Genomic DNA, 72,089 nt, shown 5'->3' with positions numbered 1-72,089 from the left:
TATACTACAGTATTGAATAAAAAGTCATTTTTGTCGCTGAATATAATTAAATTTTATATAATCCTGAATACCAAATTGATGTACCTTTTAAAGTTTAATCCAAATAAGATCCCGTTTAATTCAGATACTGTTGAAATCCACAACATACATAGTTAATGAAGCGTGAGAAGAAAATATAAATATAGCATCCTTGTATAGTGTGCGTAGGTTTATCAATTACTTAAGACCGCACGATATTATGACGTTTCTATTTTCAGCATTACGTAAATAAACAATTGCATTTTTCTAACCACTTGATTCGAGGTCAAGTCGTATGCAAATGTCAAAATATTAAAACATAACACAGTTATTGTCATATCAAAATGTTTGACTTCAACACACACGTTGTTGTAGAAGATAAGTAAATATGTACTTGAACATACATGTTTAAACTGTGCGTTTTACACTGAGAATCTTGACTAGTAGCCTATCCAAAAAATAATAAGTAGTCACCTTGAAATTATCTTTGGTCATCTGCATCCCAAAATACACCGCTAGAATTACAGCACTGACCACGAGGACGAAAGCGAAAGCTCCTATTAACATGTATATCATTTTCCTAGTGAGTGTTTTCCCTCTAGCCTGTAATTACACAATATAACAAACATCAGAACTTCTTTTATGGGATGATATTGTGTATTTTATCTAAAGTCCGAACGATAGTAAAAAGACATATTTGCCCTTCCTTGCAGTGGAGGAAACACGACGCTGCTATAATCAGCAGAATTTCTGAGAAGTTCAGTGTAACATGTGTTAGTTTAAATTACGTTTTTTGCCGTCGTCTCATTTTATGCATATAAGATCTAAATTTTCAAAGACTGCCATGATCACAAATAGAACATTAATTGAGAAATATAAAAAAAATATAAAAAGATAATATTCTAAGATATTCAAAATTATATAATTCTATTTTTCTATAGATATTCAATGTTCCATTTTACAATTGATTGAAAAGACTTTTACAAAATAGTATACAACGATAATATATTTACTTCTGTTTGAAGAATCACAGCCGGGCTGGTTGCCTTCTGGTTTGTCTGCGTGGGCTTCATATTGTATAATTTTCTCGACGAAGTTACGTAAAATATTTTATGTTGACTGTAATTTCTGTACTCCTATAATAGTTCTAAATGAGAAATGGTAGAGTGCTTATTTTTTACAATATTAATCCTGGTCGTGTATTATAACATGCATTGGAAATTTAATTACAGTTATTACTTAGACAGATTATGATTTCTTCATTTTTATGTTTACTCTTAACATGTCATCAAGAGCACCATCTTCGGGTGTCAATGCCCGTCTCTTAAGTGCTTGGCGTAAGATATTTATGTTTATAAACTAAACAAACAATAAGTAAATACCAACGTTTATGATTCTGACATAATGCATGAAATTGTTACGACTCTTGATCTACTTACTAACCTAATGATAATTTACAAGTGTACAAAGTATTCATGAAAGTGGACCTAAGCAATCAATAGTCAAATTACCTGAAAGGCCACATTCCTGACAAAATTGCACATTAGAGTTATGATCCTTGACTTACATACACATCTAATAATGATATACAACATGAAATTTTACAAACTTGTACTTATATCTCTTATAGGTTTTGAGAAAAATGTTGGCCTAACAACGCCAATGCCAACGTCGACGTTCAAATTACGTCAATAACTCGTAAATTTTGTTTAAAAAATCAGACAAGCTTTATAGGAAACTTTAATTAAGTTCATATGAGTATCTTTAAATTGCTTCTAAAAGAAAACAAATATTAACATACCTTGTCTGACACAATTTTCACATTGTTATTTTACATGGTTGATTCTGCTTACTATTTATGTTATAGTGTACACAGTATTCAGTATTTAGTGGCTGATACATTATCCAATCTACATGGTTAATTATTAAACAAAGAATTTAATTCGCTCTCTTAACAAACGCAAACTTCCTTGTTAAATCATTTGCGCAAGACCAAAATAAAAAAAAAGCAAACACACTACTTGTTTACGAATCATTCCCGGCAAATATGCAGGTCTGCACATATCAAAATCCGTTTTATACAGCATAGTGGCTGATTCATCATTCAGTCTAACAGGAGACTGAGTGTTTTATTTTTCAAGCCAAACACTTGAGGTGGACCAGAACCAACATAACACCAAAACACTATTTGTTTACATGCAATACCCGACCAATTTGTAGGCATTGCAAAAAATCATCTTCAGGTGGGTGTTTTTCACCTACGACTATGATAAATAATGCCATTGGAAAAAAGGACTAATTCTATATCCGGACTGGTGCCTTTTATTAAATTGAAATTGCATCGTCGTGGCTCAACGTAAAACAAATTAACAGGGTATGGCATATATACCCAAAAGTATTTTTTATTTACTTTTTTCTGGTACATATGTAGTTAGTTACTTTTAAAGACATGATCTTAATAAGACACTCCATTAAATAATGTATTATATTAGGCTATTATCAACATCATCATCATCCCAATTAATATTTTCTGCAGCAACATCTTCATCAATATCAAGGTAGAATTGAACTAAGATATTGTCATGAAGGAATACATCACATTTAATTAAAAGCATATTATAATTAGTCTTATACTCTGTCAAAAATAAAAAAAGTGGAAACTCTACAGGTCACTCAACACGACATAACGAAAATCTTGCAGGCTTGGTTTGATTGAGCCTGTTCATGGACGGTAGTGGATATGCGTGCTACCGTCCACGCCCTGTAGCCCCGGGTTGAGCAGAACTCAACATTTACACATGTTACAAATACAAAAATAAATTTAGAAACATCGGATGTATTCATACGGGGGTGCACATGGAACCTTCAATGATACGCTAGCGTGTAATTCCATGAAAAAGCGGCGTATGGTCCCCAGTTAAAACAATGGGTTTGCCCTAAACGAGAAAACAATGGGCTGAACTAAACAAACTGGAATTTAGAAAGGGAATCTTGGGTTATGGAGCCTGCATATGACAAGAACTGCCAAAAGACAAAATTAAAAAGCAGGCACCATATCCAAGTGTGCTATTATATTGCTTAGTTCAGTTCTATACTTCCAAAGGCTCTTATAGACTTTTTCTTTACTTCAGTAAATGTATCATTGAAATGAAAAAGGCACAAATACATTAACTTTTCTTAAGTTTGTTTATGTGAAAAAATTTAAGACGGAATTGTAGCAGATACTAACACAGATCCGGCTGACACTTACGACTGGGCTCCAAGTAAGCATCCTACAAAAGCACCTAAGATTGCTGTTGGAGAGCCATCCATGCGCAATCCTTGTTCCTACACATCTGTAAGAAAAGTTCTAGAGGTAATATAACAATTTGGTATTGTCACGAACATTTTACAAATTTAAATTCGTTATGCTCCCACATATTTATGTAGGGGAATATAGTGTTGCTGCTGTCCATACATACGTGCATTCATCCGTACGTCCAGAAATCTTGTGTGTCCAACTTCTCCCACACTATTAGTTAATTTTCTTTATTTTCACAGATGAATAAGCTTGATGTGCAGATGACCATAACAAAATGTATGTGACTATTTTTACCGCAGTTTCGGCCCTTTGATCGTTTTTGCTATATGGAATATTGAAATATGAAAAGTTGTATATCAAACTCATTCCACACTATTAGCCCGATTTGCCACGAATAAGCTTCATGTGCATATGACCATAATGGAATGATTTTTTCCGTGAATATTTAAGTGCAGTCATGACTCTTAGATGGCACAGTATATTGGGGTGGAGTGGGGGGTAACACAATTATAGTTAAAAGTTGTTTTCATCATTGTAACGTTATATGTTCAATATTCGTGTATAGCATCGTTATTAGTGCTAAGGGCGACAGAGTAAGTTGTTGAACAGTGCTAAGGGCGACTTAGTAAGTTGTTGAACATTTCAAAATTATTTCTCGTTAAATAGAGTCTGCTATTGTCTTGCTTGGTCGAGTTCTTTGTTTCCAAAAATACTTTAGTTAAAGCAGTTTTATCATGTTTACATCATGAAGTAATGACCTAATGTTATTATTGAAGCATATACAAAAATAAATTATCGGAGACGCGAAAAAGTCGACGATTGTCGGTTGTGATGACCTTCCATACACAAATTGGTCTAGGTTCACCGAGGCTAATAGAACTCTACAAAACATTTTGATGGTACCTGGAGCTGGTCACACATTGAAATGAACGCAACAAAAGCAGTTTTTAAAATTCTTTGGGATGTCTGTCTTGAAGAACTATCAAAAATGTTAGGTTTCAGGACACCAAGGGTACTTTTATGTAGTAAACTATGCACAGACCATCATAAGGCATGGTACATACATGTACTTAAAATATACTTCAATGGGACAATGGATGAAATAATAAGACAATATCTAGTAAAATGTCACCGGAGTAAAACTGAAATTTCTTTAGGGACGCTCGCTACAGTTTCGTAATATTTAGCTCAATAATAGATTTTGATGAAATGTTTTGAATTAAAAGATCATGTTATGGTGTATTGAAAAATGAAATAAAAATACTAGGTCACCAGCTTTGTTTCAATTTAATTTGCCCCTAGATATGGTGCTACTTTTAACATTTTTCAAAATTTCTATAATTCAAAAATATATTTCGGTAAAGTACAATAATCAGCATAAATTTAATATCTAAGCATTTTTATAACGTAAAACAATCTATCTATTTAAAACATGCTGAGAGAAATCAAAAGAAGATGACTTTGTAAAGAAAGGAATACTTGTTCAGCAGACCCAAGGGCTATTTTTGCATATTTTTGTCAATTTTAAGTTGATACTTTTGTATTTTATCGAGTTTCACATAATAGAATTTAATCAAACTCTGCACATACCTTTGGTAATGTCTACTTAATCTAAAACAAAAAGAAAATTGATAGGTCACCATATTAGATTTCGCTTAAATCATATTACAACGAGGTGGGTTGTGGCGTGCATTTATACAACGCAGGTTGGTACAAAGTACTCTTTCAGTGTTTGAGCAAATGACTTAGAGATATATCAAATTATCAAACGGCAGATTTCTTAATAAGCGGATTTTAAGGTGTTGCAGAAGCATTTTGATGTCATAGAATATGAAAGTTTCCGCCATTCTCCGAACAAAACCTATTGAAAATGAATATCAGTCTGAGTACACTGACACTTGTTTCGTAAAGTTATATACATGTTTTACATGCTGTTCAAATTTCATGTTAAAGAACTCTTTCTTTCTATGATTTGGTGTTGTTTGATTTTTGCTTCTTAAAACGTAATGCTAAGGCCTAAAAAAATCTTTGTTTCCGGTAACATGCCCAAAAAAATTAGGGCAGGTAGGTCGGATTTTTTTTTATTATCATTAGGGGGACTTTTTGGAAATTATTTTTGTGTCAAAAAAAGCATGCAAATAAGGGGGTAATGCCTTTAGAGCATCAGTAAGTTGATTTCTAACACCACTGGCCATATTTAAGGCATCAAAAGTGCGATTTGCAACTTTTTGTTTAAAAGTTGAAAAAAAGTATTCTCCATGGCCATAAAAACAATTAGGGTCAGGTCAAAAATTTAGGGTAGGTCGGGATACCGGACACGAACATTTGTTTTTACGCCTAAGCCATGAGAGGAGAATTCATTTACTCACTGATCTAGCTCGTGGCAGTCTGAGTTGACAAGTCACTCTCTAGTTTATTGCGAATTTCTGATATACATTTGTTTCTTACGTGTACGTGTAAATGATGAATCTATTTTGTTTCAAAGGGTTATCTTGGTTTCTGTTCACTTTCTTTTGAACAAAGTTATTTTATTTTGACTTATATTTTCTTTCATTTCACTCAGCCGAACATAAATAATTTATCATCTAACTAACTTCATTAACATTCTATAGATTATTAAAGAAACAACGAAACACGATATAGGAGTGGTCAACAACAGGTTCACTTTAATGCGTCGACAGAAAAAAAAGAAAGGTAATGGAGACTCGGTTACAAATAAACCCTCCTAATCTAAATCGTAGTGTTAACTGAACAAAAATTATAAGTAACAGAAACTAATTCCCAAATTCAAAGTGACTGATCTCTTAATTTCATCACACTCTCTTATATACAAATCTTTAGCATTTTCAGATTTCCATCTTCCATGTTTTTTCAGTAGTCTGTCACAAATACCATGTTTGCTAGCTGAAGTAGCACCCCCTGACCTAAAGGAATGTAAGCCAAAAAGCTGACTGTTCAAACCTATAACCGAAAGATTTTGTGACAGAATTTCTCTGGCTCTTGAATATGAAATAGGCAAACCTTTCCGTAAAACATAACAACCCCTTTTCTTGCAAAACTGACTTTTCTAAACAAACAATCTTGTGAAGTTTGTGCAAAATCTGCCATTCCCAAGTACTTTTCCAGAGCGGTGACTGGACATGTTGCCTTATTCGTTCTTGAGATAATAACTGTAGAACCTTTATTCATTTGATCTGTTTTAGAACATGCAATGAAAAGTTTTGCCTGCAATTCGTCTATGTAAATATCAGAGCGTTTAAGTTTCATCACCTCTTCAAATCTAAGAAAACCCGAAAAACTGAGCAAAGACATGGTAATAAATCTCATGTCCATTAAACTGGTATCTGATCCAAAGTAAGATACTATTTTTTCTAGATCGTCAGACAAAATAAGCTCTTTCCTAATAGCTGGCCTACCTACTTCACGTAATATGCCACTTTTAATATTTTTCACTAATTCCGACGAATAGGGATCTTCAAAACCAGCCATCTTATGTGCACAAGAAATAGTACAGAGAATTGAATTGATTTTCGACTCAGATGGATGTGAACTCATAAGAGACGAGTGGTGTAACGCTACATGAAAATCATGTGAGGGAAGGGGAGACAAATCGTACTTTTTGCACCATTTACAAAACAAATTAAAATAATATTTGTAACTCTTCATAGTTGTAACTGCTTTCGATTTCAAGGTGAAATTCTTCATTTTCATGAATTCTTCATGTAATTCTGCTGGTAAGGACAACCTTTCCATATTCTGCCAAACTCCAACTTTAAACACATCTGTGAAATGTAGGCTATAAGAAAAAACGCATCCATTCAACAATATTGTTCCTTAATAGAGCTAGATCCTAAAAATCACGTTAGCACGTTATAGGTACTGTCTTCTCGATCGGATCGAGACTTCGTCTGCACAGGATGCAAGACGGCAATGTGTAATCGCATACACATACAAACTTTTCTACAAAAAAATAAACAACAACAAACAAGAGGGCCAGGATGGCCCTAGGTCGCTCACCTGAGAAACACACCATAACAGTGTAAACATGTTTGACCTAGCGATTTCATGAAAACATTCTGGCGAATTTTCATTAGGATTGGACCAAAAATGTGGTCTCTTGAGTTAAAAAGGTTATTTTTTATATGATCTATTGACCTTCTTTTTGACACCAGATAACCCATGTTCAGACTTGACCTAGATTTCATCAAGGCAATCATTCTGACCAAATTCCATGAAGATCAATTGAAAAATACAGCCTCTATCGCATACACAAGGTTTTTCTTTGATTTGACCTAGTGAACTAGTTATTGACCCCAGATGATCCATTTTCAAACTCAACCTAGATTTCATCAAGGTTATCATTCTAACCAAAATTTATGAAGATCAATTGAAAAATACAGCCTCTATCACAAACAAAATGTTTTTTTATTTGATTTGACATAGTGACCTAGCTTTTGATCCCAGATGATCCATTTTCAAACTCTGTCTAGATTTCATCAAGGTAATCATTCTGACAAAAATTCATGAAGATCAGTTGAAAAAAACAGCCTCTATCGCATACACAAACTAAATGTTGACAGACGACAGACAGACGCCGGACATCTAGCGATCAGAAAAACTCACCTGAGCATTGTTCATGTAAGCTAAAAACAAAACATATTCATGAACAATATATAGTATATCTGCACAACTTTGCAACTATTGCATATCAGGAAGATAATATTTTTGTCAGCACTGTCCTCTCGATCGGATCGAGACTTCGTCTGCATAAGATGCAGAACGGCAATGTTTTTTCATATTCCACTAAAGACCTGCTTGTGTTTGAAAATACATGTACAGTCTACACAGTGTTTACAAAAATTGCTGCAATTGAGTAACTGCATGCGCAGTTCTAAGGCACCATCAAAAAAAAACAATCCGGATTAAGTTCTAATTTGTACACAAAAGTGATAATGGTGATAACAAGGCATCTAATTAATGAATTTATGTATGCGTAAGTTTTGCAAAAGTAAATATCCCAATCATTTACTTGTAAACTACGGTACACTATTCAATACATATTGCAAGGACTTTGCTACTGGAACGCCTAGAATTAACAAGAGCTGTCCGTAAGACAGCCAAGCTCGACTATTCGAAATATTGTCACAGAAGCAGGAAATTATTACCCAAAATGTTAAATATCAAAAGAGTTTTAAGTTCGAAAGGGGACATAATTTGACCAAAATACATATCAGAGTTATGGGACTTGATGCTATCAACTAGTTTTATAACCCCGAAGAAACATGTTAGGTTTCAATTCAATATCTGCATTAGTTTTGGAGATAGTAGAAGTCCAAAAAGGGGTATAATTTGTTCAAAATACATGTTAAGAGTTACGGAACTTGACCCAGTGAGGCTGGTAATTGACCTAGAAAAGGAATAAATAAGATTCAAAGCTATATGTCTTTTGGTAATAGCTGTATGTACTTGCACGCAAAACTTTAACCAGAATTTTTAAGTTCAAAAGGGGGCATAACTTGCCCAAAATACATGTCAGAGTTATGGGACTTGATTCTTTCAACTAGTTTTATAACCCCGAAGACACATGTGAAGTTTCAATTCAATATCTGCATTAGTTTTGGAGATAGTAACTTGCATGTAAAACTTTAACCAGGATTTTCTAAGTCCAAAAGGGGGCATAATTTGCCCAAAATACATGTCAGAGTTATGGGACTTGACCCAGTGAGGTAGGTAATTGATCTAGAAAAAGAAAAAATAAGTTTCAAATCTATATGCCTTTTAGTAATAGCTGTATGTACTTGCACGCAAAACTTTAACCAGAATTTTCTAAGTCCAAAAGGGGGCATAATTTGGCCAAAATGAAGGTTAGAGTTACGGGACTTGATGCTATCAACTAGTTTTATAACCCCGAAGACACATGTGAAGTTTCAATTCAATATCTGCATTAGTTTTGGAGATAGTAACTTGTATGTAAAACTTTAACCAAAATTTTCTAAGTCCAAAAGGGGGCATAATTTGCTCAAAATACATGTTAGAGTTATGGAACTTGACCCAGTGAGGTTGGTAATTGACCTAGAAAAAGAATAAATAAGTTTCAAAGCTATATGCCTTTAAATGATAGCTGTATGTACTTGCATGCAAAAACCTTAACCAAGGTGTGACGCCGACGCCGAAGCCGACGCCAGGGTGAGTAGAATAAAAAAATACACGAGTTACAACTTCTATTCACAAAAATTTTTTGACTCGGACTAAACTCTAGAACCTCTTTAATGTAATCCTGTTTAACAAAGAAGAACTAGGCCACTTGGGTACAATCAACGTCCCTTTACCACAACAGGAAAGCATATGAAAAACTGTTCTTGAAACAAGATAGATAGGAGTGACACACCGATTGTTGCAGTTAGACCAAGACTCTGTAAAAGCGTCCACTGCTTCAGATTCACAGTCGAAAAGCAAGAAATTATATCTTTTCAGTTTCCGATTTTTGTAACTAGCAAACCGATCAATATCGTGAGGGCCCCACATTTGATCGATAAACTGAAAAAAGTCAACAGAAACCTCCCACTCGTCTGTGCTCCGAAACTGACGTATGTCGTCTGCTACCTGATTCTGCTCGCGAGGGACCCACTGTATATTTAAATCAATGTTCCACTTGACACATACATTGAAGCTACCAAGGTACTGTAGTACTGCCTGACTCCACGATTTTAACACAAGACTGGGAATCAGAAAACCACTTAACACTACAGTTTTGTAATAAACTGCCGTACGCTCTAACAGCAAAATAGACAGCCCTTATTTCTCTGAAAGTAGACTTTTACTCTGTTCTTCCTTGTCCCAGACACTACGAAAAACACTGTTTCTGCAGTTAACAATAAAAGAACCGCATGCTAAGTGACTAGTGTCTGAATAGACTATAGTCTGTACTGGTTTGTATGAAGAAAGCTTTTTTACGTTTAGTCTATCCAAATTCTCAACACAAAAATTAACTTCTGAAAGCAAATGGTGATTGAAAGTCAGCTTATACAAAGAATCCCATGATTTTCCTGTCTCAATTTCTTTATACAAATATCTAGTCATGAGCCTAGCTAGTAGCTACGTTACCTATAACGGGCATCATTGAAATAATTTTTCCAGTAAACTGTGCTAGACTGTGCTAGATTACCAGAAACGTAGGGTAATGAATCGAGCAAAAGTTTCAATGATAATTTGAAATCAGAAATCCTTCTTTGCGGTATAGATATGCAGTAATATCTGCTATTCCAAAAAAATCCCTATCCATTCAAGCTCTTGTACCGGGTGCCCAACAGACTTATCTTTATTGATCAAAAACCCCGTTTGTTCAAGAGTGCACTTCACAAAATTAGAATCCATTAATGTTAATTCTGAATTTTTGTTACACCCCCAACCGTCGTCAAGAAACATGACTATTTTGATACCATTTAGTCTGAAGTACTTAACTATTTCCCTTAATGTTTTATTGAAAATGAAAGGGGCACTACTAATACCTAATGGGAGCACAGTAAAGCAAAAGTTATTTCCCTTTACTTGAACCTAAAAATGTCTGATGAGCGGGTAAATTTGTCTATACGGTGATACCCCTTACTTAAGTCAAATTTAAAACAAAAAGAATTTTGAGTGAAATATTCAAGACCTACTTTCCAGTCTTCAAAAGAAAATTTTTCCTTCCAAATGTGTTTGTTTTCTTTACGTAAATCTAATATGAGCTTTTTTTTACCTTGTTTATTTATGGAAACTGTTAAAGGGTTTATAATATGCGAAGTGAACGGTGTCTCGACTATACAGCGATTTTCTAACAGTTCTGCTACAGCCGATTCAACAAAATCCATATTGTTTATAGCCGATTTATTGTTTAATGAAAATGAACGCTCTGGTACAGTTAGAAATGGTAACTTTTATCCATTTTCAGGACATCAATGATAGAATCATTAGCACCTATGCTCTCCCAAAATTGTACCTGTCTCTTTAAACGACCTTTAACATTATCATTCTTGACCTTGCTTTGCATAAACTCTGACTCCTGTATCTCAAAAAAAATCTTAAGAGTATAAATACATGTCAAAATACTTATCATTGACTGACGGCTGGTCCTGTGACTGTTTCTGTCATGCCAACTCCGACACCACCGGTTGCTCGTTTGCTTGAGAAGAACCTTTGACACTGATTCCGGAAGTGCCCTCTGTATCCACACGAAAAGCAGATGTCGTCTGGTGAAGCTTGCCTGGGGCCTCGAAAAAGCTGACTGTAGCCATAACGTTGAGGTACGTAGTCGTCTGCAACACCTCTCCTCGAGGAAGATTGTTTGTAGACATGAAAGAAGAATTAGACTGATAAGTGTTATAGCGGTGCTGTTTTGAAGAAGCTGTCTTAACCTTTTTAATGGCCTTTGACTCGGCCTGTCTGAGTTTGCGTTCGTCGTCGCTATCGCTAGCGAGGATGGGCTTCTCATATTCACGTACTGTAGACCAGCCTCCGGGGGAACTATCAGCTATTTGAATAAACTTATTCAGATGATTAACCTTGCTAATTAATTCTTTCAGCTCTTTTGTCACAGTTTCTGGCTTAGACAGCTGCTTCAATACCAGTTCAAGTCCTTCTTAAATTTCAGAGTTAAAATCATACTGGATCCTGTGTGACTCTTCATTCAAAGTAACTTTTTTCACTTTGTCTGTTTTGTGTTACATGAAACCCTCAACTGATTTAACTGAGCGTCAAAATAAGTTCGGAAAAGGTTGAAAGCTGCAAAAGTATCGTCCTCTTTATCCCCCGGGGACCTACCTTGTGAGTTGTGCGCAAAAGCCCTCGACGGCGAAGTTGAAGCTCCTCTCTGCAGGTGGCTAGTTCTTTGAAGAGAATCCTCCTTCTTTACAGGTGTAGGGGAACACTCCCTCCTGGGGTTTCTAGAATCAATGTGTCTGCCACGTCTGTCATCTTCCATAACAGATTAATATGCATGTATAGATCTAATTCAAGGTAGCTGTGTAAGTGAATCCTGTTGTAACCTCGAATACCGAAAGTCCCGTGCAAAAGCTTTATATACCTTACTATACGCTTCAGTACACATCATAGTGGACAGCAAATCTACTGATATGCTGTCCACAAATGGTCAAAACTATTAATTACAAATGAACGCTGATAAATACATTTTGGACCTCCTAGCATGAAAGATGAAATCGTAAAACAGCCCATCAAAAGCTTGCGTTTCGTTATTAATATATCTGCGTGATATTCCGAAAAACATTGCAAACTTTTGTCTTCTAGTATCTCTTTTCTATTATATCACTTTCACGTTCTCCAAAAGCAAATGCCAACTACTCCACATGAATCAGTGATGGCGGACAAATTTCAGACACCAGATCTTTTATCAAGTCATCACGGAGAACAAATGCCTCGTCCGGGAATCGAACGTATGACCCTGCGATCCATAGATCTGCCCTCTCCCTATTAAGCTTAACATTCATGTAGAACAATTTTAACAAGCTGGAGAGGGTATATACAATACGAATGATTGAAATCTAGCACTAGAGTATCAACCTTCGCAAACATTTGTTTCAAGATGTAACGATCCTAACTGTGCCACGTGCATCGTCCCTAGTTCAAAGTTTCTGACCCCATGTTTCATCATTGTGTCCTGTCCTATTTAAACGGTTAAAATGTTTTGAAATTCTGTATTACAATTTAACATTTACACTTCATAACGCTAAATATGAAGAAGTTATGTGCCAAATTTTATTGATCTAGCTCAAATAGTTTTCAAGCAGTGGCAAAAAATGCAACTAGAAAAAGTCATTTTTGAAGCGTTATGTTGTTGCACTTGAATTTTCCATATTTTTCAAATAAAATAGTGGTATGATATTATATATTTCCATGTAAAGGTGTCTTATCAGCATAAAGAGATTTTTTTATGAATTATTTTGGTGTTTGATTTGTCATGGTCGGATGATAATTGTTTAAGCTGTCAAGAAAAATGTGAAATGGGTAAGATGTTATGCAGTTTTTCACTAAAATTCCTTCCTTTTGTTATAATGAATGATTGCAATGTTAACATTATTTTTTCTTTCATATTTTGGACCAGAATCATTTCTCTGGTGTGATAGTACTTACAGAAAAAAAATCAAAATCATGTATTTCAGAAATTTAATTTTATGAATTTTTAAAATTGAAAATCAGGTTTTTATGAAAAGATGTAGAGTCCGTAACCAATTGTATTTTGTAGATTTGTAAGATATTATGAGAGTCTTTACTGATTTTTTCTTATCAAATTCTGTTGACATTAAATTCTGATGCCATTTCCTTTATCATTTACTACATTTTTGCTGTAGCATCACTAATATGGTTACGGACACTACAAAAACCCTGTAGTGTCCGTAACATGTCTTTCAATGGTGTTAATCAACATTTTTTAAAGTTCTATCTATCGTTATTCTTACGAAAGTAATAATTGATTTCACAAGTAAATTAATCAACTTTATTTTTCATCAACTTGTTGATGTTGCAACCACATTGGAAAACCCTTATTGCTACATCTTTATATACAGCATCATTTTCTGTTGCTGCAGCATGAAATTGAAAGATGTCATAGCAAACATGGAAGTGATGAGAGATAAAGAATCACTATTTTTTTCAATATGGAAGGTTCACTGATGCCAAATTTAACAAAGTCTATTAATAATTTTACTACAATAGGTGTGTTTTGTCTTTTTAATAATGCTACTTGAAAATGTAGTGTCCGTAACCAGAGCTGAAAAAATTAAGACTTGCATTTTTTTACAGAAAAATGAAAATTATCATTTCAAAGTTTATCATTATTGAGAAAAAGACAAATATATGTATTTGTTGACAAATATTTTCAGATATGAAAAAAATAAATGCAGTTCAAAAGTGCTAAAAATCATGTTTAACACCCAAATAGCACAGATTTATGTTAAAAATGTAAAGATGTGATAATGATAATTAACAATTATTCACTAAGATAAATTTCTTCAGGAGCATCATTGTTCAGATAATTCAAATGCATGTAGCTTACAATAATGTTTCTTTTCAAAATGTTTCAGAAGGATTGGGTAATCTGGTTACGGACACTACAGAAATTGAAACAATATAAAAAACAACCAGTATTACTGAAATTTCTGATTACATTATTATGCATCTTACAGTACAAGGGAATAAATATTTTTTGAGTATTACTGATTAAAAGTTATATCTAAAAACTTGCAAATGAAAGAAAAATCTCTTTAAGAAGTACAAAGTACAAAACATGTGATGACAGGTACATGTATATTCATTTACATGAGATTTTATACTTATGTGATGGACATATAATGCTGACGCTCTATGTATGTACATCCGTCAGTTCGTTCAAAATCTTGTGTGCCCAACTCCTCCCACACCATTAGACTGCTCTGCTTCAAACTATTATAGATTTACAACCGTGATGTGTAGATAACCATACAAGAAGGAATTTCTCTGTGACTATTTTTACCAGTTATGGTACTATAGTATTTTTATATATCTTTATATAGAAATATAGAATATATGTAGAAAAATCTTGTGTGTCCGACTCCTCCCACACTATTAGCCTGATTTGATTCAAACTTTTCACAGATGAACAAGCTCAAGATGTGTAGATGACCATAAAGCAAGGAATTTTTTCTGTGACTATTTTTCTACAGTTATGGCCCTTTGATAGTTTCGGGAATGTATAGAAACATTTTTATGTGTCCAACTCCTCCAACACTAGTAACCTGATTTGTTTCAGACTTTCACAGATGAACAAGCTTGATGTGCAGATGACTGTAAAGGGAGGAATTCTTTCTGTTGCTATTTTTACTTCAGTCTTGGCCCTTTGATAGTTTTTGCTATATGAAATATATATAGTTTAACAGGGAAAAATCCTGTGTGTCCAATGATTCCCAAACTTTTAGCCTGATTTGCTTCAAACTTTAACAGATGAACAAGCTTTATGTGCAGATGATCATAAAGGAAGGAAACTTTTCTGAGAATATCTTTACTGGCTGCAGTTATGATCATTTTTGCTTTATAGAGAATGGCACAGTATGTGTTGGCATCTGTGTCCTGTGGACATAATATCTAGTTTGATATTGCAATTTAATTGCTTTATAGGTAGAAGTATGCCTGATTTCATTGTACAATTGTGTTTCAAATATAGAGTTTTGATCTGATGAGGCAGCTGCAGTGCAGAAACTTAAAACTTTAAGTCAGAAAAATGCTGAAAAGGTAACAAGAGGTTAAATGGCAAGAAAGGCAGAAACTCAGTCCAATCCAATGTGAAAATTAAAGAAAAATGAGAGAGATAGAAAAATTGTAGAATGAGACAGCAACAAGAAGTAGAGAAGAGTAACTCAAAACTAACTAAGTTAAGAAAGCAGAACTAATATCAAAATAAAATGATGAAGGCAGAAGATTGGAATGAAATTATATGTGTCCCCACAAACAGAATCTATCATAAGAGATAAGAGACAATGTTGTTTCATTTATAGATGAATCTACTATGACTGATAATAGGGCTACCTTTTCAACACCCAGAAATTTGAAAATTTGAAAAAGGAGTTACAAAAAAAAACTTTATAGATATGTGTACTTTTGTTTGATAATTCATAGTGTAGTGTCCATAACCATGAATTTAATTTCTTTTTCTAGTTAGTGACATTCTTGAATAAAAAGGTGTAAGTGTTTGTTGTGTGATATGAATACAAAGTATTGATAATAATGTATCATTTAGGGAACTTAATATTGCTTATTAAGTTACAAGATTTAATGAAAACAGGAGGTTTTCAGATTTTTGTTGTTCTGTTGCTGTTTTTTTTTCATTGGTCTTAATTTGGCAATAATTTCAAATTTGAATACACTTTCCATTCAGATATCATTTTAACATTATACCAAATAATTCATGAGTGGGTTTTATGTTATATAACATAATCTAATGCAAAACCATTCTTGAGGCTTTTTGTAGTGTCCGTAACCAATTACTGGTATCTATCAATATTTAGGATTTTTTGAAAATTAATCACTTGCCTTTTAATCTTTGTAATTTTGTTTAAACAAAGACAGAATTTGTGTTGATTTTTCATTAAGTTTTCATCATTTACACTGGAATTGAAGTTACTGCAGATAGCTTGGCACAGAAATAATACTAAAAAGAACAACCAAAGACAGTTGTATGAATACATTACTTTTACTATTAATAATTTTACTATAGCAAGCAGTTAGTATCTAATTTCGTTTAAATTAATGGTTGGCAGATATTGGTCACAGCTTCACATAAATGTCAATATACAAATACATATGATATAAAGTATATGTTTAAAATGCAGATGTGGAGGCCCTGTGAACAGAGGCTTAATACAGTATACTTGAAACAAACAAACTTATTACACAACGTTAAGATATACTGGTGGAGGCTGACCTAACCGCCGAACCTGGGATCAGAATTCAACGGAGATCAGGTATACAAAAAAAGACATACAGAATCAGTGACTACGTTAAACGTTTATATATGACACGTACATATTTCACAGTTCTGGAAAACAGACACTGTCATGTCCATACATTAACATGTGAAAACTGCCAATATTCCATGTGAAGCTGTAACGACTGAAGGGAAGGATGGTGTAGGCTGAACTTGAACACATAAGATGTACCTGAAATTATAAAGAAAAAGGAGAACACAAGCAAAATAAGGGGAGTGGAGGGTGGGATATTAAACATCAGCAAGTATAAACAATCGAGGATTCCTTCGATAAGAAGCAAAATCAACCCTCGCATCTATTTGCAAACGACCTTCTTCTTCCATGTGCAAAACTGAAAGGACCCAAAAGGAGATTAAATCGCAACAAGTATATTAATATACCAACAAGACATAAGCTAAAGCGGGCCCTTACAACAGGATAAGAGCTCCTTCAGTAACAGGTTTTGAATGGTAATCATTAAAAACACATTACTGAAGATAGCTTGGCACAGAAATAATACTAAAAAGAACAACCCAAGACAGTTGTATGAATACATTACTTTTACTATTAATAATTTTACTATAGCAAGCAGTTAGTATCTAATTTCGTTTAAATTAATGGTTGGCAGATATTGGTCACAGCTTCACATAAATGTCAATATACAAATACATATGATATAAAGTATATGTTTAAAATGCAGATGTGGAGGCCCTGTGAACAGAGGCCTAATACAGTATACTTGAAACAAACAAACTTATTACACAACGTTAAGATATACTGGTGGAGGCTGACCTAACCGCCACATGTCGAGAATTTGGAACAACGTGGAAAATTCTTGACAACCGCCACCAGTATAGCGAAGCAAACCCTGCCTGAGAAGCTGTGCCTTAACAATTTACTGCTAAAAAGGACTGACGCTTGTGTTTCAGGGTGAATAAAAACAAAATATTTCCAAATTATGACAAGTGCATCCCATCCCTGTTGAAGAGACCCGTCACGGATTCGACGATTTCTGGTTAACGAACGTATCCACCAATGTATTTAAAAAACAACAACAAATGAGCAGCGAAATTATTAACGCGTTTTCTAGCTCTCTCTTATGAAAAATAAGTTAATTACTCAATGAATAACAATGATACCTTGATTGTCTTCAAAAGGAAACAAGTGTAAGATTAATGGTTTAACTTGCCGCCATTTCATACCATCCTGACTCTGACAGAGTATAGTCGCATTATGACGCTGCATTACAAGTTGAGAACCCTCAGCTGATTCCTTGTCGTAACGAAATACCGACTTTATAATTGAACATCCAACTATCCAAATATGGGTAGGACGCACTGAAAAGCTGAAAACAATTGTCAACAAAAAAGGGCAACATATGGCAGGTACAATGAAACTGCTTATAGGCGTAAGATCTGAGTGACAACAGCTGACGTGAGAGGATTCTAATGCAAGATTTAAGTGCACTTGAATCCGGGGCGCAACGCCCCATTCTTGTAATATCGTAAGCAGACATGCTGCTGTTGCAGCACCTACTCTAAATAAATGTGGTTTATATAGAATGGCAGTCAAAGATTTCTTTAGAACACACTAAACTGACAGCGTATGACGGGTAGACCGTTTAAATAAACAAACAAATAACTAGTTTGAAGCACTAGATGGTCGAACAACCATATATCTCTCTATTAAATCCAGGGGTCAAGTAGAACAATGTGCAAGGTTGTAAATAAATAGCTACTCCTTCGCCTTTTTTCTGATCGTCCTTTAATGAATGAAGAATCATGCGAAGTACACCAATACTTACAATACTAACGTCTCCCTCACATAATGCGTGACCTTTAGCACTTATATTCGAGGAGTTTGAGTTCGAGTGTACAAGCTCACATATCCTTAAAAAATTAAAATGGTCAGGGAAATTACTGCTGAAAACTGTAATGCCTAAAATATAGAAGAGCAAACAGTATTTGTCACCTGTATAAGTTTACGAAGTAAATCAAGCGTTATAGGTTGCCTGATGTCAATTGTCCGATGCAACCTATCAAAATTGTTAAGCATTCAACGTAACATAAATCTTTAAGTAAGATATTCAAGACTATTTATTTTACAATAGAAGAAATGTCCGAGATATACAGACATGTTGTATGACGAGCTACATTCTTGATTAAAAGATGGGCTAAAAGTGCAGTAAGGTGCAAGTCGTCTGTGCATGCAAGTAAAGCTGACACGATCGGCACTAAATATATAATATTATTATTATTTTATAATATTAAAATATAAAAAGGTTACGTTATTGCATATACGAACGTCTGCTCCCTAGAAGGCAAATGTAGAAAATCAAACTACTTCGAAAAAGCTGCGCGTCCTAGTTCATGTACGCCAGTGCTCTCCGTAAAGAAGTTTAGGACAGAACTAACCAATCAGTGTAAGTCGTGGAAGCTGCAGTAACCATTAAAACTGTCAAACAAAATGATAAACATATCATCTGTTATTGAACTGGTCACTCTTAAATGATGTGAACTTTTAACCAAATTGCACATAATAGCATAGAAACCACTACTTAATAGTCTAGAAAGGGAATGGCTCTGCTACAGAAATTAAAAGATCAACTTAGGCTTGCATTTTATTTTATTTATTTTTTTTTTTTTTTGCTAAGGGTATGTTAAGGCATTTATCTATAAAACAGAACAAATTGGTCATACATTCCCTGAATTAGAGTGAGCCAAACAAACAGAATTATCCAAGTAATAAAACAGCCTTTCGGATTTCCTCTTGTACCGCACCAGCTATTGTAATAAATTAGCAAACTTTTCCCAATGGCAGCAAAAGATTGCACACTCATAGGTAACGTCTTGTCAGAAAAATAATCCCCTCCTAATTTGAAGGCTAATAATTTCAAAATCATAATTATGAACCTCAAAAGGCGAAAGGCAGATTTGATGCCAACTTTAGCCATTTTGCAATATTGCACTGATGAAACAATAGCTCCGTCGCTCTGTCTAAAGAAGTGTACTGAACTGAGGAAGAAGACATATCAATAAAATCATTCAAACTTGAACCCTGCGGGGTTCACTTCGGGAAGGAAAGATGGTGTATAATCCTCGAGCTACCATCTTTTTGGCCACAAGACTGATCGCGGATTGCCTGAAATTTGGAACAGGCATTTCTTTAAAAGGAACCGCAATTCTGCTTAACTGCTCTTCCTACATACTAGTAACTTTCTCATTAGCTACAGCAGAGAAACCCTTTGTTAGAACCATCTAAAAATTCAGCTGCCACTTATTTATTTGGATATAAAGAAAGTAAGACTTGTAATACTGCTAAGTCAATAAGGGTTTTGGTGAGGGAATGGAGGTTTAAGTGACCCTCTTTGAGATGCCGGTTTTGGCTATCTGAAGATTCCACGAGGTCCAAGTGACGAGTACCTAGAACGATATTGATTGGTAGCTACTAGTGATTCTGAAAAAAATAAATAAATACTTCCTAGAGTGCTTCCCATGACAACGCGTACAGCTATGTTCGTATACACAAGCAAATTTGGTACAAATACCTTGAAAACTAGTCATAACATTTTCTTGCGCACGGTATATATAGATACTCATGTACATTAAGGACCGGCAATGAATCTATCTTTTTGGCCGTAGCCTTTGACTTAAATGTTAGCTATCAGTCTGCTTCAGTAACAAGAAAACTCTGACCTTGACTGTTATTAATGTGATCTGAGCGTAACAATACTGTTTACTCTATGAATTCGCCATTAACCATCGTAATTTTAACATTTGCTGAAACGTGGTCTCCCAAGTCGTTATAAATGCTCTACATTGGAGCCAACTCACCATTTTGTTCAATACTGTCTGACAGTGCAGCGAATCATCAGCCAAAATGCCCCTTCGCTGCGCAAACACGGAACAATGGTGTTCTGCAACAAGGCTCACCACAACCAGAAGTTGTTGCGGGTTCAGAGTCACCGGTTGCATGGCTGAAACGGCTGGGTGGCGTTGCGGTGTGGCTGTACCATCTGGACTGTGTTGCGGAACTCCTTGGGTTTTCACGTTGTCTAGAAATATTCAATTGTATGCTTGAAAATTTGGCAAAAAGTATATTAATATATGTAAATTTGTCGCTAGCCCGTTATAATCTTTGAGATAGAAAGGAAAATATAACAAATTTGCAATTTGGCAGCACATCAATTCGAAATCATGTCACCAGCATACACAATGTCTATAGTGGGCATTCAGACAATAAGACTGAAATGGTCAATCATTTAACAAATGGGCTAAAATAAGTTCATCAATATACATTAGTCATGAATTCAAAATCTAATTACCATACAACACAATAAATATAATGATCAACTCTCTTTTTGTATGATAGAACATAGCCAAATGGGCAAACACAGTTCATCAATATACATTAATTATAAATTAAAAATCCGATTACCATCCCAACACAAAGTATATAATCGGCAACCATCCGTTTACCACCAAACACAAATTATATAATCGGCAACCATTTTGTTAATGATAGAACAGAGTCAAATGGGCTAAACACAGTTCCTCAATATACATTTATCATAAATTCAAAATCTGGTTACCATCCAACACAATGGATATAATCGGCTAAAATAAGTTCATCAATATACATTAATCATAAATTCAAAATCCGGTTACCATCAAACACAATGGATATAATCGGCAACCTATTCTTTTATAAATGATTGAACATAGCCAAATGGGCTTAACACAGTTCATCAATATACATTTATCATAAATTCAAAATCTGGTTACCATCCAACACAATGGATATAATCGGCTAAAATAAGTTCATCAATATACATTAATCATAAATTCAAAATCCGGTTACAATCCAACACAATGCATATAATCCGAAACCTTTTTTAAAAAATGATTGAACATAGCCAAATGGGCTAAACACAGTTCATCAATGTACATTAACCATAGAATCAAAATCCGGTTACCATCCAACAAAAGGGATATAATCGGCAACCTATTATTTTTTTTATTATTATTATTATTAAATGATCGAACATAGCCAAATGGGCTAAACACAGTTCATCGATGTAAAATAATCATAAATTCAATATCTGGTTACCATCCAACACAATGGACATAATGTCAGATAGTTTGAAATATACATGTTTTTTAGCAACAAATATGTTTCTTTTTTCAGTATCTATCCCTTTCCCAGTCCTATTTTGCCTTTCATGGTGTATTTCCATGTGTTTGTGCTACACAACAGTAAATATAGTTCAAGTTTGTCATAGTTTTGAATCTTTATTTTACAAAATGTACCACTTGTAGTGTCCGTAACCAGCAAAAATATACATTTTACCAGCCTTTAAAAATTACATTTCCAATGCAAGTACCAGCAAACCACTTCAGTTGCTTATACTTCATATGTAGAAAAATACTTTTTTGCCAAAATTAAGAACTTTTTTCACCTCCAAGTGCAACACTACTGTTCCCTATATTGTGTTTCACCCGTTTATATAAATTAAAGATGACTTAATTTCTACATTTTATCTACGCTATGCATTTTGCTAACATGATGAGACAGAACAATATCATTTGACCCATTTTGATACTTGTCTAAAAGTAAAATTCAAAAGTGCAAATATTGATGTGTGATCTGTGAAAATTTCAATAAATCATATTTTACATTTTGTTATATTAGAACGATAAACGTTTAACTGAATTAGATAATATGAAATAATATTGTTTGAAGAAACAGTAGAACAGTGAGGTGATGTTCCTGTAAATACAACATTGATCAGATGAACAATGGTATAAGTATTAGTATGAGACGAATATCCAGCACACTTTACTATACATTTCTTTCATCTCGCAATATTTTTGTAGATTGCAGTTGAAACACATTATATCTGCAGTTGTTTATGAGTTTTGTATTGCCATTTGTTGGATGATATGCCAGAATATCATGTCGTTAAACATCGAATTTGTCCTATCATATGTTATTTAGTATTAATTCATTTTTTTTGTCTCTTTGCCTCAAATCGGTACAAATTTCCAGCTAGTTATGTCTGTCTCAGTTTACAACTCGGTGGGTTTAAAGTAGCCCAAACACGTGGTGAAGTTATTAACTAGTACGCAAAACACGGGGAAGTACCCAAAGTCATAAAAAATTGAGACTAAGTATTTAATGAAACTAAATTAAATATAGGACGACATTTAAGCTTATATCACATGAAGAGTCGAAATCCTATCCTGTACATTAACTAAGACAGGCGCCTACCAGATAGCACAGTCACTATTTTGTGATATCTTCAAATCACTCTATGATATTTTAAATCTACTTTATGACATCATTGATTCATTTAATATATAAATCATATATTCATTTAACGATATCATTAATTTTCATATCATTTAATCAACATAAAGATATCATGAAATGATTCAAATATGTCTTTAATTATTTGAAATATAAATTTTTGATTTTTCGTATGATATCATATTTCAGGTTAAAGGCACTGACCTACAGATTTTGGCAAAAAAAGATCTTTTAAATTGAAGTTTGGCCATAATATGAACAATAGAATAAGAGTGTTTGTTTTTAAACTATTTTAAAATGCCAATCGAAGACAAAAAGGTGACAATAGAATGATTATCTGTTGTCGTAAAATATAGATATTTATAATCGAGGCAGCTTGCCTAAAGTAAAGCGTTACAAACGCTTTTCAATTTTTATCATAAAAAGTAGGAAAACAACTAATTCTCGAGTGTTTCCGTAACATATAGTCTGTCAGTAATTAAGTTTCAAAGCATTCTTAAGAAATATAGCATTATTTTCCAGATATCTAAAAATATAATTTTGTTTGTTGTCGAACGATCTGAAGGTCAGTCCCTTTAATGACATATTTAACCCTTTCCATGCTAAATTTCTGTAATGAACTTGTCCCTCTTCCAATTGGGACAGTACCATTAACTGTTAAAAGGGGTGCTTAACAAAAAGATACTGACTGAATGGCGAACAATGCAGACCATGATCAGTCTGCACGGATGTCCAGCTGATCTTGGTCTGCACTGGTCGCAAAGGCAGAATCACCTGCCGCCAGCGGGCTAAGGGCTAAATCTATTTTTTAATTACAACTAAATGAGTTGTTGATATCACAAGATTTTGGTATCATTAATCAACATTATGTTAAGATATCATTTAATGATTTAGTGACATAGTTTAATTTATTTTATATTTATTTTGTTTATCAAATCGTGAACGTTTATTTGCAACACGTGACCGTTCAATATATTACCGTATTGGATGCACGTGCGTACAAAAAAGTCCTGTATTTCTATAATAAAGTTGTGGCAACAGGTTATTTAACAATGAACTCCGATTGTTAAGTTATTGCAACAGGTTATCAACAGTAAACTCCGGATGTTAAGTTGTGGCCACAATCATGTTATGGAACAATAAACTCCGGATATTAAGTTAAGGCAACAGGTTATCAAAAAATAAACTCCGATAGTTAAGTTTTGGCCACAAGTTGATAACAACTTCGGATATTATTTCGTTCCCAAAAGTCAAGTTAAACATAAACACATTCAAAGAAATATCGACCATGTCAGACTTCCGTTAAAGTCAGCCGACAGTGTTTTGAAACTATTTTTGAAACCGAAACAATTTGGCCATTTGACAGTAACAGTAAGTTGTAGATCCTCGTAGTGTAATGTTTCGTTACTTCGCCTTCAATTTCTCGTGTCATCATGTCTTCCACTCGGCATGCTAGGCCACGTAGACACGACGAATGCGTAGCGTAGCCGCCATGCATACATCACATGACAGAATTCAGCCGCAATAAATTGTTTAACTACAAACTCATACAAATGCATGTGTCTAAGTAATATAATAGATACAAATGTATTTACTTTTCTACTCATTACGGATATTTTGATGTATTTATATTTCAATATTTATATTTGTCGTAGTAAAATAAGTTTGTGGTTCTTGAAACTAAACATTGTTGTTGATTCTTTTTTAATTTCAATTCATTATAGTCGAACAATCTTCATAAGATCCTTCTTAAATATTTACATATATGTCGGTGGTCATCTTTAAAGTTGACCCTTACAGGCAATGCTGATCCTTATTTGTCTTGCATCATGTCAAGAAGCTATACAAAATGGAAACGTAAAGAGAATATATCAGACAATAGTTTAGGCGATCTTATAGCAGGAAATACAAAGTATCTCCACGAGGTTTCATTGGACATAATTAATAATACTCATGGATAATTGGACATAATACAACTTAAACCAAGAGTAACCGAACGCCATATTTTCAGTGTTAAATTCTCTTAGAATTCAAAATTTGGCATGCACAAATTTCAAAGTTTTCTGGCGGTGGCACACCGCACACCCACATACAAAACGGTTGCAGCAATTAAACAATAAGATGAGAATGTTATTTAAAACCGTTCTTAAACAGACTAAAAATGAGATAACGATATTTGTATTTTCATGACAAAAATCAGTTAAAATACAAACATTTCTTCTGGTAAAAACAAACACAAAACCCTTGATGACAGAAATTCCGTCCTCTTTAAACTCAGCAGAATGCAGAATTTAGTTTTTAAAATACCAAGAGTTTGCAGGATTGGGTTCCCCATCCCGCAATCTCTCCCCACCCCCTCCCACTACTTTGAAAAATCTCCGACATCCTGGTATACTGATTCAGAGGTGCACCCAACGCACAACCTTAAAACAGGTAAGCACATTTTTAGAAAACCGATAACTTAGACCACAGCATTTTAAAATAAATGTTCTGCTCGCTGCGCTCGCAATCCTAGTATCAGTGTTTTTATATTAAGCTGAAGTCCAGGAGATCAATTGTCTGTTTTCCATGAACAAGATATACTCAATATGTTTGGTACAATTGTTGGTCTATATGGAAAGATGACAGAATTGTCAAGTATCGTTAAAAATCTGATAAAGTGGTTTCTGATTTAAAATTTCATCAAGCAAACAATCGTGATACAAACTGAACATGGATAAATTTATGCAAAAGTTTTGCTAGTAGGATGCGACCCGATATAATATTCAGTAACACTATATTTTCGTAAGCAAGGAAAACGCGGATGTAGCAACTGGAAACTGGTACATTGCAAGGACATACACGAAACTTTTTTCTTTGTTTTTATTGGAATAATATAGTGTATCAGCCTAAAAGTCCCCAAGTACAGGTTGGTAACCAAATACGATTCAAGTCAGTAATCACTAACCAACCTACGCTCATGCATTGCAAGCGGACATTACCTACACTCACGTGAGAAGAAAGAACTAGTACTTTTACCAGTCGCCGTTATGAAGTTTTTGATAAAAGATGTTAAATTCATTTAAACAAATGAACAAGTTTATTGTTTTAGTTCTACACTGACGAGATATAAAAACGCAACAAACATGTGCCTGAATATGTTTTGTACTACAAAAAAAATCACCTTGAAATGTTCAACACATACTCTTTACACATTGTGTTCGAATTTAATCAGTACATCTGACCGTAAAATTAACACAATGGTAATACGTATCAAGATGTGTAGGTGTTGCGTTTTCATATCTCGTCATTGTATAGTCTGATTTTTTTGTCTAGCGCCGTTCTTTAGCAGTTTTTAGTCAATAACCTTTTCAATTTGTCCACAAAAGTAATACACAACTTACCGCATAACCTCTTGTTTTGATTAGTATAGGGCGTATTAACTTGAAAAGCGAACGAGCGCATGTTGGTAAACAAATACTTACTCAAATAAGGTTAGTTTCTAAATACCAACGTGCACTCGTGCATTGCAATAGGTCAGTGTCTTTACGGTAAGCACCCCTTTTAACAGTTAATGGTACTGCCAATAAACCAAGTGTTGCGTCCATGATAAATAAAATAACATAAGAAGTTTGTTGCGGATTCTATGGTAAGCCTTAGTTTTTTTTATATAAATCTTTCCATGGGCAGCTTTACATATTTATCACATTACATTTTATCATTTTAAAATTATGTTAAAATAAAATTACTTTTAAGGACCAAGACCTGCACGTGGTTTATTGCTTTATTTATCACGGTTCAGAGTTCAGAACCACAAGGTCTTTAGTGCGAGTAGTTAAATACTCAAACATATGAACTAAGAACAGTGTTAAACCGGAAAATAAATCACAAAATGACATGTTTACTTTAATTCTAACATGCTCGTAAAATATAATAATTATTGTAATTAACTTTATGAAATGCAAGAAGTAAGGGAGCATATTGAGGTCACAATGTTCTCTCACAGGTCTACATAATTTGAGGTAGAATGTCATGAATCTCAAAGGTGGCATGAGTAGGCCTACTTCGAATCTTTTGCAACTTGCTGCTTTGGAAATATTGCTTGTTGTGTAGAGTTCTATCATGTGAGGAGGGCATGGAGCTAACTTACTGGAAGTCGGTTGGCCTACTTCGAATCTTTTGCAACTTGCTGCTTTGGAAATATTGCTTGTTGTGTAGAGTTCTATCATGTGAGGAGGGCATGGAGCTAACTTACAGGAAGTCGGTTGGCCTACTTTGAATCTTTTGCCACTTGCTGCTTTGGAAATATTGCTTGTAGGGTAGAGTTCTATCATGTGAGGAGGGCATGGAGCTAACTTACAGGAAGTCGGTTGGCCTACTTCGAATCTTTTGCCACTTGCTGCTTTGGAAATATTGCTTGTAGTGTAGAGTTCTATCATGTGAGGAGGGCATGGAGTTAACTTACAGAAAGTCGGTTGTTCTACACAGATCTCAGTCTGAGCTTGAAATTACCTTGGGTGTTCCTCAGCTTGTAAAAGGTAGTTTGACTGAAAACTCGACAAACAAACACTATTGACCGAGTGTATAATTATCTGTCCGTACATTCACATACGACAATTCTTGAAATATAAATCTTCTGCAAATAAAGAAATTGATCTATCATTAAGAATTAATTGTTGATGCATTGTACAGGTATGCAACAAGTTTTATATATACATGTACAAAGGAATTCTATGAGTGGACAATAGACATCATTTCGACATTTAAGAATATTCTTTCAAATGTTACTCAACCTGCTTAAAACGTACTTACATCTGTATAAAAAATTTATGTAACTTTTTTGAAGCAACCGATGATTCTGAAGAAGAAACCTTCAAGAACACAATGCTCTAGTTTATCACACTGCAATAGAATCAATTACACAATATGCTGAGAGTGCACCATATGAAAGACTGGTTCCTGAAGGTTTGGGGGACAATCAGCAGTTACAGGATAAAGTTGTGGCTTTCATTAGCAAGGAAACTATTGACATAAAGATAAACTATAAATGTACGACTTGCTATTTGCTTGACTAAACAGACAGATATCCTGTCAAGCTGAAGGCACTGGCAGAACTGTAGAATCAACAATAATCATTAGGTCAATACTGGATTACCTTTTTTACAAACATATCTAATCATACGAGAAAATGGTTTGAAGCCAGAGACCTTAAACACTATCATAGTGTCATGGAAGAGTTCTTGAGCTACTGCTTGCCATCTATAGATACTTAGGAGAGGTGATGTGCCACCATTTCTCTGTAGCAATTATTTTCTGACTTGCCCTTACATCTTACATAACTGCAAAGGTCCAACGAATAAGGAAGTTATTATACTTGCCCTAGTGCTGTCATTGGTTTTAGGTTTAAATTTTCTTGTCAAGCTACACGATTTCATTATGTCTTCTTAATAACTGCCCTATTTAATATCAATCAGCACATGAGGATTGGTTTAGGGCCAATTTAAGTTATCCTAAAGACCTAGGTCACTGGGAACACATATTGTAACAGAATTGGTTAGAATTTTAATGCAAGTTTAAATTTGCCATAAATGATTAGTCCAGGTCAGGTTCCCCAGATGGCAAGGTCATTGGGGTCAGGTATTTTAAGTGCTGATGAAAGTTTTATGTAAGGTTCTCAATTTAACTATTTTGTTCTTGTCTATTTTAGTCTTGATAAGGCGCAAACATCTGGTTTAGGGTCCAGTTTCTCCAATGCCAAGGACGAATATCTATTATTGTTACTTAGAATCTCGACCCTGTCCCTCCACATCCCCATTCCCCACCTCATATGTTAAAGTATTTATTTCATTCCTACTTGTCTCCTTTTCTCATGTTTCTCCATTTTCTGTTGCATTCAGTTTTTTCTGTTATTTTTACTTCTCTGTTGCAAAACAAAATGTACCCCACGACAACGAAGTTTTAATGGGGGTTTACTGGTTTCAGGTTGTCCGTCCATCCGTCCGTCCGCCTGTCCGTCCATAGACACAATCTTGTGCGCACCAAATCTCCTCATCCCCTTGATGCAATTCAATAAAACTTCACACAAGTAATCAGTAACAACAGTAGTTGTGCATGGTGCATGTTAGGTGCTACTTTTCACTGCTACATCTGCTGCTACTGCTGCTGCTGATGCTGCAAATACAGCAGGTACTGTTCGCTGCTTTTGCTGCTGCAGTTTAATGTTATTGCTGCTATTGTATCCTCTCGTTGCAGCTGCATCTGTCAATTAAACTTGTCTTTGCTACTGCTTCCACCAAAGCAGTAGCTACTATTGCGAATCCGACGATTTTCCTACCGCTTATTTGTTTCATATTTAACCATTTCGTAGTCAAAATCAAAATCTACCTCACTTTTTTTTATCAATTAGATTAGTACAACGTTTTATGTATTTTTGTGACCTTTAAACATGATGTGTGGTAGACAAATGAAATGAATTATATTTTTGAGAGAATTGATACATTCGTTTTTATTATGATATTATCAACATATTTATCTAATTGTATGTTTAATGTCAAGAAAATTCTTTCAGTAATTTACAAGATATTGGCAAAATACAAAAAAGCGGGTTATATATATTATTATTTTGCTGGCAACCCGGGTTCCGCGCTTTCACCCTGCGTTGCCCGGTCCGACCCCAAACTATTTGGTACCATGGTAAAGCATGGTACAATTTTCCTTCACATTTTGATTACAGTAGTGAATTGGTGAATTTTCTTTTGAACTTTAATGATAATTCAACTAATATCTGAAACATCTAAGGTGATAATTAGATCATAATTCAAACATAAACGAACAACACCTATTAATGCGGCTTTCAACTCTTTATTCACCTTCTTACGTCTCAGAAATGAGACTTCTTTCATTTTTAGCTCACCTGAGCACGAAGTGCTCAAGGTGAGCTTTTGTGATCGCCCTGTGTCCGTCGTCCGTCGTCGTCCCTCGTCGTTCGTCGTGGTCCGTCGTCCGCCGTCAACAACTTGACTGTTAACACTCTAGAGGTCACAATTTTTGCCCAATCTTCATGAAACTTGGTCAGAAAATTACCCTCAATAAATTCTTGGACAAGTTCGATAGTGGGTTATCGGGGTTAAAAAACTAGGTCACCAGGTGAAATCAAAAGAAATGTTTTTATCACCATAGAGGCCACATTAATGATAATATCTCTATGAAACTTGGTCAGAATGTTAATCTTGACAATCTGTAGGTCAAGTTTTAATTTGGGCTAGGGTGGGTCAAAAACTAGGTCACCAGGTCAAATCAAAAGGAAAAGTTTGTTAACACTATAGAGGCAACATTTATGACTGTATCTCTATGAATCTTGCTCAGAATGCTAATCTTGATGAATTTTAGGTCAAGTTTGAATCTCGATCATGTGGGGTCAAAAATTAGGTCACCAGGTCAAATCAAAGGAAAAGCTTTCTAACATTCTAGAGGCTACATGTATGACTATCTTCATGAAACTTGCTCAGAATGTTAATTTGGATGATATTTAGGTCAAGTTCAAATCTTCTTTAGGTAGAGTTAAAACTAGGTCACCAGGTCAAAGCAAAGGGAAAGCTTGTTAACACTTTAGAGGCCACAATTTTGATAATATCTGTAAGAAACTTAGTCAGATTGTTAATCTTGATGACCCTTAGGTCAAGTTTAAATCTGGATCAGCTGGGGGTTGAAAACTAGGTCAATAGGTCAAATGGAAGGAAAAGCCAGTTAACACTCTAGATGCCACATTTAAGACTGTATCTTCATGAAACGTGCTCAGAATGTTACTCTTGATGACTTTTAGGTAAAGTTCGAATCTGGGTCAGGTGGGTCACCAAGCCAAATCCAAGGAAAAGCTTGTTAACAACGTATAGGCCACATTTATGACAATATATTAATGGAACTTGGTCAAAATGTTATTCTTGATGATTTTAGGTCAAGTTAAAATCTGGGTCAGGTGGGATCAAAAACTAGGTCGTCACCAGGTCAAATCAAAGGAAAAGATTGTTAACACTGTAGCGGTCAGATTTATGATCATATCTTAATGAATCTTGGCCAGAATGTTAATCTTGGTGATCTTTAGGTCCAGTTAAGGTCTTGGTCAGGTGGAATCAAAAACTAGGTCACCTGATCAAATCAAAGGAAAAGCTACTTAACAGTCAAGAGGCCACATTTATAATATATAATTTATGACTGTATCTTCATGAAACTTGGTCAGAACGTTAACCATCATAATATTTAGGCCAAGTTCGAATCTGGGTCATGTGGAATGTGACCTACTGACCTACTTTCTTGCTTTTTTTAAGATACTGACATGTACAGTTTTGCACAATGATCTTAAAACAGTGACCATGAATATGACCTTCTGACCTACTTTCTTGTTTTTTAAGATACAGCCTTTGAAGTTGGATGACATGTACAGTTTTGCACAACGATCTTTTTGAAACTGAATTTTAGTGACCATAGATGTGACCTTCTGACCTCCTTTCTTGTTTCTCAAGATACAACCTTGAAATTTGGATGACATGTACAGTTTTGCGACTAATCTTAAAACTGAATTTCAGTGACCATGAATGTGACCTACTGACCTTCTTTCTCGTTTTTTAAGATACAGCCTTGAACTTCGGATGACATGTACAGTTTTGCAGACTGAACTTTAAACTGAATTTCAGTGACCATTAATATGACCTACTGACCTAATTTCTTGTTTTTTTTTTTTTTGTGATACAGCCTTGAAATTTTGATGGCATGTACAGTTTTGCATACCGATCTTAAAACTGACTTTCAGTGGCTATCATAAATGTGACCTATATTTTAGCATCAGTTTGACATTTGATACATGTAGCTTATATTACTCAGGTGAGCGATCCAGGGTCATCATGACCCACTTGTTTTCGTACAATTTTACTAAAAGTTCAATGAAGTGTTTTAAACTTCATCAAACCACTTTTTAAGAGTAAAATGTCATGAGTAATTGACACATCTGAATGGTATATTTGATATGGGAAGAAATTTACAAAATTAAGTTGATTTCATTCCATAAAAAGTAAAAAAATATGACGGGCGGAATCGGACAGGTGACGGAATCGGAACAAAATAGTCCGACATATTTTTAATTAAATATTTAAATAACTAATTAGGCAAATGCCATCACATGTGACCATATTGATGTGTCAATAGGTACTCGTATTACGTACATTTTTTTATTTATTTTCATCAGCTTGTTTTTAGTAGACGTCAATCAAGGTTGTACAAATTATCCCCTTAGGGCCAAATGTGGCCCACCATGGGGGTCGCATGATTTATGTAGGGAAAAAATTGAAAATCTTCTTGTACAAAACCACATGGCTAAGGGTTTTGATATTTGGTTTGTAGCATCGTGTAGTAGTCCTATACCAGGATTGTTCAACTGAACGCCCCTGGGGTTAAAACTGGCCCCGCCCGGGAGATGTGTGGGGGTGGAGTGTAATAGACTTGAATAGGGAAAAACCTTTTAAAAAGTTATTGTCTTAAACCATAAGGCCCAGAGTTTAGATATTTAGTTTGAGGCATGCTCTAGTAGTTCTTTACCAAGATTGTTCAAATCATGTCCCCGGGGTCAATATATGCCACGCCTAGGGGGTCCCTTGTTTTACAATGACTTCTATAGAAAAAATCTTTAAAATCTTCTTGTCCTGAACCATAAGGCCCAGACCCTAGATATTTGGTATTTGATATTGTTTAGCGGTCAACTATCAAGTTTGTTCAAATAGCGACCATAAATCATTTATTTATATGATTTATATATATTCCCCATTTCAAACGGAGTTGTCAAATGCTTTTCATTCCCATTTTATTTTACAAATTCAATGACACTGCATCTTTTGCCCATATCAACAAGTAATGAGATCCAAGCAACTAAAAAAAACATAAAAGCTTACTTTGCGGCATTCATTACACTTAATACATTTTAAGATAGTTTTTCCACAGTATTGTAGATATTGTTTAATTAAGCGTGTTTAGATTACGATGCAAGTAACATTTCCTTTTTCTTTTTGGACTGCAAAACTTGATTTAGTAAAATGTATTGTATTTGGTAAATCTTTTGAAGATTATTAAAATTTCTTTTCTTGCGTGTCTGAATCATAAAATGATATCAAAAATTCATTTCTTTTTATAGTGGTACCCCGTACGAGTTTGCTAAATTTCGACTGAAAATCTACTCGTACAGAAGTTTTTGCGTTCTTGTGATCGGGGTATTAGTGATGAGTCATTTCAATGTAATATTAATTTTCATTGTAAATACTGAATAGTTTTTCTTGTTTTATATATGATATATGATATGGTACAAATCACAGTATATCTAAATTTCAGATTAAATAGCGGATCTGAATTTATTTTTGTAGACTTAAAACATTTTCTGATGTCATACAATATGCATGTATCTTATAATTTTCCTGCATTGAGATATGTTCTCCCCGCAATAATCAGATTATAATTGGGGATTAAATATTTATCAATAGCTTGATAGGTAGGCCTATTCGCAGGAGTAACTACATGGATATTACAAAAACCCTTTAAACAACATGCTCTAAATGATCGATTCTAGACTTAAGTATTATAAGCACAATTCATGTATTAGTATAAAAAACAATTGCCCGCTATTTTGTTCCTTGATTCGCTTGCAACCCGGTCCAATTATTATCTGAAATTCTAATAAAACTACCACTTATTTTAATTGTTTCTTGCTTTCATTACTCCAAAACAACATTTTTCATTTGATTGATATACTACTTGTTTAATTACACGCTTACCTTGCGTTATTTGTTATTAATCAGTAGTTTTTAATCGGATGGTAATTTTATGACGGAAATCAGCTGTTTACAAACCGAAACTTTTATTTTAATGTTTTTTTTTCATTCCTTTTTTTAAATCAGATAATACTGACAACATATAAAACGAGGTTGTGGGGGTGTCAGACCCCATTAATAAATGTTAAGCATTTTTCTATCTGGCGTTTAGAATTTAAACGGAGAGAGTTTATTCAGAGGAATCAGCTGTTTAAATATCGATCCCTCAATACATGGGTCATGACTCATGGCAGCCCTACATTTTAAAAACGCGGGTGTGGGGGTTATAGACCCCAATATCAGCTGTTTAGCATTTTATCCAGTATTGAAGATGAAAATTGGAGGGTGTATTATCTAACTGATGACTTACCTTTCATCTATTAATCAAACAAGTCTGAACTACAACTTAATTCAGTGCTTTCTGACTTAGTGATATCATTCAAGGGCTGTCTCAGGAATAGGTAGTAGGGGTGAAGCGGTAAACACATTGGAATAAGGGTTGTAAACTCCTTTAACAAGTTCCGTAAATGACAAAATGTATCAACTGTTTAGCACTTTATACAGTATTGAAGATGAAAATTGGAGGGTGTTATATCTAATTGATGACTTACCTTTCATCTATTAATCAAACAAATCAAACAAATCTAAACTACAAGTATACGTTGCATTTCGTTTAATTGTCTATGTGATATCCATATTCAATGGCGTGTCTGATCAGCGTGTAAACATAATGACATGTCCTTTTGACAAGATAATACGGTCAGTAGAGAAGACAGTATACTAAACGAACAAAATAACACAGCTTTAAACAAGTTAATACTGTAAGTTAACATAATGGCATGTCCGTTTGACAAGATAATATGGTCAGTAGACAAGACAGTACAGCAAACAGACGAAATAACATAGTTTTAAACAAGTAAAGATTGCATGTAAACATAATGACATGTCCGTTTGACAAGATAGTATGGTCAGTAGACAAGACAGTACAGCAAACAGACAAAATAACATACTTTTAGCAAGTTGATACTGTATGAAAACATAACGGCATGTCCGTTTGACAAGATACTATGGTCAGTAGACAAGACAGTATAGCAAACAAACAAAATAACACAGCTTTAAACAAGTTAATACTGTATGTAAATAAAATGGCATGTCCGTTTGACAAGATAATATTGTCATTAGACAAAACAGTATAGCAAACAGACAAAATAACACAACTTTAAACAAGTTAATACTGTATGTCAACATAATGGCATGTCCGTTTGACAAGATGTTATGTGACAGAAGATAAGGCAGTATAGAAAACAGAACAATAACACAGATTTTAACAAGCTAGTGCTGTACGTTAACCTACTGACATGTCCATTTGACAAGATACTATGGTCAGTAGTTAAGACAGTATAGGAAACGGACAAAATAACACACTTTAAACAAGTTCATACTGTTTGTAAACAAGATGGCATGTCTGTTTGACACGATAATATGGTCAGTAGACAAGACAGTATAGCAAACAGATCAAATAACACAGTTTTAACAAGTTAACACTTATGTAAACATAATGACACGTCCTTTTGACAAGATACTATAGTCAGTAGACAAGACAATATAGTAAACGAACAAATTAACACAGCTTTAAACAAGTTAATACTGTACGTAAACATAATGGCATGTCCGTTTGACAAGATAATATTGTCGGTAGACAAGACAGAATATATGGCAAACAACAAAACAACATAGCTTTAAACAAGGTAACACGACACGTTTGTACATGTCCTTTTGACAAGATACTACGGTCAGTAGACAAGACAGTATAGCAAACGGACAAAATAACACCGCTTTAAACAAGTTAATACTGTAAGTTAACATAATGGCATGTCCGTTTGACAAGATAATATGGTCAGTAGACAAGACAGTACAGCAAACAGACAAAATAACATAGTTTTAAACAAGTTCAGATGGCATCTAAACATAATGACATGTCCGTTTGACAAGATAGTATGGTCAGTAGACAAGACAGTACAGCAAACAGACAAAATGAAAAAACTTTTAGCAAGTTAATACTGTATGAAAACATAATGCCATGTCCGTTTGACAAGATACTATTGTCAGTAGACAAGACAGTAGAGCAAACAGACAAAATAACACAACTTTAAACAAGTTAATACTGTATGTCAACGTAATGGCATGTCCGTTTGACAAGATGATATATGTCAGTAGACAAGACAGTATAATGACATGTCCTTTAGACAAGATACTATAGTCAATAGACAATACAATATAGCAAACAGACAAAATAGCACAGCTTTAAACAAGTTAATACTGTACGGTAACATGATGGCATGTCCGTTTGACAAGATAATATGGTCATTAGACAAGACAGTATAGCAAATGGACAAAATAACACAGCTTTAAACAAGTTCATACTGTATGTAAACATAAATGGCATGTCCGTTCGACAAGATATAATATGGTCAGTAGACAAGACAGCATAGCAAAAAGATAAAATAACACAGCTTTTAACAAGTTAGTACTGTATGTTAACATAATAACATGTCCGTTAGGCCACTTAATAGTACGCGTATCTTTGTTTAAGCACGTTTTTTTTATTCTACCTAGTTAACTAGTTACCCCTAGTAATACGTATTTAATCGTAATGAAAAGTAGTGAATCGTGGACGACACCTATTGCAACATATTCATCAGTAGTTAAAGCTTGACACTCAGCCTCTGTGTCGATTGGCCTGTCTAATTTCATTGGTATTACGCTATAGGTCGTTGAGAAAGCTTTCTAAAAACCTAGGTAAAACGTTATATTGTTATGTACATGTCATTGCCCCTTTTGCTTACTTTATTAACTTTGTTTCTATATAACTTGTTTTTTACTGTAAAGTGTGTCCTATTTTTGAGACATCATGTATGCTTATAAGTTATTTATATTCTATGGTTTACTAGAAGTTTCCATCAACTGGATGTTAACATTATGTTTAATTCTGGGTTATTCTTTTTTTTATTTACTTTGCAGAATTTTCTTTTTATTATTGGTGAAACATGAAAGTGCTGGAAACTTTCATGATGCTTTAAGTAAGAAGCTGTTTGGGGACAGGGGATAACCTAAGTTAGATCTTGTTGAAATCCCTTCCTGTATTTCTTAAAAATAAAATATTACAATTTTAGTCAAGGATTTACATTAACACTGTGGATCTAAAGAATAATCTTTTAAGAGAGGATTTATATTCTTTTGATATAATAAATTCAGTTTGAATCTTGTGTGAGAAATTTGGAAGAAATTATAATTGGATTTGAATTTAACGCGGACATGACTTGGACTATTATTGAATATTACATTTTTAAGGTATTTGAATGCAACTTTGTTATTGTTAATAGTTGCTGGTGTGTTTTTCTGTTACCTCTAGTAATTTAAATAACAAGTAACTGTTACTCTTAAACGTAACAATATCACCAAAACGGTGCAAATATTTGGCAATCCGTATGGATGGAAAACGTAGAAGTACCTTGCCCATATTACCTGACAGTGTGACTTGTGTCTTTGTTATGTCGTATTTACATTTAGGAATTGCTAATCTATGTAGGTGTTAGTAAGCTGTACATAGAAATCATATAGTCCTAAGTAGAACTAAGTTAAGCCGTATGTAGAAGCTAGTATGTTTCACGTAAAAGTTATGAAAGATTAAAGGCAAGGGTAAATTCCCGGAAGCAGAGAGCATACAAACACAGCCATAGAGCCATGCATCGCAAAGTAGGCCCACAACAAAGAGAAGCTGTAACGGAAAAATATTGTAGACGTGTTGCTTTAAAAATCCAACAACAAGTACATAATATATATATGCAAAATACAGAAAAATGGATGATGGTGGTAAGGGGTAGATAAAAGGGTCGGATGTTGGGGGAAGGTGAAGCAAGGATGAATATTAAACAGGAAAAACCACGCTCCTTAAACGCAGTATTCCTACAACATCGCAGACACCAACGTACAAAAGACAAACACACACACAACTAACATACACAGATAAACGGATAAGTAAGAAAGCAGAATACTGTGGGACTTCGCCCATGACAAACACGCACAGATACACACACGCAAGCAGGCACGCACGCATATAAGCAGTAAAAACAACATTCGGTCACCGCCTAAGGACGGCACGATAACTGACTCATGGTAAAAGGAGAGAGGCAGCAAATGCAAGGGAGCGTAAAAGCAAGAGAAAGTGATGGGATGGGGCGATGGGTGTAATAGGAGTAGTGAGGAGAAAGAGGAAAAAACGCTAACAACAGACAAGACAACATACACAACACAAAGTACGAGACGGGCAGAAAACAAGTTGTAAATAGGGGCACCGCCGTCAGTAAGTTATCAAAAAAGAAACTAGGATTTAAACGCGTTTAGAGCATAGCAACCTCGCACTTATCCTAATTTCAACAAAGTTAACAAGCCAGCGTAAATAAAATCACTCCCCGCTTAAAAAAGGATCTAACATTAGTGACGAAATACCAGATCATAAAAAGTAAAACATAAAAATATGGTCAATCTAAGGTATAATTACAAGGTATAATTACACCAATGTACGCAACAACTTGTCTTAATTCAGAGCACCGGGAGCCTAACTTTTAAGGGAACGATTAAACAAGATGCAAGACGAAATTCCACTCTCTCCGTCCGTTTCTGTAGGATTTAGGAGAAATGCATCAAGGGGTCTTACACTTTATTAGTCATCGCGTCATCAAATAGGATAACGTAGCGATTAACTGTACAAGAGTCAATCACCAAACATGCATACAAACGATGTTCGCATTGTATACTCTTTTGATATTTTCTTTTGACACATTTTACAAAATTTGATCAAAATAATCATTATGACATAAGTAAGAGCTATTCGTACTTATAGATCATAATATCATTCGTAGGGGCTAGTAGGCCCTGCGTAGGATATTAAAACTACGTGGGACATTTTACAAACCTGTCTGTTAACACCATTAAGCTGTCGTACAGTAATGATATTTCGTATATAAATGCCTTTAATTTATTAAGTCTAACGTGCGCATAGTAAATCGGTTTTGTATATATTTCATGTAAACCATTTTATCATTTTAACTGTACACTTTTATGCGGAGTTTGTTTTATCTACTCATCGTATGAAACTTCCGCTTAATAAACATACGATTAATAAAGTCGAAATACTGACTAACTATTGGTGGTTCTCGACAGAAAACTTTGCTTCGGGTGAGGTATTTTACACTTCAGAGTCTTTAATCCCAGTTTACAAATGTGTTTTCGAGTGTTCGGACTTACATTGACACAGGGATACTACAAGTCACCGGACACGGTATTATTTGTTTTCAATTATGACTTCAATCGTTAGCTGACGAATAATGCAAATGTTTACATCTAAAATATTAATATGTGTCAAATTAAACTTCTGCAGTTTTGTGGAAAATGCATGTTAGTGCCCAGTACTGAATACGATAACAAGTTATAATCGTCACACATTTCCTTTGTCGTGAAAAATGAATTCTTTTAGTTTCGCTCGCGAAAATTGAAAGGAAATCGAGAAACGTTATGAAATTCCAATTTCGTTTTAGGAACAACTAAAAATTTTTTAACTTTCCTTTAAAAGTTTTCTTTTGAAGAAAACGTCTTATTTTCATAAAATCTGTTTCGCGAAAAGTTATCAGCTATCTTTGGAGTTATAGAAAACTTTCGCGAAAATAAAACAATGATTAAGAATTTCATGAAAAATATAATAACGCCTACTTAAAATACCTAAACACGAAATTATACTAGTTTGTATTTATGCTTAGGTCTGACACAAAGTGTTCATTAAAATCTTTGCAAAAGGGGTGGTTTTTATGATCGCCGCAAATAACATGAAACCGGAAATTTTGTTCAAGAACAAAAACAACAAATTTCTTAATTTGCCTATTTCTTAAAATGAAAGTCAAACATTTTCATAAGTTTAATACCATATGCAGAAATATGCAAACACCATCAAGAATTAATCAAAACAAAACCATCGCAAGAGTTACACGCGATTCAATACATTCACAGTTATCGAGACACCGAGTGCAAAAGGGAGTGAATAGAGGGAGAAGAGAGTAAGCACATTTTTACTCTGTAGGGGAGAGGGCAGTGGGTCTTGGATTGGTAACTGATACAGCAAAACATATTATTGATTAGATTGCATCTTGAATGCTACCACAGGAGGTAATTATGGAAGAAACAAGAACACAGATACATAGATCTGCGCAGGAATATACGTTCTTCTGAAAAAAAAATCATGTGTTAACAGCACGTGAATCGCCTTTTTCTCCCGTTAATATATGGTCGGGTCCAGTGAAAATGTATTTTATGTAAAAAAAAACAAAGACAAATATCAAACAGGGAATGCCACGTACCAAAATCGCAGCCTCCCCAAAACGAAACCTACAGCACGCGAATTATTGTAAATGACCTGTCGTTAAAGTTAGAAATAAATTCTTTACTTTACCAAAACCTGATTAATCACCTTTAACTCCTTAATACTATCATCGCTGTAATGTTTGTTATAATTGACTGCACTATCTAACAAAAAGGTGATGTATACTCTTAACATATTTTAATTTCAGCAATCAAATATATATATCGCACTACCAAAATTATATCAAACAAAATGAAGCCTGACAAAACAACAATGCCGGAAGAGTTGTTCAAAACCGAGGTAATTTTTTTTCAATACTTGATTATCTTTTCATGAAACCCCTTTGAATTCTATCCCTTTAATCTTAATTTTTCATCATCTGGATTATACAATTAATAATAGCAAAGATATAAAAATATGATATAAATGCTGAACAATATTTCTTAAATACTAACTCCTTCAATGCACACAGCCATATATCAATACCCGCTAAGTTAACGTCAAACGTCTTAGTAAACAATAAATCAGTTCTGAACATTTTTACAGGTTAGAGAGAAAACATTGAGAAGGAAGACAGTATACATGGTGCTTGCTGTTGTTGCGTTCGTCCTCTTGGTCAGCGCAGTACTTCTTTCGGTTTATTTTGGAATGAAGATGACCAAAGACATCTACAAGGTAAACTGACACAATATCTTAAATTTAACGAGCAGGCAAAACAAATACTTTTTTTCAGAATCTCTTAATTACAAAAGAAATCAAAGATGTCAAATATTTGTTGCAATTTCATAAATTTGGTGGTGCATTAGATTCTCCCTGTTCAGTCAGAACATTTTTACGACGTACAAGTTTGGATTGTTCAAAGTAGGAATTTTCTGAAACCAGTACCAAAGCCTATGAAAATACAATGCAACCTGACTTATCGGGCACATTTAATAACCAGAATCCTGCTTCGAAGGCACAGTCCCTTAATCCTGAAAGATGTGCTAAATATTCTATATAAGCATAACCTGCTTTAACCAGAAACCGTGGGCTTTCGTGGCCGAGTGGGCAAAGGTAACATAGTTTTACAGCAAATAGTACTTTAAATTTTCATCGCTATTCTTTGTCTTACCAAAACAGTGATACCTTTTACTATTTGGTACTATTCAAATTAAATTTTAAGTTGTTTCCAATCATTACAAACCAGGAATATCAGGCAACATTCGTAGGTGATGATGGTGATGTCGTACATGAGAAAATCATCGTGACAGATACAGAAGAAGTTTTAAGCAATGATGTAGCCATCGGTATTGCTGATTTCTCAAGGGTACGTAAATAGTCTCCTGTTTGAGAATTCTATCAAGCTGGCATGCGGAAGTTCCGTGATTTATCTCAGGGTGCCCCCTTTTTCAGTGCCTACAGTAAAGTAATCTTGTAGGTAGCGCATTTGGTATTCTTGGCAATTAAAGTAGACATACCGCCTACCGCATATAACAAGATTAGTGCACGAAATGATTATGATATTAAAATGGTGAAAACTTTAAGAGTTCTTCTAAACTTTAGTTCTTACAGCCTTGCAGTAAAGTTACGGAAACAGTTCTATTTTTCCCTTGAAAATATGACTTGTGTTATGATTACACGACTGTAAGCAAATAAAAGCACAAATATATTTATTTAACATAATGTTTTACCACTGACTCAACTTAATTAAATACAATTTAATTTAATATATTAGGCCTTAAGTGTTCAGTCCATCTAACCTGGTTGTCGTAATATAAGACTATCTTCAATTTCTTATTATATTTATTTTGTTAGGGCCTGTTCACAGTCAAATTTATAAAGCCAGAGTTACCTGTAGACGAATGTTATGTGGCAAATATGAACTTCAGCGATTTTCAAACACCAGAGGAATTCATGCGCACACACACCAGCAGTCAGGTTTTATATTTTATACTGTTTTAACATTTTTGTATGATTAGCAAGCATATAACAGTAATGCAATATCGTGTTGCTAAAGCAGAATATATAATGCTTTATGGTTTTGTCGTCAATTATTCAAATTGATGGTAAATGTAAGTTTTCATTTTCGAAGAATTTATGCAAGCTAAATTTGTCACTAACATCTCACGATAAATTTGACAAACGGTTGACATACTCACATTTCAATAAATTCGTGCTTCGGGGTGTCTAGTACTTTTGCATACATTAAAGCTTGTTATCTAAAGGCACAGACTTCCAGATATTGGCTAAAGATGATATTTCTATAAAATTGACGTTTGATCATATTATGAACATTAGAACATGAGTTTTTGTTTCTAAACTATCTTAAAAATGCACAATTAAGACCAATAAAACTTTTACTGTGGTATTGACCAATACATCACCAAGGAATACGTATTGAACGATCGGTAGATATAAACATTTATAATTAAAGTAGTCTACCTCGAGTAACCAGTTAAAACGCTATTTTAAATTTTGAATGTAAAAATTTAGTAAAAACAACTAGTTCTCATGTGTTTCCATAACATATAGTCTTTCAGTAATTGAGTCCGAAGCTTTCTCAAGAAATATAGCATTAATGTCGTGATATCTGAAAAGTTGACTCTTTTATTTCAGTCTCTTTTTAAAATTGCAAAATGAAGCTATTGTAAATACTACAATATATTAAATGGACAGTCAAAACCCAATAAGTCTATAGATGAAACGTAAAATCTATTTTTCTCAAATACAGATCATGTTTAAGACCAAACACAATGCAGCAAGAACGTATGACGTCACAAACATATGGCTAAATAATAATGCTCTTGGGCAAAGATCTGCTGAGCTTTGCAAAGGAAAAACTGTATATTTCCTTCAGGAGAGGAAAGGTAGTGTTTATATTTGTAAATATTTTTTTTTATTTCGAATAAACATTATATCAAAATAAGCATTTCATTTCCATTTGTCTTATTGATATTCTTAGCATAGTTTGAACATTAATTCCCTTTTACATTCAGAAGAGATTTTGATATAAATATATTGACCATTATTGCCTTTAAGGAAAGTCGATATTTAGAGGTAACGTTATAAGATACAGGGCTTGTGTGCCTTCAGGCGATATTGACATACTATGATGGGCTTAAGATTTAACCTTCTTATATGTTCCTATCTACTGATATATGTTCCTATCTACTGATATATGTTCCTATCTACTGATATATGTTCCTATCTACTGAAAAGAAAGTCAAAGTAATGTTTTGTTGTAAGGCGTATTTGAATGTTCATGTAATGTGCGGGAACATCAACGTTGTTGGATGACGGGACGCCATTTTCTTCCAAACACTTGTTATTCATTGCCTTTTGGTTGTTTGGGTCTAATTACTTAGTAATATGGGCATAACTTGCAACTTGTCATTGAATTTGTGACATACAATAGGAATAAAAAGCACCTGATAACTCCGTTCGAATAATAGAAACAGAAGCAGCCCCGTACTGTTAATGAAATGATTTAATGGAAGATGTGAAATTCAAAAGATTGCCGTCTTGTAGAAATGGGAAACGCATTTAGCTACTTTTATACCACGAAGAGTAGCGAAACAATTTTCCGATTCAAAATTTAAACCTCTTTCGGTCACTGGTGTGGAGTCTAATTGCTACGTTATATACAATGCATTGTTCAAGATTGTACGATTAATTTATACGAATTTATCATACTTGAAAAGTATATACGCGTATAGCAATTTTAGTTTTCATAGCTTTAAATATGTCCATAATATCTGTGTCAAACAAATTAAGTAATTCATTGTAGATACCAAATTCAAACTTTGATCTTCCCCTTTCATTTTCAAATATGCTCCTTAATTGTAGCATCAGGGCCAAGGATGAGGGCTCATGGTGTTGCCCATATAAGAAAACAATATTGAAGTACTTTCCATTCAAAAACAATAGAGTTTTTAGCAAACAACGAATTGGCCTATAAACTATCTTAAGCAACCATCAAAATTACATTAAAGCTCAATAAAAGCAAGAGCTCTCCGTAAGACAGCAAAGACAGCACGCTTGACTTTCCTCGGCTAGAGCTGGGCTTAATTCTATCAAATATCGAAAGAAGCAATAAAACAGATCCGACGAGGGTAAGAGGCTAGTGCCAACGTTTGCATATATTAGTAAACTGTATTTTTTGTAGATTTGTATTTCAGAAAAAAATATAGGACCGTAGCCAGGTTGATTTTTTGGTCTTAAACACCACATACTCCCGCCTCCACTCCTTCATAAAAACTGTTACAAATCATTTGCGCAAATTATTTAGATTACATGTTTGAAGAATTATCAGACCTCGACGTTTCAGTCGTTCAATTAAGACGTTCCTTTTTTAATGAAATTTATTAGCAAGTGGAGTGATTTATATAACACTTCTGTTGCATATGCATATCTGAAACTATACGGTCAAAATAAATTTACATGCATAAATCATATAGATTTTTAATTTGCTTAATGCTTATCTTGGTACTCCTAGTCCTACAGCTAAGTAAATACTGTCATTCATTTAATAATTTCTATTGTAGACGCGCACTTTTATTTCACTGTAAATGTTCATCTTGCTTAAATGTAGATGATACCATACTGGTTAATACCAACAAGTTGTTCCTCTATCCTCTTCCTGACTCAGACACTCCAGTAAAGAAATTTTAGTAATCTTCAAAAGATTTATAAGATATAATACTGAATTAAGTTACCGGTCAAAAATGTTTACTGTCAAAATAACAGTATTTGATATCAGATACATTTGCGTCATAATCTAAACGCTGATAAATGCAAACAAAAATTATCTAAAATACTATGAAAAAAAATGGTGAAATTGCTTTTGAATGTAAATAGCGAAATGCATACCTATGACAAGGTAAGTTTTTTGCCCTTTTAGTTGCTTGGATCTCGTTACTTGGTAATATGGGCATAAGTTTGCTTTAGTGGTCCAAGTTGTCATATAATTGTATAAAAAACACACAATGAACGAGATAAAAGCTCGTAATAACTGGCGTTTTGAATAATATAAACAGAAAAACCGTAATACTGTAAATGTAGGGTAATAAAAAAATAGCAGGAAAAAACAGTTTCTTTTACCAATGGGAGACGTAAGATAAAAGCTCGTAATAACTGCGTTCGATTTCGAATAATATAAACAGAAAAAAGCGATAATACTGTAAATGTAAGGTAATTAAAAAATAGCAGGAAAAAACACTTTTACCAATGGGAGACGTACACGTATTTAGCTATTTTTATTCATAAGAGCGTGGCAGAATAAGTTTCCCGTCAAATTTAGAATTTAAATGATGTGTTGAACCTAATAATAGCTTCTTATTACACGTTTACCCTTACCATTACTCGTAAGTATTTCATACGATTAATCATGCTAGAAAAAGTATATTCGTGGAGTACACTTTAAGTCTTACAGCTTTAAATATATCCATAGTGTCTGTCTAAAACAAGTTATGTCAAACATTGTAGATACCAGTTTAAACGTTGATCTTACCTAGTAAGCTTCAATATTGTAGCATCAGCTGTGTTGCCTGTAAGTATATCAAAACAATGTCTTAGTACGTTTTGTTCGGCACAATAGAATAGTCAGTTTGGGAAGTTTCTTGATTGGCTACTTAATGTTTAATACCTGTAATTGATCTCTCTAAGGCAGAATGTACAGCTCGTTTAAATGGGTTAACCGTGTTGTTGCACTTATAAAATAGACTTGCCCGGTTTATAGGTTGGTCAGGGCTACGGATATGTATTGTATTTTGCCATCGAAATATTTCTATAAAATGCTACTTCCCCTTCCGTTTGAATTCGTCCATGTTTACAAACACGTTTGTTTATTTTATGGACTGTACTGTATACTTCTATCACAGACCAACAAAAATGTCCTATATATGTAATAAATCAGACCTGTTAAACCAACCAAATAGCTATTTCCAAATATTCACAAGGATTGCATTTTTCATGCGTGTAACATTCGGGTCGCATCCCTCCCATCGTCATTTCGTACTTGGGCACTTATAGCCGGAGCAACGATTTACGGAACCTTGGGATCGGGAGGTAGGGACATTAGAAAAGTTTACATACCTACACTTTCTAGCTACTTTATGTCTAATTTCCTACAATAATTTTTTTTCAAACCTAATTTATTTCAAAGTATGGCCATCATTATAGTTTATATGTATTTCATTTTTATCATAATATCATTGATGGAGAACTGCGCGGTTTATATTTATTTATTTTGAAGAATATTAAGCGCGAAATTCTTGTTGAAGCCGACGATAGGTAGAACATGTGGTATCGTGATCAGTTGATGAAATTCCATCTATGCTGCAACCATTAATTGATATGGATTTGAATGTTCTTTTCAACCTAATGAAGTCTTGTGCAAAACACGGACCCCTGGCTTAAAGGTCAAGGTCATATTTGGAGGTCATAGGCCAACAGGGCCTTTTCCCTGTCCGGTCCATAACTCTGCCATCCTTGAAGGGATTCTAACAATACTTAGCACAAATGTACCTCATAATAAGACGATGTGTCATGCACAACTTTTAGACCCCTAGCTCAAAGTTCAAGGTAACACTTGGCAGTCAGATGTTTACATGGCAAGAACAGGGTCTGTTTCGTGTCCGGTCCATAACTCTGTTATTCATCAAGGGATTTTGTTATTATTTGGCACAAATTTTTTCCATGATAAAACGAATTATCATGCGTAAAACCCGGACCCCTAGCTTAAAGTTAAATGTCACAATTGGAGGTCAAAGGTCAACAGGGTGTTTTCCTGTCCGGTCCATAACTCTGTCATCCATCAAGGGATTACAATATTACTTGGCATAAATGTTCCCCATGATGAGATGACGTGTTATGCGCAACACCCACAACCCTAGCTTAAAGGTCAATGTCACACTTTGAGATTAAAGGTCAAAAGGATTTTTTTTTTCCTGTCCGGTCTATAACTTTGTCATGCAAAACAGGATTTAAATATCAGTTGGCACATATATATCTCTGGATGAGAAAACGTGTCTTGCGCAAAACCCAGGACCTTAGGTCAAAGTCACACTTAAAAGTCAAAGGCCGAAAGGGCCCTTTCCTTGTTCAGTCTGTAACTCAACAATAAAGGAATTTTATCATAATTTTGCACAAATGTACACCACCATGAGACAGAGTGTCATGCGTAAGAACCAGGTCCCTAGATCTAAGACCAAGGTCACACTTACAGGCCAGAGTGCCAGGATACGAGTTATAAGACCCAGGGAAGTGCCAACGCCTTTAATATCTTGAACAATGAAATGGATCCAATTGCTAAGGTGACTATGTCTTCGGCTAGCTGACAGACTCAATGTTTCAACTATCAACCTTCAACTAATGAAATCAGCTCAAACCTATTTAGGCTGGGTATACCATACTTGCCTGGTCTTTTGGTCGAAGCTTTCCGATGCTCAGCCTGTATTTACTATCGTTTACAGCATTCAACTACAGTTAAGGTAAAACTCCTCTGTGTTGGCCCTATAGCTGGAAACCTTGTTCTTCTTTAGTCTATGAACTTTAACCATCTTTTTATAAAACTTTATCCACCCTGACAGTGTAATTGCATTAACTTCATCAATATACTGGGATAAATTATTAGTTAAATCCGCGATATCTCTACAACAATCGCTGATACAGAATTGATTCTCTGTCATCCATCTATCTATCTATTTATACCTAGCAGAAGTGAGTTTAGATTGGTGCTATTTAAAGATTCTGATTCTAACTGGTCCAAATTATTACATAGTATTTTACAGCGGGGACTTGCTTTAACAAATAGTTGGTTCCCTTTAACTATTGTTTGTAATATAATATGTGATGCTGGGATCCAGCTAACACTGTAATTAACTCAAATCGTCTATAAATGATCCAAATCTTATCGTTTACATAAATTCAAGTACAATTATAGCAATGGTAGCATGAAAAGGGAGTCAGGAGTCCTGAGGATTTCTTCTTCATACCATGCATGGAGAGATTTTGATGTAACTTGGCACAAATGTTCATCATCATGAGGAGGTGCATGCCTATGTCTAAGGTGAAGGTCACACTTAGAAGTCAAAGGTCAAATTCAAAAATAACTTTGTTCGGAGCATTTCGTCTTTATGCATGGAGGGATTTTGATGTAACTTGGAACAAATGTTCATCGCCATGAGGACCCATGTCTTTAGAATTGCTTCGCTTTGTTGTTACTATAAAATGCTTATGTTGTAACTTTTTTATCACTGGTCGTAGGGAAAAATCTAGACCACTTTTCTTTGGTACAACATGCATGTTATATCCAATTGTTATGTGTATTTTGACCTATCTCTACTTAGTAAATAGTTTTGTGCGGACTTTTGTTATGTAGATTTTTTAGGATTTACTTTCCTTCGTAGTTACTATAAATAACAGTAGAGAAATTTAGGTGCCTTCTAGTAGGGGATTTGTATTGCATGGCAATACTTCTGAAGAGATCCCACCATTTGCACGAATTACACCACAAATATTAGTGTTTGCTGATTACTTTCATTTATTTATAAACAGAAACCTACTAGGTCTTCATTCATCATATTGGTGTACTTACGTATATGTGTTTTAGTTTACCTTTTTGTATTATCAAACCATGTGATTTCATGTACGAATATTTAGTGTCTTTTAAGAGAAGATTTGCCGAATGTCTTAACTTGGGAAAATATGTTTTTAATATAGTTTAAATATGGATAGAAATATCCGTCTCCCATGTACTAGTAACTGTTTTGCGGTAACTCTGCAAGGCATTAGCAAAGCCAGAAACTTGCACACGAGCCGAATCTGCAGCAAATGTAAAGAAGAGCAATGACCAAGAAGTATTACTAGTAATATGCTTTGAATCCTTCTATTGCATTACATCACTTTATTCGTGTAAATATTTTTATACTCTGTCCTGAAGTTGTATAGGAGTTATACTGGACTCTTGTTTTCTGTTGAAGTTTAACACTTCTCCTTCAAAAGCCAATGCCAGAATTGAATTGAACTTTGTGAGTGGATGATACCAAGCATAAATTCGTTTGCTCTTGGCAAGATTTGTTTGGGATCATTTTCACATAGATATGGCCCTTTTCTAATGCAGAGATTTTATGCATGCGTAAAGAACTTCTGGTGAGATTTGGAAGAAACTTGAGAGAAGGTCATATTAATTCTTTCAGTAGGTTTAGTTACATCCTTTTGTTTCGAGAAATTGTACAAGCTTCATCCTAAAAATAATTTGCTCACACTAAATAAAACTTGGAAATAACTAAATAAGTAATAAGAAATACAATGTAAGTGTTTAGAAATAACTAGTAAGTAATAAGTAGTAACAAATAACTAGTAAGTATTAAGAAATAAGTACAGTGTAACGTTAAATAACTAGTAAGTATTAAGAAATAAGAAGTAACAAATATTAGGTATTCAGAAATAAGTAAGACAAAACAGTAAAAGACAAAAGTAACCATAAAGAAATTATATTAAAGTGTGGTAGAAAAACGATACAGCTCCATCTTGAAATAACATAATTTTCGTCGCAGACACATATGTACATGTTTACAAGTTATTCAGTTCAGCAATCTGGAAACTTTATTTTTAGTATATTAATCCTTTTAGCACATCCATCTATAGATTCCTCAGTCTGTGATCACTCTAATTATTCACTGGAAGTTGATAGCTATTGGACAGAAAGTGCCTGACGATAGCCTTCTTTTATCATTTATTTTCAGCAGAACTTTGGTAGCCATTTCAGCCATTGGAACAATCCTTACCTGTAATGACTCTAACCGTGCGATTGTTTTGTTAAATATACACTGAATTTTATTTGCATTCAATCAAATTATTATACGGAATGTCATAATGTTATGTATATGAACACTGAATTTAATGGCATTTCTGTATTTTCAGAATCAGGTTTTTGCTAGTACTAGTGCAAGAAACATAGCCTAGAAGTTAAATGTGATGGGAACATTAATCGTTTGGAAAGAACAGAAATGTGACTATTAAAAATAGAAGGAGTTACCAAATTGCTGAATAATAAAAGCCAAAGATTTACTTCCCAAATGTTCAGGGGTTCTGTTCATGCTATTGTTATTGTGTGCATTTGAGAACGTCGAGAGTATAGTGCCGTCTAATATTCCCCTGGCTAGGAATGGTCTGATCAGAAATGAACTGATTAAAATCTATTTTGCCGAAGGACGAAAGTATTCGGAAATAGTTGTTTTTATTCTGTAAACACAACATTAAAATAAGCAAACGTCATTTGAAACGAATCATGCGGGAATTGTGTTTACGGAGACATCCTCAGCCCTACTCATCTGCAGAAGATATGATGAATGGAATAAAGCGCGAGTGGAGTGTAAGAGGGCAGTGTTTAAGGTATAGAACTATGTGGAAAAGACTGATAAGAGAGAAATCAAGAGAAACGACGTCATGAAATTCATGAAACAGCTTTGTCCAGATGTAACAGAAGAACGAAAAGTACATAGGTTGAAGAGAAAAGTGTATACATTGAAAGGACCTAATTATGTGTGGCATGTAGATGGATACGATAAATTAAAGCTGTATGGATTCTGTATTCATGGATGCATTGACGATTACAGTCGTAGTATCATGTGGCTTGAAGTTGCCAAGTTCTACATGGACTATTTTAATCATGTTCAGTGTGCTCCACGAATTTTACGAGCAGATATGGGGACCAAAAACAGTTCCCTGAGCTTTTTGAGATACGATTCAAACGACTCTTTGGCTTGCACTAAAAGATTTTACTTGTGCGGAAAAGTACAGCAAACCATATAGGATAGAGCATTTTGTGGGATACTTCGTAAGCTCGGTATTCACTGGTGGATGAATTTATTCAAGGATAATAGGGATTGCGGAATATTTTACATCGATAAACCAGTGATAAAAGAATGCTTAAGATTTTGTTTATGGACGCGTTGCAAACGGACTTAGACAGAACTGGACAGCACTGGAATTCTCACAGTATACGACCACAAAATTCGATGTGTTGTATTTTGTCTCTGAACTGACTGATGCCCAGTACTTTGGGACTAAAGTGAAAAGGGAGGATGTGAATGCGTGCATCGGTCATTTTTATGCCCCCGCCATAGGGAGCATATAGTGTTATCCCTGTCCGTGTGTGTGTGTTCTTTTGTGTGTCTGTTTGTTTGTTTGTGTGTTTGGGAAAGGATGGTGTTCTAATCCGGATCATAACTTTGACATGCATGGTTCGATTTCATAATAATTTCACGCAAATAATAAGCATGGATAGACAATGTGTCAGGCAAAAAAACCGTTTTACTAGCTCAAGGTCAAGGTCACAGTCCTTGGTTGAACTTAGCCAATTTTCACTACATATATACTGATGAGGTGGTCTTTGTGTCCGGTGCATAACTTTGACATGCTTGATCCGATTTCAAAATAATCTAACAAAAATAATAAGCATGGATAGACAATGTGTCATGTTTAAAACCAAATCCCTAGTTTTAAGGTCAAGGTCACACTTAGGGGCCAAAGTTCACATACAAGAAAGACTTCGTCTTGAGCATTTATTCTTCATCTTCATGCATGGAGGGATTTTGATGTAAGTTGGCTCAATTGTACACCATCACGAGACAGAATATCATGCGCAAGAACCAGGTCCCTAGTTTAAATTTACTTCCATTGCTGTTACTATAAATAGCTTATATTGTAACTTTTATTACTGGTCGTAGGGAAAAATCAAGACCACTTTTCTTTAGTACAACATGCATGTTACATCCAATTTTGAGATGTATTTTGATCTCTACCTGGTAAGGATTTTTGTGTGGATTATTTTTATATTTTTTAATTTTGTTTTTAAGATTAACTTCCCTTAGTTGTTACTATAAATAACTTATATTGTAACTACTTTATAATTGACCGTAGGGAAAACCAAGACCACTTTTCTGTGGTACAACATAGATTTTACTTCAAATTTTAGGTGTATTGTAATGTATCTTTACCTGATAAGGAGGTTTTTTTGTGGACTTAGAATTTTAACAAAAGAATTACAATAATTACTACACAACCACAGAATTAAAATTCCGTTTGCAAATACAGGTGCTAGTGTATATTTGCTATGACGGGCGTATATTGTGACATGCTGACACTCTTGTTGTAAATAAATACGGTCAAGGGTCCTTCTTTTTGTTTGTGAGCAGTACCATGCCTGTGACCTTTTTCATCCGTGTCTGTGACACATTTTTAGTTTTGAATACGGAAGCATTTTTGCAGTAGAGAATTTAGAGACCTTGTAAAAACTATAAAACCAAGTGTACAATTCTATGTTTATCCATTTGATGCCTTAAAAATTTTCACCGAGCTGAATAGTCCTTTGGAAGAATACATATAGGGAAAATAAAAATAAGTTGCATAGCTATATTTGAACTGGAATTCTTTTAAACCAAACTTAATATGTCCTTTAAGTGTCATTTTAATATATGTCACCCTCCTACACATTTTATTTGAACTGTGTTGTGGACTTATTTGTTTGTTCAATTAAATCCATGTTCCCTGACTATAAATGAAATTGATTGGATTAACATACTGATACCTTCTATATTTTTAGCCTTTCCAGTGTTGTAACCATGGACTTTTTATAAGTACATATAAGTAAAATGTATAACAATAACTTTACATTACTAATTCTGGGGTTTTAAACTTACATATACTTGAAACGAAACTTGATATGGTTTAGATCATGTTGTCGTGCGTGGCTGATTGTGTTATTTTCTCCCCGTGCTTACTAGAATTATTGTATACAGAAATAAAAAGTAGTCACCTTATACTAAATTTGTGTTTTCTTAGTAATGTTACATATGTTGGTAATACAACGAATTATAGTATAGAGTACTTCAAGATTAAATCATTGTAACGATATGGTCTTTCGTCACAGGGCGGTATATGTTGCGCAATTTTCCGAGTCTAGAAAGGACTGATCAAATGTGTTCAGAATGCTATCAATCTTCCAACATTATGCATATAAACTTGATCTACTGCATTTACATGTTGTTTTTTTTTATAATTTCTATTTTGCTATACAGGGAACAATGCCCACTTTGCAAACTAAAATTCCATAACGTTAGGTGTCTGAAAGAGTATTTTTAAAGTTTTTTTTCACATGGTGATGTATGTATGATAAAACACATCCCCTTGCGGCATTCTTTGGCATCTCAAAAGTACTTGAAGGTATTAGGTAGCTGGCCTTCAAAGGTACGTTTTGAAATCTTAAAGTAGTTTTTGAGAAAAAATTTTGAAGTTTTTTCATGGTTTCTAAGGTAAACTTAGTTCTGCAATCAATTACTGTGTAACATTATTTGAAGGAATCCCCAAAACACAACAATCAAAGCAACAATCATCAAAAGTTTTGTTGAATTTTAGAAGGTGAATTTATCAAAATCTCCTCCCAATGTACTCAAGCAGAATTTGATATCTAATATGAAACGGACTGTCTCTAAGCTATTTCATATCTATCCGCTGTACAACGTAGTTCAATGCGGAATATTTTTATCATCTGATCTTTAACACCATCGTTACAGATACGGAATTTTCCGGTGACGCTGAGGAGGGAGCTTTGCCTTAAACGAGTTCGGGGATTTCTCGCCCACGAACAACGAATGTTAAAATTCTGTAAAAATGACTAGACTTATGCATGCAATTTGTTTTTCATCAATCGTAAAAATGTCTGTGCCAAGAAAAAAAAAAGCTCAATTGTCTCGGTTTACTCAAACTAAAAAATCACCTCTATCAGTACTTCTGTACTTTGATTTAGGATATGTTGTTTGGATGAATTGTTGACGACACACGAGAAACATTTCACTGCGACCGCTAGTCACAGGGCAATCACAATAGCTTGAGCTCTTTGTGCTCAGGTGAGCTTCTTATGTTACGTATGTTCAAATCAACTTTAGTCAACCTGACACACTTTTATTTCTCTTTAGTGTTCATGATTAAACATGATCACATGAGGTATGAACATGACATGGTATAAAGTGCGATTCACATGCAAATGTAGAAATGACTACACTGTGATTTTGAATATTACAATTTTACGTAGCATTTGGGCATCTGATATTATATTTGGTAAATCAAGATACTAGAAATAAATTCATTAGTAAATGTAATCATCTAATACGATATCAGATGTAATGCTCACCATCATGTTACGTCAGTTTGTTTTGGTTCCGCGCTGCTTCGTAGAATTTTATGTGAATGGATTGGGCTTCCAAAAGAGGTATATAGAATTACTGATGCAATTTTACTAAAATGTTTATGTCAGCTCATACGATATGCTTTCAAGTGTTTATACTTTACAACTTCCAGTTTGACCAATTTCGAGGTACAAAATGATTTGGCAATAAAGCATAAAAGTCTTCTAATCATCTTAAATATAACTACACACTTTATTTTGCTGTGGAGAAGATATACAAGAGACTAGAAAAAATAATGTGTAAATACAAAAGATTTCTTCAAATTGCAGGAAGTATACACAGAGGTTTACTTTAACTTATTTTATTTTTGAGCAGTACTTACTGTTTGCACAGTAGTACGTTTAATACATACCATAAATAGTGTACTGTGTCTACTATAGTTTACTGTATTTACTGTATGTAATGTCATATGCTGTGTCTGCTCTAGTATAGAGTACATGTATGTTCAGCACATGTGCTATGTCTAGAGGTGTATACTGATTCTACAGTAGTAAACTGTATGCACCATAGCATACAGTGGCAACTGTCTGTATTTAAGTATTGTAGTACAGTATTACTTTAGTGTGCAATAAACTATTTCCTGTTTAAGAAATAGGCCAATGTTGGGATGCCTCAGGCCAAGTTTAGAGATAGTGCATACACTGATTCCCGAGCAGAAGCCATATAACAGATCCAGCTGGCTTACGGAAGGTCTGTGGTTCTACCCTGGTGCCCGCTCGTGATGAAATAATGCACGGAGGGGCACCTGGGGCCTTCCTTCACCATTAAAGCTGGAAAGTCGTCATGACCTATCATGTGTCGGTGCGACGTTAAACCCATCCAAACAAAAAATTCAAATTATGTAGCAGCAGTACAGTGCACCTGAACCATCTCCTGGTGTTAATGTAGGTTAATGTAGGGACGCTACAGGCCAAGTTTGCACTCGATACAAACATTGGGTCATGAGAAGAAGACGTTTAAATGTGTATTTTGTTTTGACTTACAGTGGTCCATGAGTGCAGTGGACCGAAACCATTTTCTGCTCTTTGAAAGAGGTCAATGTAAGGATGCTATAGACCAAGCTTGGTGAATATCTGGTTTGTATGTTTTTAGAAGTTTCTTAGACGATGCACAATGCACGAAGGACGACGGCCGCCATACAAACCACCGGTACTTATTGCTAATCATCGCTAAAATATATCATCAATTGTTAAAATTGTTTAAAGTGTCACTGGTCTATATGACAAATGATAACATCATGCACTACTAGTAGCAAAAGAACATCCAAAGATCATAATTTCACTCAACATTATTAAACACAATGCATGAGTGCTACTCTCGACAACTGGCATTGTTTTTCTTTGGGTTTTACGCCCATTTCAACAGTAATTTGAATTTGGGTCTAGCATCAAACAATGAAAACAATCAACTATATAAAGTGCCTGTGGTCTATCGCTAGCACTGTAACTTAAAAACCGTTTAAATTGTCCCCAATATATCATCAACATCAGCCATGCTTGCAAGTAAATTCAAACCATTAGGTTTTGCCTTCAATTTCATTCTGCTTAATATGTACTGCACTGTTCCAGACACTGGCAGTACTTCTACAGTTCCATCAAAGTACACGAAAGGCTCCACACATCTGTTGTTGAATTTGAGATGCTTCTTTACAGCAACACCTTGGGTGCCTAGTAAGCAGGCTGTGAGAACTCACCAGCCATTATTGTAATGACAGTATTCATTGTCCTTAGCTTGCTCAAACCAATGTCACATAACTTTACCACATGGAAGTTTTGTGAAACAAGTATATTTTCCAACTTTATATCCCTATGAATGACTGTGCACATATGCTATGCCTTTTGACATCTTTAATAAACTGTCAACTTCACTGACATAGTCATGGCATTTTCTTCATTACCGAAGAGACAGTTGTTCAATGTGCATCCTTCAATGAGTTCAGGCACCAGGTATAGCTGATCACTTGCTAAGGTATACGCCATCAGCAGTACAATAACTTACTATGTACACAAAGTTCAAAGTCATTGAATGGTTTCGCAATCTTCATTCTCTTCATGACAATCTCCTTTATGGCAACTTAAGTCCCATTACAACGCATACAGTAACAAATGCCCCATTTCCTATGTCTTCACTCCTGTTTAAATCGTTTAAATGCACCCTTGGTACACAATGGGAATGCCAGAGTTTGTGACGGAGTGGTGGGTGCCTAAAGCTGGATTTTTCCTCCATTCTGTTGGTTTTCCCGCGTTTGAACAACTTAACAAATAAGAAATAAGTAATAACAAATAAATTATAAGAAGTAACTAAAATGTCCCTCCAGGGCTTCCGTAAACTTCACCGGAATTCCTTGATTGGACAACATATTTCATTACCAGCCCATCATACTGTGAGCCAATTACTTGCCAGTCATCTTCAGAACCCCTGACACTACATACTGTGCCAGTTTTGTACTGAGCCATTGTAAACACGATAGATATGTGATAGATATGTATTTCTCGCTAGATATAAGCTTTGCAGACGTACAGGAAGTAGATGTAGGGCAAATTTACTACAAAGTTTTACGTTCATTCATAAGTGGAAATCACGTGATATTGTTTTTATTCATCAACCGGAAGTTAGTACTATTTTACGGTACATTTTCCCACGGTGCGAAAAGTGCTTCTTGTGTGCAAATAAATATCAGAATATAATTGTTTGGCTCAGAAAGTTTTATATACTTTGTATAACTACAATTTAGCACTGGAAAAATGAGTATATAGATTGCATATCGGTAATAGAGGTAGAAAGTCTTACGTCACAATTGTAGGGAGTGAAATGTAACAGTCGTAGATTCATGTTTAGGCGATTTCGCAGCAATTGCTGCGTATCGTGTTAGAATTGTAGATAATATAGGACTGTGAAACATTTACAATATGTAACTAGAAAGTTTCAATAGGTTTTCGATTAACAGAGGAAATCGGTCTAATATCCTCCACGTTCTGAGTGGCTGTTTCTGATAACGAGAATAAATATTACTTGATATTTATTTCTGTCGTGCCTTTGCTAATTTTTAAAGTCAATAATTAAATATATTAGACAAAATTTATATTGTCATCCTGGCGTGTAAATTTTAAACTAAAGAAAAACACAACCATATGCACATGGCTGGTACACATGTGTAGTGCATTAATCTGTTTATCATGTCTGAAGCATGGAAGTTGCAACTGTTTGCGAGTCTCAGCTTTTTATCGTTAAAGGTTAATCGTTACAAGGGTCTATTTTTCACCATTCAGTGACAGCTGTATTATCAAAAGATGGTTCATTCACTTATTAAGCTCATGCCGCATGGTTTCTTAGTCCGACGTTTTACCTTTTAGGGAACACTGAGTCCGCTCTGAGTCGTCAAGCCACTCTAATTTATTTGAGTTTTTGATATACATTTGTAACAACGCGATCTTACGCGTACTTCTAATTGAAAAATTACAACCATCATTTTAGTTTCAAAGGATATCTTTGATTCTGTTTACTTTCTTTTGAACTCAGTTATGTTACTTAAATTCTATACCACCTCATCTGAAAGATGAAATCGTGAAAACAGACCATTAAAACCTTGGGCTTGTCTATATCGACTATATTTTTGGAGGATCTATCAAAGATAATAATGAAAAGATAAAATTGAATTCAGCACAGAGTATCTAATGTCAGATTAGTTTCTTTTCATACATATTATGTGGTATTATCACTAACAGTACACACACCAATATGCTTCACAGTGACAATACATAAACGTCAAGAACATTTTGAGCGACCCATTTTGTTAAATATAAAGAAATTTATTTCGAAAACTACATTGCAACCACATTTCACAAACAGGAAACATATTACAATTAAGAAAGCGATTAGAACGAAGGAAGACTCTCTGTTAAAACAGAGGAATTCGTTTTCTCTTGTGAAATAAATTAATGTTATTCTAGTAGGCACGCAAAGCTATAACTTCTGCTTAGTATTTTTATACGACCGAAGGGACGTATCATGGTATAACCCCGGTGTCCGTCCGTTAGCAATTTCGTGTCCGCTCTGTAACTCTTGAACTGCTTGAAGGATTCTAAAGAAAATACTAACCGCCTCGAGATGATGTGCAGAGCGCATGTTTTAATGGCTCGCTTTAAGGTCAATGTCATATTTCGGGGTCAAAGGTCGTATGAATTTGTTTCGTGTCCGCTCTGTAACTCTTGAACTGCTTGAATTATTTCAAAGAATCTTGGCACAAATGTTCACCACATTAAGAACGACGTGCAGAGTGCATGTTTCGGATGGCTGGCTTCAAGGTCAAGGTCACACTTAGGGGTCAAAGGTCATATGACTTTGTTTCGTGTGTATATTGCTCTGCATTGCGGTGCTCTTGTTTTTCATTTGGCAGATCTATTTTTTGTTCACTAACAATATATTTTTAATTACTTCCCTTTCATGTTAGTATAAATAGCTTATTTTGTAACTTTTTTGTTATTGGCCGTAGGGAAAAACCGAGTCCACTTTTCGGTGGTACAACATGTATGGTACCTCCAAGATTTAGATCTATCTTGATATATCTGTACCCGGTAAAGATTTTTTGTGGAATTGCTTCCCTTTGTTGTTCCTGTCCTTTGGGCTTCAACAGTCAAGTTATTTAAAGTTTGCTCCCATCCTCCTCTGATATAACCCTTCGGGCGTATATTGCCCCGCTTGGCGGAGCTCTTGTATAATACATATATTTACCAGTTGATAAAACCATCAGCAGCAGTCTGCTCCCTTCTTTAGATCCGTATAGATTATATTTATATCAATACAAATATTAAGATATGTATTAGACGATATTGGCGTGATTTGGGGGAAATATTAACCTTATTCCGGGCGTTTATAATGGTTTTAAGGATCATGTAGGAAAGTAAGTCCGAAATATATGTTCGATGGCTTAGTCATGCGGGTATTGCAGTTACATTCATTCTTGACTATTTTATCCGCAGAAATAACTTACTGCCGCCGTTTAGTTTTCGCCCGGAGTGCCAAACTTGAGGCTTTATATGTGTTTTATGAATTTTCATTAAAACGAACTCATCTGTAACTGAATAATTTTACAATAGCTCTGCTTTTTAAATATTTGATTTTTTTGTTTCGACATTAGTCTATGCAGCTTCAACATACTCCTATCATAAACATTGCGCTGCTGATTTATGTTATTACATTGGAGCTAAGGGAAAACCATTGCAGACTCAAACAGTACACTAGGAGTGTAGGAGTGCATAACAACAACTGTCAAATGAAACACTACACTGGAGTAGTGGAGTGGCATTCGAAGTACTCTCAAATCAAACAGTACACTAGAAGTGGCCGAGTGGCATGAGAAACACTGTCAAATGAAACAGTACACTGGAGTGGCGGAGTGGCATCAGAAAAAATGTCAAATCAAACGGTACACTACAAGTGGCAGAGTGGCATGAGAAACACTGTCAAATCAAAGAGTATACTAGGAGTACCCGAGTGGCATCAGAAGCACTGTCAAATCAAACAGTACACTGGAGTGGCGGAGTGGCATCAGAAGCACTGTCAAATTAAACTGTAAACTGGGAGTGGCGAAGTGGCATGAGAAGCATTGTCTATTCAAACAGTACACTAGGAGTGGCGGAGGGACATGAGAAGCACTGTCAAATCAAACATAAAACTGGGAGTATCGGGGTGGCATGAGAAGCACTGTCAAATCAAAGAGTACACTAGGAGTGGCGAAGTGGTATGAGAAGCACTGTTTATTCAAACAGTACACAAGGAGTGGCCGAGTGGCATGAGAAGCACTGTCTATTTATACAATACACTAGGAGTGGCGAAGTGGCATGAGAAACACTCTCTATTCAAAGAGTACACTAGGAGTGGCGGAGGGGCATGGGAAGCACTGCCAAAACGAAGAGAACACTAGAAGTGGCGGAGTGGCATGAGAAGCACTGTCTATTCAAACACTACACTAGGAGTGTTGGAAGGGCATGAGAAGAACTGCCAAATCAAACATAACACTGGGGGTAGCGGGGTGGCATGTGAAGCACTGTCAAATCAAAGAGTACACTAAGAGAGGCGAAGTGGCATGAGAAGCACGTCTATTCAAACAGTAAACTAGGAGTGACCGAGTGGCATGAGAAGCACTGTCTATTTGAACAACACACTAGGAGTGGCGAAGTGGCATGGGAAGCACTCTCTATTCAAAGTGTACACTAGGAGTTGCGGAGTGGCAACAGAAGCACTGTCAAATCAAAGACTACACTAGGAGTGGCGAAGGGGCATGAGAAACACTGCCAAATCAAACAGTACACTAGGAGTGACGAAGTGGCATCAGAAACAATGTGTATTCAAACAGTACACTAGAATTGGCGAAGTGACATGAGAAGCACTGTCAACTCAAACTTAACACTGGGAGTGGCGGAGTGGAATGAAAAGCACTCTCAAATCAAACAGTACACTAGAAGTGGCGAAGTAGCATGAGAAACTCTGTCAAATCAAACATAACTCTGGGAGTGGAGGAGTGGAATGAGAAGCACTGTCAAATCAAACAGTACACTAGGAGTGGCCGAGTGGCATGAAAGCCACTGTCAATAGGAATGGCCGAGTTCAATGAGAAGTACTGTCAAATGAAACATTACACTAGGAGTAGCGGAGAGGCACGAGAAGCAATAACAAGTCAAACAGTAAACTAGGAGCACAGTCAAATCAAACAGTATATTAGCAGTTGCGGAGAGGCATGAGAAGAATTGTCAAATAAAACAGTATACTAAAAGTGGCTGAGGGGCACGAGGAACACTGTCAGATTAAACACTACACTAGGAGTGGCGTAGGTGAATGAGAAGCATTTTCACATCAAACAGTACAATAGTAGCGGCCGAGTGGCATGAGAAGCACTGTCCAATCAAACAGTACACTGGAGTTCCAGAGTGACATGAAAAGCACAGTCTATTCAAACAATACACTAGGAGTGGCCGAGTGGCATGAGAAGCACTGTCAAATCAAACGGAACAATAGGAGTGGCCGACTGGCATGTGAAGCACTGTCAGATCAAACAGTACACTAGGAGTGGCGGAGTGGAATGAGAAGCACTGTCTATTCCAACAGTACACTAGAAGTGGCCGAGTGGCATGAGAAACATTGTCAAATCAACCTGTACACTAGGAGTGGCGGAGTGGAATAAGAAGCACTGTCTATTCAAACAGTACACTAGGTGTGGGGAGGGGCTCGAGAAGCACTGTCGATTCAAACAGTACACTAGAGTTGCGGTGTGGCGTGAGAAGCACTGCAAATTCAACCAGTACACTAGGAGTGGTGGAGGGGCACGAGAAGCACCTTCGAATCAAACATAACACTGGGAGTAGCGGGATGGCATGAGAAGCACTGTCGGGTCAAACAGTACACGAGGAGTGACCGTGCGGCATGAGAAGCACTGTCAAATCAAACACTGCCCTCGAGTGCCCGAGTGGTATCAGAAGCACTGTCTATTCAAATAGTGCACTAGAAGTGGCCGAGTGGCAACAGAAACACTATCAAATCAAACAGTACACTAGAAGTGACCGATTGGCACGAGAAGCACTGTCAAATCAAACATTGCACTAGGAGCGGCGAATAGGCACGAGAAGCACTCTCAAGTCAAACAGTACACTTGGAGTAGTGGAGTGGCATGAAAAGCACTGTCAAATCAAACAGTACACTATCAGTTGCGGAGTGGAATGAGAAAATAGAAAAAGTGGAAACTCCACAGGTCGCTCAACACAACAAAAACGAAAATGTTGCAGGCTCGGTTTGATTGAGCCTGTTCATGGACGGTAGTTAAAATGCATGCTACCGTCCACGCCCTCTAGCTCCGGGTTGAGCAGAACTCAACATTTACACATGCTAAAAGTACAAAAAACAATTTAGAGACATCCGCAAATGTGTTCATACGGCGGTACACATGGAACCTTCAATGTTACACTAGCGTGTAATTCCATGAAAAGCGGCGTATGGTCCCCAGTTAAAATAATGGGTTTGCCCTAAACGAGCAAACAATGAGCAGAACTGAACAAACTGGAATTTTGAAAGGGGATCTGAGGTTATGGAAACTGCCAAAAGACAAAATTAAAAAGCAGGTACCATATCCAAGGGGTGATTAAACAATACCCAAAGCTATAAAAGCGGGGGTATTGGAACCACCCAGGCCGAAATGTTCATGCTGAGAAACTAAACAGTACCAGTAACACGACATGAAAGTCGTGCTGAACGATCTGAGAAGATCGAAATATAACAGCCCTGATTGAAAACCTAGAAGGGTAAGCAACGACTAATAATTAAAATAATGAGTTGATCTATTCAATTATAATTAATGGCTGGATTCTTAACTACGTGTTTCATTCAAATTACTGCTTAACCTATCTCGAGTTAGACCCAACAAATTCATTAGGGAAAAATACTTGTATACTATTGAAAACAATTTCTTTCAATCGGTGTCAGTCAAATCAAGAGAAGTAAACACTGGTCAAATATAGTTTTGTGTAGTTTTTATTGTTACATCTGAAAGTACATAAAAAAGAAAAAGGCAAAAAAATCTTATATTATTACAGTAATTAATGTTTAGAAGCGCTTGTTATGGTAGTAGATATAAATTTCACTGTAAAGTTTATATGGAAAATATTATTGCATAAAATATTTGATGATCCTCAACACAATCTGTACATTTTTGTATGGCATATTGTGTACTAAAATGGTTTAGGTCATCAGAGATAAAATTATCATCTTTATATTGAAAATTCGTTGTGAATTAAACGTCGGATCTTTTGTACCTGGACATGCCTAGCATATTGCATTATCAGCATCATAATGTTGTCTGTTTTGTTTCTATGCATTTTAGCTAGAAACTATCATTTCATACTTCTTTTCATGTTTCTTATATTTCGAACCATATGCCGTGATATTTTATTAATTATCTGTAAGAATACTACAATAATGATAAAGTCACGGTCTTATCCATTTAATCAGGCCCCACTTTCTGACATGGGTTATGGTTTAACTCCAGGTCTCATCATGGTTAAAACATATCATGGTTAAAGCAAGATGCCTTAAAGAGGGAGGGTGAGTCTGTCGCGTCTTATATTCGTGCACTACTAATGAAATAACGATATATTTACACGAATGGCGGAAGGTTAACACATGTAATTACAATATACTTTAAAGGTTAATGAATATGAGGATAAAAACACATGTATCAAGGCAGGTATCTGATTATGTTGATGCTGTTCATTTTGTGTATAATTATATATGTGTTTGGCTATTTTATTTGTATTTCCTTTTAAAGGGAATTCCTATAGTTTTTTATGCGCATCTTTCTGCGCAGCCGACACTTTCTATGGAAAACTGAACTGAAGTCAACATTTGTTGAAACATGTTACATACAATCTTAAATATGAGGAATCTTGAATGAAATAACATTTTTGATATGTTATATCAGTAATCAAATGTTGATACTGGTTTTATGTTGTATTGACAAGTATCATGCCTGACAGGTATCTTGCTATTTTTGTGGTTGTGCTTTCCACATCGCATTTTAGTACAAAGACAGTGTTGTTCATATAATGTAAGATAATTGACTTAGTACAGATAAGACAATATCACCTTTCAGATTATTTAGTATTCAATTATAGAAAGAATTAAGAATTTTTAAAACTTTTTTAACTTTTAGCAGACATACATGTAATCAATTTGGCCAGGTTCGCGCGATTTACGTCCGAACAGGTGTTGTATTCTAGCGGTCTTAACATAAAATTTAGCCTGGCGACCAATACATTTTTAGTCATTTTTATGCTCACAATACAATTATCTATACACAAGAAGAAAAAGAAAAAATTCTATGAAAGAGTTTTTTCAAAATTAAAAAAATATTCTTCACTATGGGTAGTTTTCATTGAAAAAAGTTCACAAAAGTAAATATGAAACAGTATTTTTTTCATTTGTACCCATTATTGTAGGGATAGAGTATTACAAATATGACTATGATATCAAATAAGTATATAATAAAATCTGTAAAAAGAAAAAACCGTATTGTGCTGCCCGCATGTATATTTTGGTTGGTATTTATAAAAAAAAACAGAAAATTATGAAAATGTTGAAAAATCGCTGGCAGTTTCAGCAACAGTGGGTGTGTTCAAAATAATTTTTCACAAAAACAAGCCTAGTGACCTATTGTTTTTATTTGTTGATTGTTTTCAACACAAATTTTCCTATCATATATGTGAATTTAAAAAAATTCTATGAAAGGAAAACAACTATAGGAATTCTCTTTAAGTAAAATCACTTTTACACAGACTGTACCGATGTCATTTTTGCCAATATTTAGAGAGGTTCAACTGTTGGTTACTGTCCTGTGTGTTCGGCTATATTTCAGATCCCCAGTCGTTACTAGATGCCTCGTTCTCAAACCTGAAAATAGCAAGAAGTATAACATTTATGTTCATTCAGTTCATTCTCATTTTATGAGCAGTCAATCCTAATTCATTTCACAGCTTCCTTAAAGTAACATGTCATATTATTTACATTAGGCTACTATCCACCGATTGCAAACGGGCTTGTTGGTAATCATCACGACAACGGGTCGGACACAAAAATATCCATCTAGGTGACCGTTCGTACCTTAAAGGTACTTGTGTCTTCCTTCAAAAGCTAAAAAGTCTCCGTATGATCTACAATTTGTTGATGTTACTCCTAACAAAACAAACAAACAACCTACTTTAACTTTAAGATTATAATCACTAAATATAACCGCTGTAATTTGCGGATGGCTGTCAAGAGGTTTTAAATGTATCTTGGCTCAAGCACAAAGGTTTTTTTTTTTCAATTATATTGGCTATCTAAAATCTTGTTTATCCTACCACTACCCCTTTATTTCGTTAAAATAGTGCTGCCGTTTAAATTTTATATGTTCCCCTGCCTGTACACGGCAGGTGCTGACGGACTCATTTTTAAGTACACATGTACAGCAGGCATTGTAAACAGGATCAGGATTTCAGAAGACGTGATCATCATTTATGCCCTCATCCTAACACTGCTATGATGAATATCCTACTGCACATCAGTACGGAAGGTACAGAGACAGGCTTTAAAGCATGGGACAAGCTATCTTGATTTTGTCAAAGTTTGTTTCAAAGATTCCGGTTTAACATGTTGGCCTTTAACTACTTTAAGCCGGCATTTATCGTTATTGTTGAATCTAAGGGTTGATATCGATTAATCACACGGTATATTACAAACTATTCCTCTGGACTAGAAACCCAAATAGTATATACTGTCTATTAACAAAATATAAAATTTGTAAAACATAAAAATGACCCTAAAACATGTGTAAGAAAACCTAAGGGATATGTCCTCAGTGTCTTTTTTTGCAGGAAACAGAGAAACTAGATAAACATAAGTGTGTAGACGAGGCCAAGTTTTAAGTCAAACATTTTTGTCTGTAATATGTGCGTTGAATAAAGGCAAATTGGATAATACGTAGTATGTGTTATTTAAATTAAGTATATCAAGTATTTAAAAAATTGAATCTAATAATGGGCAAAATATTTCACACATGATTTTAAACTGATAGTGCATACACATCAGTTAAAACTTGTACTTGGTATGTTGCTATCTTGCTGCTTAAAATCTTTAAATAAATATTTCTTTTTTTTACAGCTTTTATTTTAAGATCAGGTTCCAGTAAATGTTTAATATTATAGGTCATAAGGCAACTTTCCATCTTTTGATGATAGAGGGAGACCCTATGAGTTTCCCCGGGCATTATTTCATCACGGGAAGGCACCTGGGTAAATCCACCGACCTTCCGTAAGCCATTCGGATGGGTTTCTCCTTTGAAAGAATTCTACACCCAAAGCGAGGTTTCGAACCCACAACTGCGAGACAGAGCGACCATAACCACTCGGCCACGAAGGCCCACGGGTTCCAGCTGAAGCAGGTTATGCTTATATAGGACAGTTAGCACATCTTCCAGGATTAAGGGACTGTGCCTTTAAAGTAGGATTCTGGTTATTAAAGGTGCCCGATAAGTCAGTTTGCATTGTATTTTCACAGGTTTTGGTACTGCTTTCAGAAAATTCGTAGTTCGAACAATCCGAACTTGTACACAGTTACACTATTTTCAGAGAACACAACAGTATTTGTGGCATTTGTGATGCTTTGTACCATTTTCCATGATTTGATTAAGTCGTAAAAATGTTTTGACTAAACGGAGAAAATCTAATGCACCACCAAACTTATGAAACACCAAACTTATGAAATTGCAACATTTCGTTGAAATATTTGACATCTTTGATTTCTTTTGTAATTTAGAGATTCTGAAAAATATTTGTTTTGCCAGCTCGTTAAATTTAAAATATTGTGTCAGTTTACCTTGTAGATGTCTTTGGTCATCTTCATTCCAAAATAAACCGAAAGAAGTACTGCACTGACCACGAGGACGAATGCAACAACAGCAATCACCATGTATACTGTCTTCCTTCTCAATGTTTTCTCTCTAACCTGTAAAAATGTTCATAACTGATTTATTGTTTACTAAGACGTTTGACGTTAGCGGATTTTGATATATGGCTGCGTGCATTGAAGGAGTTAGCATTTTAAAATATTGTTCAGCATTTATATCATATTTTTATATATTTGCTATTATTATTTGCATAATCCAGACGATGAAAATTTAAGATTAAAGGGAATAGAATTCAAAGGGGTTTCATGAAATGATAATCAAGTATTGAAGCAACTAACCTCGGTTTTGAACAACTCTGTCGGCATTGTTGTCTTGTCAGGCTTCATTTTGTTTGATATAATTTTGGTAGTGCGATATATATATGATTGCTGAAATTAAAATATAATATAAAACATTACTTTTTTGTTAGATAGTGCAGCCAATGGATTAAAGGAGATTACTCAGGTTTTGGTAAAGTAATGGATTTATTTGTAACTTTAACAACTGATCATTTACAATAATTCTTGCATAAAAAATACATTTTCACTGGATCCGACCATGTATTAACGGGTGAAAAAGGAGAGTCACGTACTGTTAATACATGATTTTTGTCAGCCAGGGACGAACATATATTCCTGCGCAGATGGACATCTGGTATCTGTGTTCTTGTTTCTTCCATAATTACCTCTTGTGGTAGCATAAAATATGCAATCTAATCCATAATATGTTTTGCTATATCAGTTACCAACCCAAGACCCACTGCCCTCTCCCCTACAGAGTAACAATGAGCTTACTCGCTTCTCCCTCTATTCACTCCCTTTTGCACTCGGTGTCTCGATAACTGTGAATGTATTGGATCGCGTGTAACTTTGACGATGGTTTGTTTTAAATTATTCTTGATTGTGTTTGCATATTTCTGCATATGGTATTAAACTTATGAAAATGTTCGACTTTCATTTTATGAAATTTGTTCTTTTTGTTCTTGAAAATTTTCTCCAGTTTCATGTTATTTGCGGTGATCATGAAAACCACAACTATTGCAAAACTTTAAAGAAAACTTTGTGTCAGACCTAAGCATAAATACAAACTAGTATAATTTCCTGTTAAGGTATTTTTAGTAGGCGTTATTTTATTTTTCTTTTTTCATGAAATCCTTAATCATTAAATTAAAAACTTCCGTTATTTTCGCGAAAGTTTTCTATACCTCCAAAGATAAATGATAACTTTTCGCGAAACAGATTTTACGAAAATAAGAAGTTTTCTTGAAAACAAAACTTTAAAAGAAAGTTTAAAAATTGTTAATTGTTCCTAAACTAAAAATAACGTACCTCGAATTCCTTTAAATTTTCGCGAGCGAAACTACAAGCATTTATTTTTCACGACAAAGGAAATGTGTGACGATTATATATATATTCTTTATTAAAGTCTCATTCTTGCATACATTATACAGTCATAAAAAATCCATAGTTTATACACTTTAAAAAATTTGCTAGACCATTCTTCAGCAGAATTATAAGAGACTATCAATATTCGCATAATTAGTAAAACTATGATATACAATTGCTCTAGTAATTAAGTTTAAAAACTTGAGCTGATGATGCTAATCATGACTTAACTATCTAACCCGAACAAGCCTAAAAACTGCCATAAGAAATTTACATAAAAAGTGATTAGCAAAATTGGCACAAAAATGCACAGCTTAAAGAATGGATGTAAAATATCAATTATTACCCCTGATCAGATCAGGCGTAAACTGATTAGCACCATCATCTCAAACTATATACACTTAAATTACCAAATATGATTATAAGTTGTTATCGTATTCAGTACTGGGTACTAACATGAACTTTCCACAAACATACGGAAGTTTAATTTGGCACATGTTAGTATTTTAAATGGAGACAGTTGCTTATTATTCGTCAGCTAACGATTTAAGTTTACACAGATGTATGACATTGAATAAACATAACAAATTTAATATTAACAAGTTATTTGCATAATTACTTTGTGCATAATTGAAAACAAATAATACCGTGTCCGGTGACTTGTAGTATTCCTGTATCAATGTAAGTCCCAACACTCGAAAACACTTTTGTAAACTGGGATTAAAGAGCCTGAAGTGTAAAAGATACCGTCGAGAACCGCCATTGGACGGATCCAAAACTGTCAACCATTAATGTTTACATAAAACAGACTGTCCAATCGGGACTGTCAAATACGATTGACCTAGTTAACACAATAGACCACGTACGTTTTGTTTGTGATACCGCTTGTGAGCATTTGACCTTGGTATGAATAGAATAACAATAGAGGGAGGAGTTAGATGGAATAAACACAAATCCCACAGGGGTCCGTAACGGAACATGAGTATATAGAGATTTTTGGAACTTCGTCAAATCGTTCCAAAGGTCCTTTTTGATGTTGTCTAAAAGTGTCAGTATATATCTCGGATGTCAGATATTTCCGTATTTGAGAGCTGCAGACCTAGACATTTCAGACATATTTTCAAAATGAATTTCGTGTAATAAATGTTGATTCTATGGAAGCGTGAAAGGGCCATCAGACGCTAATACGTTTATTTCGCTACGGTCGCGGAAAGGATATAAATACGACATAACTAAGTCTCAAGTCACACTGTCAGGTAATATGCGCTAGGTACTTCTACGTTTTCCATCCCTACAGATTGCCAAATGTTTGACATTTACACTTAGCCACGATGTCCATGATGTCCACGATTTGAGACAAGCGTGGTGAGCGTGGGGGCTAGTGGGATCGAATCGTTGTGATCTTGAGGAAACTTGGTGGAATCGTGATGATCGTAAGGATCGTGATTATCCCGATTTATCTTAAATCTTGAGAGAGCGTGGTAGAACGTGTAAATCGTTGTAGAGCGTAATGCAGCTTAACAAACCTTAACGTAGCGCATCAGACCTTGATGCTCCATCGTATGGAGATCTTGCTGATCTTGGAAACACGATTCAAAGTTCCACCAGATCTGGAGGCATCCTTACATAGTTAACGTCTTCACGCCTGAGTTCTGTGTTGAAAAGTTGATGGTATTGCCCCAGTTGGTGCCTTCGGTTTCCACTTAACCATGGTCTCACCAGCAGGTCTTAGGCCTTCTATTTCTTCTTCTCCTTCCTCCCTCTTCTATCCTGCCATGTTCGGTCCCTTGTTGCTGCTGCCGACAAGTAACTATTATAGGCATACACGAAAATTGCAAATTCAGCATCTTGTTCAGCTCTTTGATGCATAGCTCGTTCCTCTTATCTTTGGAATCTCTGGAGAGAATGAGAGGATGACCCATGCCTCCTATTTATACTCCAATCGTGCTCAAAACGTGACAATCTTTATCAAATCGTGGCCATAAATCGTAGGAGAGCTTAACGAAACTTGATAACGTGAGGGATCTAAACAGAACGCGACACAACGCGATAGTATATCGTGGTAATCATAAGAGAACTTGAGAGAACGTGATGAAAGTCGTGGCAGATCTGAACCAGAATCGTGTTGGTTTCGTAATTAAACGTTGCAGGTAGTAACAAAACGTACTGAGTGCGTAAGAAAGCCTAGGAAAGCATTGTAATACAAAATTCGTGCAATAAATCGTGGAGCTCCAAGCTTTTCTTTAAATCGTGGACATCGTGGTTAAGTGTAAACGCAGCATGATGAATACGTTGCAATTGGTGTCTTCCACGATTCACTACGTTTCAATACGATTAGTTACGTATTACTAGGGTAACTAGGTAGAATAAACAAAACGTGCTTAAACGAAGATACGTGTATTAATAAGTTGCCTGTTAGTCTAGCGGTAACAGGCCACACGACGCTTGACTGTCAATCCATAGGTCTGGGTTTCGAATCCTGGTCCAGGCACTGGAAATTTCTTGAGTGTACAGAATGAGGTACTGAGAGAGAAAGTAAAAAGTGTTTCTTTGAAGTGATAGAAGACAGAATTGCAACAACGCTTATCCCCATTATTCTGCGGTACATTGAACCAGGCACCACAATTCTCTCAGACTGCTGGAAAGCATACAATAGCCTACAGTCTGAGGGGTACAATCACCTCACTGTCAATCACAGTATTGAGTTCAAAAACAGTAAACCCGGCGCTTGCACAAATCTTATTGAATCCACCTGGAATGTGGTAGAAAAGTCTCTCCGTCAAGGATTTGTATGACGGGTATCTTGTGGAGTACTGTGTGAGGAAAAAGTATTTGGCTGACTCCAGTGATACATTTTGACATTTTTGGAATTTGTTAACAGGGTTTACAACCCTTATTTCAATTTGTTCACCGCTTCACCCCTACTACCCATTCCTGATAGACAGCCCTTGAAGGATATCACTAAGACAGAAAGCACTGGATTAACTTGTAGTTTAGATTTGTTTGATTAAAAGATGAAATGTAAGTCATTAATTAGATAATACACCCTCCAATTTTTATTTTCAATACTGGATAAAATGCTAAACAATTTATAATGGGGTCTGCTGTCCCCACACCCCCGCTTTTAAAATGTAGGGCTGCCACGAGTCATGACCCATGTATCGAGGGATCGATATTTGAACAGCTGATTCCTCTAAATAAACTCTCTCCATTTTAATTTTTAACGCCAGATAAAAAATGCTAAACATTCATTAATGGGGGCTGACGCCCCCACAACCTCGCTTTATAAGTTGGCAGTATTATCTGATATTTTTTAAAAAAAAAACATTAAAATAAAGGTTTCGGGTTGTAAACAGCTGATTTCCGTCATAAAATTACCATCCGATTAGAAAACTACTGGTCAATAACAAATAACGCAAGCGTGTTAATAACCAAAACGTATATCAATCAGTAGGAAAATGTTGTTTTGAAGTAAAGAAGGCAAGGAACAAATTTCTGATAATAACTGGACCGGGTTGCAAGCGGATCGAGAAACAAAATGGCAGCCAATTGTTTTATATACCAATACATGATTGTTGCTTATATATAACATTTAAGACCAAATATTAAGTCTTGAATTGATCATTTTGATGTTGTTTTAAGATTTTTTAATTT

At 35.0% G+C, this 72,089-nt stretch overlaps 2 protein-coding genes and 2 long non-coding RNA genes across 5 annotated transcripts in view; 2 read left to right on the top strand and 2 right to left on the bottom strand.

Moving 5' to 3' along the window:
* The window catches only part of LOC123527651 (uncharacterized), a 7,632-nt gene extending 5,654 nt beyond the window's left edge, over positions 1-1,978 (bottom strand). Inside the window, exons 1-3 of the mRNA XM_045307255.2 lie at positions 1,820-1,978; positions 1,032-1,165; positions 493-621 (exon numbers count right to left, since the gene is read on the bottom strand). Of these exons, the coding sequence (XP_045163190.2) occupies positions 493-621; positions 1,032-1,091 (189 nt within the window). The 5' untranslated portion in view covers positions 1,092-1,165; positions 1,820-1,978. The remainder of the gene's footprint in view (positions 1-492; positions 622-1,031; positions 1,166-1,819) is intronic.
* A 37,101-nt stretch (positions 1,979-39,079) lies between these two features.
* Positions 39,080-43,276, top strand: LOC123528289 (uncharacterized). 2 transcript variants are annotated; one of them, XM_053523855.1, is made up of 6 exons: positions 39,080-39,182; positions 40,565-40,656; positions 40,903-41,031; positions 41,543-41,662; positions 42,151-42,273; positions 43,067-43,276. In XM_053523855.1, the coding sequence occupies exons 1-6, from the start codon at positions 39,095-39,097 to the stop codon at positions 43,259-43,261; spliced, it is 747 nt and encodes a 248-aa protein (XP_053379830.1). In that variant the 5' UTR covers positions 39,080-39,094; the 3' UTR covers positions 43,262-43,276. The 2 variants fall into 2 exon arrangements, with proteins under 2 accessions (XP_053379830.1, XP_053379831.1); XM_053523856.1 differs by having other exon boundaries at positions 39,159-39,285.
* A 3,041-nt stretch (positions 43,277-46,317) lies between these two features.
* On the top strand, positions 46,318-53,159 carry LOC128548588 (uncharacterized). The gene is made up of 2 exons (XR_008367176.1): positions 46,318-46,401; positions 50,260-53,159. It is a non-coding gene; the product is annotated as an uncharacterized LOC128548588 (long non-coding RNA).
* Positions 53,160-66,974: 13,815 nt separating this feature from the next.
* On the bottom strand, positions 66,975-69,211 carry LOC123528287 (uncharacterized). The gene is made up of 3 exons (XR_008367172.1): positions 69,083-69,211; positions 67,350-67,439; positions 66,975-67,109 (listed from the first exon to the last, which is right to left on the bottom strand). It is a non-coding gene; the product is annotated as an uncharacterized LOC123528287 (long non-coding RNA).
* Positions 69,212-72,089: the final 2,878 nt, after the last annotated feature.

Source organism: Mercenaria mercenaria, chromosome 14, assembly GCF_021730395.1.
Source record: "Mercenaria mercenaria strain notata chromosome 14, MADL_Memer_1, whole genome shotgun sequence".
Classification (NCBI taxonomy): Eukaryota; Metazoa; Mollusca; class Bivalvia; order Venerida; family Veneridae; genus Mercenaria; species Mercenaria mercenaria.
This window is presented reverse-complemented; position numbering and strand designations above follow the sequence as displayed.

Bases quoted from the DNA above. Each gene is read 5' to 3' on its own strand.
- LOC123528289 (XM_053523855.1), top strand. From the start codon at position 39,095: ATGAAACTTCCGCTTAATAAACATACGATTAATAAAGTCGAAATACTG. The intron at 40,657-40,902 runs GTAATTTTTTTT...ACATTTTTACAG, and splicing joins AAGAGTTGTTCAAAACCGAG to GTTAGAGAGAAAACATTGAG. The intron at 42,274-43,066 runs GTTTTATATTTT...TCTCAAATACAG, and splicing joins GCACACACACCAGCAGTCAG to ATCATGTTTAAGACCAAACA.